Below are 72,089 nucleotides of genomic sequence, written 5' to 3'. Positions count from 1 at the left end.
TAAACAGTTTCTGGTGAGGCCATTCTAAGATGAGTCCTCTTATGAGTAATTAAAAGAGCAGGAGCAAAATACATGCAGTGCTTTCAGGTGAGTATTCCCAGGTTCGCCCAATGAGTATCTGGGGTGTTGCTTCATCTTTTGCACAATTTCTTTTCCTTAATTACTTCTGACAGGCCCCAAAACAGGTAGCAGCTCTGAGGAGGATCTATTTATCATGCAGAATAATTATTGCTTTCACTTCTTACAATGTCTTGAGATTTAAATTAAATCTTTTAATAACACATTCAAATTATAAGTGGAAAAAAATCTTAATACTCTGAATTTGCTAAAATTCTATCAAACTATGATTAGAGTGATAGGGCCTGATCCCAATACATGTGGCATTCTACTTTAGGTGTCTGATTATACTATATGTAATTGGAGATTTTTCCTCTTCTGTGGCTCTGTATGTTTGGAGCGCCACAATTTGGTATACTAAAAAGGGTGACCTGAAAGGGGAGGAGAAAGGAGGAGGGGTTTATGCCATTGTTTGATTCTTTTTGCTATAGAAAGTAAGTCTGATAAGCTGCTTTTACTCCGGGGTCAGACGGAGGCAAAATGGCATGGGTTTTCCCCTCCTTTTCCCTCCCCCCCCCCCCAAGTATATCAGGAATTTCAGATCTTATCTTCATGTTTGGGGGGTGGGGGGTGGGGAAGGAGTATAATTTACTATTAAATTCCATAAGATGGTTCCAAAAAAAAAAAAAATCTGTAGAAAGCTTGACATTTTCTTTTAAATTCTAGGCTACTCTAGCACAAGGGACCTCACTTTTCACTAAACTAAATGCTTTTCCATTTGCCAACCAGCACTCCAGCTGTGACTCATCTCCAGCCTAACCCTAGGAATCGTTGATTGTGAGGATCAGCAGCTTGAACTGAAGAGACAGAGGGGCTCTCTTTAACAAAAAGAGCTTTTCTCCCATGTGTGGGAATTAAATTGGTGTTAAATTAAAAACAATCAAAAACTGAACAAAAATCCCATTTCAATTGACCAGGTTTTACTATAATTCTGTCATAAACATATCTAGTTTTCTACTTTTCCATAAAGTCTTCTAATAAGCTGGGTAGACATGGCCTGAATGTCTTTAATAATAAAAAAAGCCTTCATACTGTGATTGGGCAGTCTGTCCCGGTAAGGGGGGTGAGGGTTAGAGTGCTGCCCGCGCTCATTGTGTCACATGGCCCTTTAAGTTTTAGGAGGTCTGATACAGATTATCAGTGCTGGCAGATGACGGAACAAGGAGCAATTTTCTCAAGTTGCAGTGGGGGAGGTCTAGGTTGGATATTAGGAAACACTATTTCACTAGGAGGGTGATGAAGCACTGCAATGGGTTACCTAGGGAGGTGGTGGAATCTCCATCCTTAGAGGTTTTTAAGGCCCAGCTTGATTTAGTTGGTGCTGGCCCTGCTTTGAGCAAGGGGTTGGACTAGATGACCTCCTGAGGTCTCTTCCAACCCTAATCTTTGGAGAATCTATGATATACAAGGATTTCAGAGATATTGGGAATTAAGAAAAAGTCCAGTGAAGAAGTCATGTTCTGAACATGGGTAGCGGGTATCATAAGCCAGAGAAGGCTTAGCCTCCCCAAACAGACAAGTGTGGGCCCGCCCATGCTCCACCCCCAAGCCCTCTCCTGCTTCCTGCTCTGTGGCTCTTTCCTTGTGCCATGACTTGTGCTGGGGTTGGGGCCGCGCCGCCCGCCAGGCTCTCCAGGGCTGGGGGCTACTCTCCCCAAATATATTAACACACCACCACCCATGAAGGAAATCTTATCACTGTTTCTTTAAAGCCCAGGAGCCTTGTAGAGTAGATGGGGCAAGGCTACCCTCTCTCCTAGCCAATTGGAATGAGTTGTAGGTACGGGAACAGCATGTATACTGCCTCCTCCCTCATCGGAATGAGATACTATCTGCAGAAGGCTGCCTGCTGAAACCTCTAAGGACTAATTGAGGGAGGGGAGACGAGGAAGGGCGCAGCTGAAGTAGAAGCTTCCTAAGGCCTGACAACTGGTCTAAGTTGCAATCCAGGTTTGAGAGGTGAGAGACAAAGGGACTGTCTGAAATACAACCCATGCTCCAGAAGAACTGGGGAGTCTCCTGCTTGAAAGAGGGAGTTATTGACTGCCTGAACCACAACCCAGGCTCCAGGAGGAGTGATGGGAAGTATGTACCCAGAACTCCTGTTTTAAGAAGGGAAACCAGAAGGACCGTTTGAAATATAGCTCAACTACTGTCAGAGTGGCTGGGAGGAAACTGAGCCATGAGATGCCACCAATGCATGATGGGAATAGGGGTATTCACAGACTTGTGGAAGATGCTATCAAGCTGGACAAGGATAAGAGCCAGGAAGTGGTAAGGGATTGAAGGAAGAATATTTAGCTGCCTGGAACAGGGTCCTTGGGCTGCAACCCAGAGGAGAAGGTGGACCAGAGTTCCCCAGCTTTCCCCCAGATCAAGAGGGGAAGTATAGGCTTTAAAAATTAAAGAGGCCAAAAAAAAAAGTCTCAGATGGGGCAAAAGGCTTGGCTGAGAGGCCACTAGACTTTGGATTGTCCTGTTTTGGGACTTTTCTGTTTACACCAGAAGGGGACTGGACTGAGAGAGGACCTGGAGAGAGACAGGAGCAGGACAGACAAGGGAGCACTTGAGAGGAAAAACTCCAGCAATGCCACATCTAGACACAGAGGGGTGCTCTGATTGTGAGTGCACACAATAACACACACCTCTATGTACAGCATAAAGAAGCAAAAGGAGTTTCAGCCCCCTTTTGCAGGTCCTTTGCAAAGAACCTTTAAATTATTAGTAGAAAATAGTTATAATTCCATTCCTTTTAACTAAAAATCAATGCATATGTGCCAAGGGTACACCTGATGACTAAGGACTATCAGTTGCAATTTGCTTTTAAAGTGTTTCTTTTAATGATTTGAGCATAAACAAAAACATTTTAAAGAAAGAAAATTCATTTGAGCAAAACAATTTGTTTAGGTTTAATATTTTCAAAAATTGTACATATCTAAATGGAATTTTATCACTTTCCATAGAATTGACTTTTCAGCTATCTTATCTATCTGTGGACTTTGTATTGCCATCCATCATGGTAGTGTTTTCTATGTAAAATGGCTAGCAATAGCTACATCCCTTGTAGACTTTGTGGATTCTAAGGTACTCTTCTTTTTAAGATAAAAACCTCAGCATAGGGTAGGTATTTTCCCCCTGTTATCCACCATTTTAGTTTTGTTTCAAGGGTTTGTTTTGCTTGCTTATTTGCTTGTTTGCTTTTTGATGGCTGGGAACTGAGAACAAGCATGAGAAATTTAACCCAAAAGGGCTTTGGAGACATTACATTCATAAGTGCTTAGAAAAAAGAGGAATATAAACGTGTTGAGTCAACCCTGGAGCCAGTGAGTCACTGTAAACTCCCTTCATCTGACAAGAACATTTCCCTTCTAGATTCAACTACTTCTATTTTAAATTTAAAATTGATGGAAAGATATACAAATATACTGAGTTAAGATATTAAAAAAAATTAGCCAGATGGTGCAACCACAAAGAAAATCTTAAATTCACTGCACCATCTGGCCAAATAATTCTTCTATTTAATTTATTTTTAAAAGTGGTATCTGACCCCCCCAACAAGTGATTCTCTATAAATACTATTAAATCATATGTGGTTTTAGTTTCTTTTTGACAAAAGGGATGGCATAGAGGCCAACCCACAGTGTCCAACCCACTTGGAAAAGTGAGGTTGTGTCATGAAAACATGAGCATAGGATGCCGAAGATCTGAGTTCAGTTATTTGGCTCTACCACTGACTTCCTGCATGTCCTTAGTCAAGTTACTTGATCTCTATGTAGCTCAGTGCCCCATCTGTAAAACGGAGGACAACAATCCTTATTTTGTCTGTCTTGTCTGGTTAGATTGTAAACTCTTCAAAGGAGGGACACTCTTACTATATTGTTCGTACAGTGTCTGTCACAATGAGGCCATGATCTCATTGTGGTCTCTCTAATTTCTGGTGGGTCTTCACTGTAGAAGATATTAACTGTTAAAACTTTTCCTATGTTCTGAACTGAAGATTGTGTTCTCAGCTTCTTTCTCTCACAGCAATGCCATCTCTCCAATGAGATTTATTTCCAATCCCATCTGCCTCCCTGTTTCTACTGTTTCTATGCCATTTCCTTACCAAACCACCAGCCTGTGGTACCGCTACAAGCTGCTTCCCTTGCAGAAGCCTAATGAGAGGGTTAGGTAAGAAACTCTAAGAAGTATGCTATATCTGGAGTACAAGCTAGGGAATAAAAAAGGACCATGGGAAATGAGGTCCCTTACCAGGAAGTCCTATAGATTAATAGTTTTCTGAGGTTTTTTTTTTAAACATTTTGTATTAGTAAGTTACATTCCCTGCCACAATTCTATGTTATCCCTATTTTTTCCATAAGTGATGGTTCTGAACTTATTCCAGTCAAGTTTTGAAAATACACCCTTAGCTAGAGAGCTAACCATAGCTCACACGTCCCTACCCCATTATGCCTTTAAAAATGACCTCTCTCCGTTTACACTCTGACATGTTCAATTCAAACATTTATTCTCCAACAACATAAGATTCCAATAATAAATATAGATTGGTCAACATATTTTGTTCAGGTATATGGTTATTAACTCCCCCTTTTTTACTTATATGGCTCTTATAACTGTAGTATTTGAAGGCAATATTTTCAGAAGTCCTGGATCTACAAATGGATTTTTGTGTTGCAATGCTCTGCAATGCAACATCTAATTTCTAGCTCCTGGCAAATCACTAGAATAACAATGGGATCTACAAAGCCTGAGCTAGGTTCCTAAATTCCCTATACAATGAGCGGGGACAGGAGCCTAAGAATGGGATCACAAAAGCCAGCATACTAGGTGAGGTGCCACTTAAACTGATCACTGGTTGGTGGTGTGTAACCTAAGCCTTGCCCTATCACAGGGATTTCAACATGGGTGTTCCACCTCTCAGGGGAGTTTCCTAACCACTAGACCAGTGGTTCTCAAACTTCTGTACTAGTGACCCCTTTCACAAAGCAAGCCTCTGAGTGTGACCCCCCCCTTATAAATTAAAAATGCCTTTTTTTTAAATATTTAACACTATTATAAATGCTGGAGGCAAAGTGGGGTTTGGGGTGGAGGCTGACAGCTCACAACCCCGCATGTAATAACCTCACGACCTCCTGAGGGGTCCTGACCTCGAGTTTGAGAACCCCTGCACTAGACTATGGGGACATTATGATACGAGTCTCGCTTGTTGAAGCTGTTCCACTTTTATTAAATAATATTTGTGTCTGAGAGAGTGAGAATCGCTCAATGGTCCGGTGGCTTGGGCACTCTCCTAAGAAGTGGGTATGACAATCAGGGTCCAAACCCCCAAGGGGCGAATAGGCTGCCTGAACCCCAAAGAGAAGCAGTTGAATCAACTGGGTGTTGTGATGGAATGTACCGATGTCCACACCCTACACATTATTGTAATAACCTTTGTACAAAGTATGCCTTATGAGGTATCATTGGAATACTCAATTTGCTAGTCATTGTCCTGATAAAATGTATGTGGCAACGCTGTTTGTAAAGTTTTAAGATTCCACTTGTGGTGGTGTTAACACATGTTCCAAACTAAGGTTGATGAACATGTCTGTGTCAAAGGAATGTGTGCTCTGCTTAATTTGCATTTAAGTAGTAAACTGTCATCAAGCAGGAAGGGGACACAAAGGAAGCTCAAAACAGGTTGGGGGGGAAAAAGCAGCAGGAAACATCTTTCCATGTAAACCTTTTGTCTCCTGGTACCCAGCTGGAAAGGTTTTTTCAAAACGGGGACAAACTATAAAAAGAGGGGCAAATACTTCAAGACACCCACTCTTTCTGCCCACCACATTCACAGCACCTGAAGAACAAGGAAGCAGTGTTTTGCATGGGGAGGGGTCCTGACCTAACAAGTTTGGTCAGTAAGACTGCTGAGAGCATATGGTGAGAACTTTGATTTGAATTTAACAGCTTAATTTAGGCACCAGTTGTGTATTATCTTTATTTTTCTTGTCACCATTTTTTTACTCTTATACCACCTTACTTGTACTAATTTAAAGTCTCTCTCTTTGTAATTAAACTTGTTTTATCTAATCCAGTGTGTTTATATTGAAGCGTCTTGGAAACTCCATTTGGGTGGCAAATTAAGATAAGATTTTGTATTGACCAGGAGAGATCTGGGCTGATCAGGACATACATTCCTGGGGGAGATCTAAGACTGGGAATGTGTTGGAGTCATCCTGAAGTATAACCGAGGCAAGTAAGAGCCAAGGTGTGGTTGGTTGCAGGCAAACACACCTGGGAGTGACTTACATACTGCAGGCCACAGCAACAAAATATTGTAAAGGAGCACCCATGTCAAGGGCAGGGGCGACACACCCACTAATTAGAATGGATTGTACTCTGGTAGGTTACATTTGTGTACAACAATGTTGTACATAAATATGTCAAATCTTATGAAATACTGTAGTGTTCTGAACTTGACATTCATTATGAAATATACACAGACTGGTTATGAATTTACATGTATAGAGAATTGGGTTAATAAATCTTTACCTCCACTTCACAGCAGGGCAGTAGTCAGCCAGGCAGGGAGGCGCTGTCTCCTCAACCAGATGAGACTATCTCCAAGCACACATCATTGTACAACCCAGGAAAAGAGAAACGATGGGTCATTAGGGTTAATGGGAAAACACTGAAACATCCTGGCTAGAATTTCCCCACTCTAAAGAACCATGAGTCACCGTGCCAGGAGAGCGAAAGAAGGTGACCGGGGTGGAAGAAAATGAAAGGGAAAAGGCCCTTTTAAAAAGAAGCACTGAAATTGAAGTCTTCATCCAGAACTTGGAAAACCGCCTCAATGGCAGGAGGCTGTATGAATGCTAGACCCCACCCCCCAGGCTAGGAAGCATGCTGGAAAACTGTTCCAAGGCAATAGGTAACTTGTATTAGAAGGGAATTTATCTAATATAAAATGCTAATCTTTAAGTTGCATTTTTCTTTATTTTCTTGAGTAACTTGCTTGCTTTTGCTTTTCCTTACTATTTCATCTTTGAATCTGATTTTTCTATTAAAATCAATCTTGTATTTACTTTTACCCCAGCCAGGTCTCTGGTGTGGAAACTGAGTGGAGTGTGCATGCCAAAGGTAGGGGGACAGATTTCTTACCTTCAGGGGTGACAAACCACAGGGGAAAAGTCCAAGTGTCTGGTAGTTAAAAATTCCATAGATTTGGGGAGATGCAGAACAGGAAAGGCTGAAAGGAAAAAACTAGGCTGGTAGTAGCCAGCCTAAAAGCCCAAAGGCTTCCGGTGCCAGTGCTCTGAGCCATAGCATCAAGACACCTCTAGTTACAAGGCATGCAGTGACAGGACCCTTTCCTGGTCTGGGTGATCCCCAAAATGTCACAGTGGGTAACCCCTATTCAAATCTCTTCTCAGCAGGCTGAGAGAAGACTTGATCCAAGGTTTCCACCATCCCTGGTGAGAATGCTAGCTGCTGGGCTAAAGGTTATAAGGAGCTCTTCCTCAGAGCATGCCTGGTGGATCAGGCCCTGTAGGAAAGAAAGGCAGAGGAACACCCATGTTCTCCTTGTTTATGGAGTGTGGTGGAGCATAGGTCTGAAAGTGTCTGGGCACCTGGCTAAAGCATCAGTGCACATGCCCAGAAACAGGAACTTAAGTGCTTAGGGAATGTTTTTTCCAGCAAAAGTCTAGGTGCTGAGTGAGTTTAGGCACCTAGACCATTAGATGACAGCTGAAAGTGGGGGTTTTGTGGATTACAGTTTGGGGTAGGGGAGTTGGTGCCTAAGTCCCTTTGAGGATCTGACCCTTAGTGACTTAGGCTCCTAAGTCCCATTTTTGAAAGTGATATAGGCACTTAGCAGTATAAATCTAATTGATAGTCACCTTGGAAACAGGGCTGGAGGCGGTTAAGCCAGTTATGTGCTTTTGAAAGTTTTTTACTTTGCATGCCTCAAAACCTTTAATGGATTTTATCCTCACAATGTCCAATAAGGAAATAATATTCCAGTTTTAAAGATGTGGCACAGAATAGATAATAGACTTTTCCAAAGTCACAGAGAAGGTCTGTGGGTGAGACAATAAGGGAACCCAAAGCTCTTGAGTCCCAGCCTAGTGCCTTGTCCACTAGACCACATCTCATACTTTCATCAGCATCCTTTGCCCTCATTGTCACTTTGCAAATGTTCAACAAATGTACTTAGAACTACAGGACTGTGATATTGTGTATATAAAACCCATATCAGGGTTAACAAACTTCTCTGGGCTTGAACAACTCCACTCCATTGCACCCTACAAGACATGTCAGGCCTGTAGGGAAGAAGTAAAAGGGAGATGTCCACACCAGCTGACCTGAGAGGAGAACAGATCTTAAGGTCCACTCCAGGAGTTGAGGATTGATCTGACTTCAGGGACTGCTTGTATGACCACTGCCTGTCAGGTCAAGCCTACTTTCCCCTCAGAGAAGGTGGGCCTGATACTGGATGATTACTTTGGAATTGTTACCAGGACTCACCAGTATGTTCTAATCGCGACTATGGCCTGCTGGAGGCTCTTTGAAAAAAGGGAGGCCTGCTGTAGGTATCTGGAGTTTTCTTTCCTTTTGGATCTTTGATAGCTGAGGGCTCAGTCCTCCAGAATCAGATCTATGCTGTCAATTGGCTGGAGACTGAAGACCAAAGGGTGGTTAGTGCAGAGCCCTAGGGGGTGCCCTGGCTACCAGTCTTGTAACAATAAAATAAGTAAAAATAATTGTCATTAATCTAGGTGAACCATACATTTATAAAACTCAAGACAAGCAAACATCAGTAAAATTTGGTGGTTATGAAAAGAGATCCAGGGTTCATTTTCTTGTTTGTCTTCTTGTGGAGTGTGCCCAGTTCAGTCTCAAGCGGCATCTATGTTATTTAATACAACAAATGGCTTTTTCAAAACAATTTAAAAAAACCTCACTCCTCCATTAACAGAGATGTGTATTGCATTTTAGTGCCAAGGGCCCTCTGCTGAGAACAAGCAACATCTTAATCTCTGAATGTTTTAAATATGAAAACACTTAGTACTATTCACCCATCTGTGCTGGGGAAGACCCTGAACGTTTCCTAAGAAATGAATTATTAACCTAGTAAATTATAATTGCAAAGGGATAAATTCTGATAATACCTGCATTAACAATAGTCCCACTGAAGTAAATGGGACCACTTCAACAATGAAACTCCTAGACCAGGTCCACACTAAGAAATTAGGTTGGTATAACTACATCACTCAGGGATGTGAAAAATCCATACCTCTGAGTGAGGCAATTAAACCAACCTAATCACCGGTATAGATAGTGCTAAGTCAACAGGAAAATTCTCCTGTCGACATAACTACTGCCTCTTGGGGAGGTGGAGTACCTAAGCTGATGGGAGAAGCCTCCCACGGGCATAGGTAGCATCTTCACTGAAGTGCTATATTATGCTTAAACAAAGCACATGAGATCTTTTATAGGGGAGAAGGCAGCATGCCGTATTTATTGAGAATACAGCAGTTAGCATATGCTTTTCAGTCACACACACATCATGGACATAGTCCTGCCAGTTGATGTTTATAGTTACCAGTCCAGAGTCTGGATCAATCTCGTGGCCAGCCAGATTGGTCGCGGAGGGGAGCCGGGCTCTGTCGGTTGCGATCCGATGCTCCTGGAGTTGTGGCAAGATGAACCCAAAGTCCCATGGCCAACCACCCTGTTCTTATAGTCTTTTTTTTTTTCTCTGTTGAAGTCTATGGATTTTGCTGTGTCAGTTTGTGACCGGTTACTCCTGAATTAGTGTTATCTTTTGATGTTAACATTCCAAAACACCTCCGAGAGGATCATCCTGTCCTAGTGCCGATTTAATCAATGGTCTTGTCTTTAGGGGTGCCACCTCCACCTCAGGGTCATCAATCTGCCCTTCCTCACTTATGGATGAGCGTTGATGGTTCTCTGGTGTCGTTAAGTTTCTTCACTCCTCCTTCCTTGACCAGCTGACTTTAACAATGGTCTTCACACCTTATCTTTTCCTGATGCATGCATTCCTCATTCACACAAACAGTCTTTTACGGAGACCTTCAAAGGTATACAGCAGTTTTTATGCTGAACGAGAAAGGCTTTGTAAATTAAACCTTACTAAATCTTGTAATCAAAACAGTTCACATTGTGGCCCAGGTCTTCAACATTCCTCTAATCTCCTTAACATAGACACAATATAAGATCCTGTTTCTTACTTACTAAACCTTAAAACAAACAAATTTATATTTAACTAGAGTACCTAATTTATAATACATATAGGAAACCATAGTAAACATCATAACTTATCCTAAAACAAAAGGGTGACCATATTCAGTCATAAGGATTGTTCTGGTCTGTCCCTGCCTCGACATCAGAACAGACATTGGCTGTCTGTCAGATGCATTTCTACCAATGTCCCAGAGGGTCATTCCTTTCTGCTATTCAAAAAGGGTGGCTGGCAGAATGATCAAATCATATATTAATTCTTATAGTACAAATATAAAATCTTGCTTCTACAGCTATAGCAGTGCTACTGCAGTATTTTAAGTGTAGACCTGCCCTTACTCATGCTGACTAGCTCAGCAGACAAAATCTAGGCCTAATGCTTTATGGTGCTTCCATTCAAAGGCCTCAAAACGCTTCACAAATGTTAATTAAGCCTTATAACATCCCCCTATACTTAACCATCCCTGAGAAGTAAAGGGAAATAGGTAAATAAAACAAAGAGGAGTAATTTTACTTCAGGGAATGCTGGAAATTACTACTGGTGTGCTGTGGCATGTGGGCTGTGATCAGGTATCCTCCAATAAGATTAGGTGGGCATATTCTGCAGAATTAGGTGCATGGTCCTATCTTTCATCTATATCCATACTTCTATGCTACTTCTAGCAGTTGACCACATAGTCACTGCCAATTTGCAAAAAAAAATGTCAACACAAAGAATCTCATTGTGTTCCAGGTCTTACTTCATGCTATGTTGTACTGTATGTCATCATAAGCAGCTGTCACACAAATGCCGTGTAGCTCAATTATAAACTCAAAATGGAATCAATTAGAAAAAAAGAGATTAAAATGAATTCTCACTTTTCCTGAATAATAAGGGTATGGAACGTAGTCCCAGTTTTCCCCAAAAGGGACAGAGAATGCAACTTTAAAAGAGGAAACTACTATGTAAGAAATGTGTCTATAGCTTGCTGGGGGACACGAGTTGTGGGATGCATTACATTTGGTTGCAGCAGATATATTCTATATAATGGGGTATAACATAAGTGATTACCTGTGTTGCCATAAGTACTGTATTATATTGCAAGTGTTTTTTGACAGACAGTTTGGTCTATTAGATTTTCCCTGGGGCTATGAAGTATGAACATCTGAACTCTGCTTTTGTGCAAAATCCTTAATCTCACTCCGCTGAGGTAAACAGAATTTGGACCACTGTTTTCCCATCTGCAAAAGGCAGGTAACAAATCCACATAACAGGTATAAAAGGAGGATTATTTATTTATTTGTATGGCACTCTTACTTATTACTGTTGTGTTCTCATGTAGTAATGAAGTGTGACATTTCCAGTTTCCCCTTTGCGTCTAGCTGCGGGGGGGGAGAGAAAACATCTAGCTAAGTGCCAGCAAAACTGCTACATACAAAATTGCTGTGGAAATAATAGATCATCACAGCAGTAACTAAGCAACTTAAAATGAAGTCTTTCACCTAGTCTACACTTAAAGTTAAGTTGGCATAGTACATCAGTCAGGGGAGTGGAAAAACATCATAGCTATGCCAACCTAACCTCCAGTGTAGATGTAATTATGTCAACAGAAGAATGCTTCTTTCAACACAGCCACTGTTCAGGAGGGGGTGTCCCTACACTAATAGGAAAAACCCTTTTAATTAATTTAGGCTGTGTCAATGCTATGGGGTTATGCTGGCATAGCTACAGCAACATGGTTATGCCAATATAGTCTCCGCAGAGTCTACATACAGTAAGACTTTCTGCACAGATCAATTAAAGCTAGCGGTGTGAAGGAAGCTCAGTAAAGGTGAGAGGGGAAGTTAAGGTCACACTCTATGGAATAGTGACAGCTGTTTTACAGCTGCTGTTCCAATAGACCCCACACCTGCTGCATCCCCTTTTTGGGAGGTGTTTGCAGGGGAGGCAGAAAGCAGAGGATTTGTTGGTGGGTCATGTCATCTGACTTTTCTTCATGGGATCTCTAAGGACTGGATATCAGATTGTCCTAAAGTAGGGAAAAAACCAGGGCTTAAAAATGTACCTTTTCCATCATTGACTTCTATAGTACAAATCCTAGATTAGTGCTAGATAGACATTATCCTGGAATGTATATATGTACTTCCGTGTACTACATTCCACCACTGATGCATGAGGTATTTATATAATATCCATTATGTTAATAGAAATCATAGACCATAGTCCAGTGAGAGACTCAAGTCCTCTGAATCTAAATCACTTATATGAAAGATATCAGAATATACCATTTTTTAAACAGATTAAGTAAAAAGTTACTCAGAATTTTATCTTGTCTTTTGCTAAAGGCCTAATACCTTATATGAAATGTTATTCCATTTCAGTCACAGTGTATTAGTACAGGATTCTTCTCAGCACTGGAAGATTTTCTCTTGTCTTTCATAGAGTTAATCTCTTTGTTACTGTCAAGAACATTGTGTGGCTTGTTGATGTTTGTTGCTGTTTGAATACTTCTTGCAAATCAGGCTCTTATGTTTCATGATGAATGTGGCCAAGAAAGTCCTTTGATATGATTTAATTAAGGTATATTCAATTTCTTTGGTTCATCTATATGCCAGATGAAATTTAAGAGTGAAGAGGTTTAATTATTTCCTCTTGTCCTACCAATCCCCTCTCCCCAAATTGTCATTATATGAAAGCTAACACAATTGGAAATTTAAGTCTGTTTAACCCTGGATACTAAAAGTTTCAAACCTTACTCTGATGCTGGAGGAGAAAACTGGGACAGTTGAAAATGAATCCTCTGTTCCAGAAATCCTGCTGGATAGGAAAGGAATCCACTACTAAGGGAAGCCTGAAGAATGAACAGTGTAGGTCACAGATGATACTGCTTTGAAAACAAGCAGTGGGTGCTGCTAAGGCAATTGGCTAGATAGCTGGGACTGTATACTCTTTATTCATAAGAAAATGGTGTGTAGGACCAAGTTGCATGAACCAGCACATTAGTCAGGTTTCCATTTCATTTCTTTTGAATACTTGGGAGAGGTCCTGTTCTGCTGCTTGTGTGGTGGTAAAAAGGCTCACCCTAGTCTCATTCTTTTGTGTTCCTGTGCAGTAGAAAGTAGCATTTATCCCTTGCAATACTGCATTATGTTGTTATAGACTTTCTTTATTGGATCTGGACTGTGGGACACTCAAATTTTCATTAGGCACCCCAGTAATCAAGGTTGCAGGATGTCCCCCACATGAGCCTTCCTGATAAGTCCAGAATGCTCCCTAGGACTTTGATCATTCCTTGCAGAGCAGCCTGTTCTAGGAATAAATCAGACTACTCTGATAGAGATCAACCTTACCTACATCCCTAGATGTACAACTAAGCAGGCACACTCATGTAACACAACAGTAACACAGCTCAATGAATTAGATGTTGGGTAGGTGATATAGGCACTATCAAACATATCCATCCACCATCAAGATGATAAAGAGAGTGCTCCCCTCCGGTATGCTGTTTATCTTGAGTGCCATAGGAGTAGGAGGGAGGGGGAAGCTCAAGAAGCCCCAGTGGTAAAGATGTAAGTTCAACTGCCTATGACTACAACATATCTTGTTGTAACAGCCAGGGATTTTTTGGTTCATGCAGCTGTTCTAAGGGGCAGGTGAGAACTGATCAGGAGGGAATGGGGGGATGCAGATGTGAGCTGTCAATCCCCCCCCCCCCCCAAAAAAAAGTGTCTTGGTACAAAATGAATACCCACATTAGCATGACACACAATTAAAACAGATGTTACCTATAAGTAATAAATCTTAATCATGCTGATGTAAGAGTTCAGGCTTTGTATCTGAGTGATAAAGTGAAAGTGAGTATTGGGTTTACCTATATGCTGTAAAGGTGGGGTGGGGGAGGTGGGGAAAGGAGTTTGTTGTGGAATGATGGAACTTGAGTGTCTGGATATATACTGTTTTACAGGGGTAAGACATGAGCTGAAGTTGATCTGGGTATTAATGTGGGCTTGTTGGGTAAGTGTCTTTATTTTTAGTGTCAAGGAATGCAGCAGAGCAATATAAATTCTAAGGCAGTTCAGTTTAGAGTGTGGGATATTAATGAACCGAATGCTAACACTTGTACATGGAAAATGAGTTAATGAGGCTGTCTCCAGGTCATGCCCTCAGTCCACACTCTTCCCTCTATGAAAGTCTAGAGGAGGGGAGTCAATACCTAGTAGAATTTAGTAGTACTATCAGCTGCCAAAGGTGCCTGCACATCAGAGATCAGAGCCTTCCCTTTCTCCCAGATCCTCTCATTCAGTACTTCCCCATGACCCACACAATTCTGCCTCTCCCAAGTCCTGGCATGCAGATTAGCATTTAAAAAGGCTAAAGCTTCTTTGGAAGCTGCTTAGGAAATTCAGGTTAAAAAAATCCCATTGACATTTGTGTGAACTGGGCATCTAACATACACAGCACACACACAGACACACACACACACACAGCCCCCAGGCAGCTTTGAAAACCTCAGGCATAGGACCAGCCTCTGGATCAAGTGTGTCTTTGATTGTTAGGAGCCCAACAAAACTTTACACTCATAAAAACTATAAATTGGGCAGAAAATTGTCGAGGACTTGAACCCCAGATGGTATGGTTTGTTGTCTGACCGCAGAGAGACAGGCAACACCAGCAAGGTCCAAACACAAGTTCTTTATTGAAGAGTGCACACAACAATAGAGAGCAGCCCATCTCCAAGGAGAACCAGCTACCTCCTAGGCAAAACTAATAGGTTTTTATAGACAGGTCTGTCACCTCACAGATTATTCATAAAGTAGCCCAACCCCCTCTTTGTTAGTTAAAAGTTCTCTATTATGCATGCATGCCTATCCCCTATTGTATATAACTTTTAGCAAGTCGTTATACAACTTTATCAATCCAGTTGTCAAACAGGAGATGAGTTACCATACATGAAACAGGAAGTGGAGACAGTGTGTCTCCTTCTCTAAACAACCCATTCTCAGAACATCTGGTACGAAAATGCAGGCCTCCCCTTTTTTCTTACTCTTTGCAACTTAAACAAGTATTCTTTTATTCTATTTATCTCACTCAGGGACTTTCCCAGCAACCTTGATTGGCCTGACTTTGGTTCGGTTGGTATAACTGCTTCATATTTAATTTTTCTCACCTAACAAAAATCAATCATCCTTATCAGCATTTTCCCCAAAAGTCCCCTTGTAGTTCATCCTTGTTTGCAAATCTATTTCTTAAGAGATAATTCACCTTCCTAGAACAGGCAAAACAAATAAAAGGATATTTCTTTGAAACCTGTGGTGTTTTGAATTTATCCTAGAATTTTTACACTTAGATATTTTAAACTGTCATCTCACTGACCTCTTGATCCCAAAGAGAAGAAATAAAATTTAAAAAAACAAAAAAACAGAGCCTCTAGAGTTTTCCTTATGCAGACTTTCATTTAGCTGGCACATCTTATTTAAGTCAATTTTATCCCTAGGTGAATTATTAGTTTTAGAAGATGACTATAGTACTGGTTCGTAGATATTTCACACATCAGAGGGTGGTCTTCCTTGTTACAGAACTTGTGTGTGTCCACATTCAACTCAGTCCTGTAGCAACTGAGCCTAAGCATCAATGCTGATATAGAAGTTTTCCAAAGGAGAACACTTTCTGTAAATAATGTCAGCCAAACATGTGTTTAGACACACCATTGATTAGAATTACCACCTTATCACTGTCTTCAGTCTTAATTTGTGAAATTGTTATATTTTCACATGCTGGTAGAAAGATAATCACCACCTGGAATTGCTTGCATTTGTTTTTTGATAAGTGATTTCTCTGATTTTTTTAAAAAAAAGATAAGTGTGAATTGATCTTGTACAGATTCAGATCCCTAATATCAGGAGGTATCTAATTTACCACAACCATCCTATTAAGACACTTCAACAGCAAATTTTTAGGTTGTAATTTGTTAAGGCAAATGTATAGCTGAAATTTTGCTTTTTCATCATGTTCACGCTGAATTACTCAATATGCAATAAGTTGTTACCAGGTCACAACTCTTTGTCCCATCAGAAGCCATATGTCCAAAAAAGTGAGATTAAATCATTAATGGTACGTGACAAACAATGAATTAGATGTTGGGTAAATGATATAGCCACTAATACACACATCCATCCACCATCAAGATAAAGAGTGCTCCCCTCTGGTATGCTGTTTGTCTTGAGCTCCATAGGAGTAGGAGGGGGAAGCTCAAAAAGCCCCAGTGGAAAGATGTAAGTTAAACTGTCTGTGACTACAACATATCTTGTTGTAACAGCCAGTGATTTTTTGGTTCATAGGGCTGTTCTGAGGGGCATGGGAGAACTGATCAGGAGGGACTAGGGGAATGCAGATGCGAGTTGTCTTTTGCCAAAAAAGACCCACAAAAACAAAATAAGCACCATCAATCCAAAATATAGTCCCCTTTTGACTGAACCATACACATAACATTTTTCATTCTTTAACTTCAAAATTTCTGGCTGTCTTTCAATATCAGCAAATTATGTATGAGACGCAACATTATAACTTTGGTCTCTATCTGCAGGAGCTACCAGCTCATCCAGACAAAGCAAAGTTGTTATCTGACCAGGAAATGACTTGAAATCTAAATCAGGCCTCATCCCAATTTTATGTTGGTGTTATTTAATTAACTTCTCTGAAATTATTGCTGGTTTACACTGGAGTAAATTAGATCAGAATATGGCCCAGAAATGACTAAAGCTTCAAAATCCATACGATCTAATATCATGAAACACATAACAATTTGTGTATATTGGGCTATACAGGTAGCATGATAGTGATAGAAAGTCACATAGCACTGTTAAGACCTCAGTGCTCTAAAAAGTGTCCAAATACCATGCTGTGTTTCTGTTTGGCCAGTGATCAAACAAACAGTTGTTCCCCAGCATGAACTAATGCCTCTAGAAGAGTTCACAAAAGGTTACATAGCCTCTTTCTACAAGAAAGTATAGTTTCTGAATTCTGTCTCTGAGCTTCACACATCTCATGTTCTCGTGAAGTGGCATGAGGTTGTCTGTCACCCTGAGACCTGTGCACCTTAATGTCATTTTTACACTCATTAAAGTTATGTGAAATCTCATACAACACAAAAACATGACATGACACTAGCACCAGCAAGTCTCTTCAAAAACAATTTACTGATTGTAGTATGTGCCTATTGCCCCCAGAAAATTCCCTAAAGCCAGTGAGTCATGACATAGCTGTTTTAAAAAAAAAAGTATTTTGTACATTTTAATGTATAGTTTAAGCAAATGGTATAATTTGTTCCATGCTTTCTGCACAAATTTCCTATCATTAAATCTCGTAAGTTTTTTTTAAAAATACTTTCAATAAAGTGGAACTGATATCCCTTACACACACACACTTTCTTCAACACCCACAGTAACTTGAGAAGTATAAGATGTCATGTTTTACATTTACTTCTTGATATGGAATAACAGCTATACAATCTGTGCTACTATTTTGCACTGCCTGCCTATATTCACTTTTTTTCCTGGGATATTGTTTCAACCGATTTCTGAATCAATTTTGGGGTGACACTATGTTTTGAACAATGATATCCACTAACTTTAGTTCAAACACATGTGTTACTGTTTTCCTTTGTCTTGTAATTTTTTTCCTCTGAAATTTTCTTTCATGCAGCACTCAGCATGGTACCAAGTGAATGTTGATATCCTCCAAAGAAGCTGTTAGAAGTGTAAAAAAAAAAAATAAAAATCTGCATTAGTGATTCACTGCAAGATATAAAATCAAATATTCAGCTCCACTAACTGCAGCATATACATTTATCATAACATCCAAAAGCAAGAAGAATCTAAGCTCCCTTAGAGGACAAACTGACAAGAACTTCTAAACACAGATACAACATGAAGACAGACAAATTCTTCACTAATAAATCTAAGACATCACTGCATACCTTTCAAAACATGTCAAACTTGTCATTTAGCTATAATTCATTTCTTAACTGAAGTGATCAGTCCACAGTCAAGATACATCAAGGGTACACGCAAGTTCAAGTCAGTACATAGGATGGATAGGTTATATTGCAGACACTGTCTTGGTTCACATCAACTGATTAAATGTAATATCGAAGTGTAAGTGCAGTCTTAAAATCAGCATATTGCATCAAATGGTATACCTATAAATCATTCTGAACCTCAGACAAAAAGTATCGATCCTTTCGTTGAGCCTGGTCTCTGAGTCCTACTGCTTCCCTTTCCCTCTATCATTATGCATGATTATGGTAGTGCCTAAAGGCCAGATGAGAAGAGACCCTTACATGCTAAGCACCTTATAAACAGTAAGTGTCCCTGCCTTAAAGAGCTTACAATCTAAGTAGACAAAGGTTAAGGAAAAAAAGAGGTATAGCCTACAAGAAGTGTGATGGCTGCAGAGGTCATGGTCCATGATTTTTTCTTCTTTTGTCTTGTCATTTTAAAAATTCTCTGTAGGATTATATTAGATGGAAAGACGAAGGGAGGAGAGGGTGGGTGGGAGCAAAACAGCACAGAGGAGGAAATGTTCAGAGTGAAAAATTGCAGAAGACAATCTGATGGTATCATCAACATGCGTCAGTCCCTGCTTGGACTGCTTTTAGCAGCTGCTGTGCCAGCTTCAGTCTCTGGCTGGCTCCTCCTTGAAGTTCTCTCTCCCAAAGGCCAAATTTCTGAGGGAAGGGAGATGTCTCATGGGTCATAGCAACTCCCCTTCAGAGGAGTCTTCCTTGCAGAATTCACAGTTCTGGGTCCAGGGAGTGCTGTGAAGGATGGATGGCCCTGTCTGGGCCCCATTTTGCCCACCTTCCCCACTCCAATGCAGCGTACCTGCTTGAAATTCTTCTGCATCTACTCTGCCTAGAAGCTGGGGCTAATTGGACAACCTACCTGTGCTGCTACAATCCTTCAGAGCCACCAGGGTAACAATGAGTTTAGCAAGGCTTGTCCTGTTGCATCTAAAAATCAATATAATAAAAGTATTTTTGTGAATATACAATAATTAGTGCTAAATAGTTCTTGCAGCATCTAAAAGTCAGTTAGAGAAAAAATACTCCAGAATAAATACAGTAGTTGTGCTTCAAAATTCCAATTTTTACATAGCATACATATCTCTAGATAGGGAATACAGCATATACTGAGATCACATTATGAGGCTGACTGCAGTGGAATTCTGCATGCACACAGGGATTTGACCACATGGAACAAGCTGTAGCATTGGGAGCCATAGATGCCCAAGGCAATGGGTAAGCTTTTAAATATGACCACTGTTTATATTTGCAATTTGATCCCTACCACATGATGAAATCCAGGTAACCAAGATATAGATTAGTTAAGTAAATATAATTGTTACATTTAAAAACAGCTTCCATTTTAGTGCCGGACACAGCCTCTATGCCCTCCAGATAGCTGCCTGTTCAAGACTGTCAAGGTCCCTTCCCCACTCTGAACTCTAGGGTACAGATGTGGGGAGCCGCATGAAAGATCCCCTAAGCTTATTCTTACTAGCTTAGGTTAAAAACTTCCCCAAGGTACAAACTTTGCCTTGTCCTTGAACTGTATGCTGCCACCACCAAGCGTTTTAAAAACAAAGAACAGGGAAAGAGACCACTTGGAGAGGTCTACCCCCCCCCCCCAAATTACCCACCCCCCCAGCCCTACACACCCCCTTTCCTGGGGAGGCTTGAGAATAATATCCTAACCAATTGGTTACAAAATCGTCAAAGACCCAAACCCCTGGATCTTGGAACAATGGGAAAAAAAAGTCAGTCGGGTTCTTAGAAGGATTTTATTTAAAAAAGTTTACCTTTCATCTCTGTAAAATCAGGATGGAAAATACTTTACAGGGCATTCAGATTCAAAACACAGGGGACCCCTCTCTGGGCAAAACCTTAAAGTAACAGAATACAGGAATAAACCTCCCTCTTAACCCAGGGAAAATTTCACATAAAACAAAAGAAACTAATCTGCCTTGCCTGGCTTACCTATACTGGTTGCAATATTGGAGACTTGGATTAGGATGGGTTGGAGAAGATGGATTTTTGTCTGGCCTCTCAGTCTTGAGAGAACCACCACGTAACAAAGAGCACAAAAAACAAAAGCTTCTCCGCCCCCAAGATTTGAAATTATCTTGACCCCTTATTGGTCCTTTGGGTCTGGTGCCAGCCAGGTTAGCTGAGCTTCTTAAACTTTTACAGGTAACAGGATGTTGCCTCTGGCCAGGAAGGATTTTATAGCACTGCATACAGAAAGGTGGATACCCTTCCCTTTATATTTATGACAAAGACTTAGCCTGGAAAATCATTTATATCCTTTATTATAACTAATTGGTTTATGTTGAATAAGTTAAAGTGCTGACACTGTCATAGCCAGAAGCCAACTAAGAAAGCTAAAATGAACTATGTGATGACTGTATATTTTAGATGAAGTGAGTTATGATGAAAAACAATCCTTTATGTTGAAGTGACTTTGTCCTTTGTGTATATTTCTAGTTTGGTTAAGTAGTTCCAGAGGACCTAAACACCAAACAGGCTGAATACCACCCTCTGTGCAGAATCTCCTGAATTTTGCTAGAGCTATACAGACAAATCAGACTAGCAGCTTCTTTCAGGTGACAGTAGTGGCAAACAGCCTTAGACTCTTGTTAAAGAGCCAAACACTGCTTGCAAATTATTAATTTGCATTGTCTCAAAATATCTGATATCCCTTGCAACTCCTTTATCACCTGAGCTTTCACAACAAATTTTCTGTGTTCTACTGGTATGAATCCCAGAACTCTGAATATTCTTCTCTTTTCCCTAAGCTGTCAGCTAATATCATCTACAGAAATGCAGCAAGAGGCTATACCCTAGAGATTTTAACTCAGAGGAGCAAATCTCTGTAGACTCACTTGGAAAAGCTCATATACTCAATGACATTTGCTTAGTAGGCTTGGGATAAAAAGCAAGCCTGAAAACTGCCAATATTTATGAAATTATATTTGATTGTTTCTTTTAAGCAGACAATGGAACTACTCAAGGAGAAAGGGTGTGAGCTAAAAACAGCGAAGTATAGCATCTGTGCGCTATTGTTGCAGTACTGTGTATTGCTTTGCCTTGCAGGGGAATCTGTTTTATTCTATCCGGGTTCTCATACTGTGCCCATCTTTCAGAAGAACATTAAGCAATATGACTAGGAACTGCTAAATGTAGTTCTACCATTCTCTATTTTTGTGCCCCAGAAGAAAATCATGCACAGGTTTGTTTTTTAAAAAAGTCTACTGTTTTTACTACTGAAGGCAAGGTCAAAGACCTGAGGTGGCTTTTTAAAACCTAATCTAGGTCTTTTATTTCCAAGGCTGACTGGAGGAAGGAACATAGGAGTATAGATTATTAATAGAAGTTTTAGAGTGGGGTGCAGGAAGGGGAAACAGTTTTGCTACCATGCTAATCAATCATGCCAACAAGCCTGTCTCATCTATGATTTATCACCACTCCAGGTCATATGCAAGTCCACATTGGATAAGAAAGATCTTTGAAAGCAGACTGGTTCCTGTACTTAGCTGCAAATTGAGGGGTCTGAAGAGTGATGGATGAGTGCTCTGGTGGTATACCTTGTCAGGCATAATCATTCTTTGTTGCAAGGAATCAGAAAAAATGCTATGAGATCAAAGAGCTGAAAGCTTCCTTTCATGAAAAGAAAGATAAAATCTCCACTGGCTGGATCATAGATCTCAATATTATTCTTATTAATCCAGCATTGTAAAACAACATTACAATTTACAAAAAAAATAAGGCAGGTTCCCGGTCTTAAATATCTTCTAATCTAAAAACAGACCAGAGTAAAAATTTCAAAGTGTTTATATGTCTCAGGAGCCTAAGTCCCATTTTCAAAATGACAAGTCCTTAGACTCCAAAAAGCCTGTCCACACAATACATTAGCCTGCACCAGAGGGATGCAACATGGATCTCCGGGTACCCAGGACTTAGAATCACCTTATTACTCACTGCCTAGGGTAGCTAGATGTTAACTCCCTGACACCACCAGACTTTCAGGTACTCAAGCACTTTCCTCTGGGCTATGCTAGCCCTGTCTTTGCCTGGCAGGTTAACAATAGGTGTACCCCATTCCTTTGCATTGTTCCTCTGTGATATCTAGCTTCTGACACTTTCTACTCACAAAAATTTCTAGATCCTCTACCCCAAGGTAGCAGCATTCCCCAGTTTCCTGGTTTTACTTAAAAGCACTGCTTAAACAAAAAACAAACAAACAAAAAAAACACAGCACTTGTGAGGACCTATAATAAAACAAAACTAGGTTTCAGAAAGAGTGGTGGGAAAAAAATGGTTTTAAAAAAAATCATAAAATGCAAAGCTGGGTCTACACTTAAGTTACCTTTCCTATCTAATAAATTAGGTTTTTCCACCCGAAGTTCAGTCTCTTGCAGAGCTGGTTGACTACAGGGGAACCAGGATCAAATGTTTCATGAGAACATCCCCCCCCCCACCCCCAAAAGATGTCTCCTCAATGAAAGGATACAGAGTGCATCTCCCCACTATGTTCTACTAAAACACTCTTTGTTCCTATTCACAGGCTGTATGTTCCTTTTTTACCTCCAAGTGCTTTAGATTGTTTGCAGTTGTCTGATGGTTTTCCATTGAGAGTCTTGGGATGGATCAGCTAGGTCATTGAGACTTGCAGTACATCACTGACTAACCAAAAAGGGATAACAATGCCTTCTGCTTGAATGGGGTATCACAGAGACATATTATCCCCAATGACTAACTTTTTACTCCAAGTCCATAAAGCACACTTTCAAGATAAATACATTATTCCATACATATTATCCATACACACCATGATTATAAATCCTGACAAGTTACGAGCTTTCTGTAGCTACATATTACTCTGTGTGGATAAGTATCATGAAAGGCATGTGTTTGGTGTAGTGAGTTTCTCAGGTCTGAAGTGAGAGTTGTTTGCAAAGAACAGGGGATCCTTTGCAAATTCTTTTATACAGCGTATAAATCCTAGCGCACGCTAGCATATCAGACACTAACTGGCCCATATTGACCCTACTGGCATGCACTAAAAGTTCCCTAGAGCGCATTAATAGTGTTATTTCAAGCAGTACTAAATAAGATTTAGGCCATTCCTTTAGGTTCTTTTTCCCTTTATTTCCCCCAAGGATAATTCCTTTCACTAACTCATCTTATAAACAGGACTTTTTCTGTCCTACTATGATGGCTGGAAGGATCTGCCCCTTCTTCCTTTAATTTCCTCGCTAACAATTTTGAACAATGCATATCAGCAAACAAGGGTAGGGCTATCCATGAAATAATAATAAAAAAAATCCTGCATAGCCTAGCTGGCAGCATAGCCTAGCTCACAAAGCAAAAACCTGAAGAGGACCCAGTTCATCTTTGTGCTACAAACTCTTAATATTGGTACATTAAGCTACAGAAGATCTGGCCACTAGCAAAGTCACCCAGTGTGGAGTTTCCATGTAGCATTGAGCTGAAGTAAGAGCTCTAGGCCAATCCTTGCAGCCCCAGATTAGGGGACACATCAGGGAAAAGGGCACTAATCCCACTGCTGTCAATGGCTCTATGGAGCTAAAGTCAGCCAGGTAGAAGGTAGGGTATTCCTAAGGTCGCTTTTACATGCACTGCAATTGAAGTGGTCTCCAACTTGTCCTGAAATAAGTGAGACACACAGGTGGCATAAAGTCACCTTTCCCCAGGTTTCAGGTCCACTTGAAAATTGGGCCTTGAGTATCTAATCACTTGTGGACTGGAAGAGTGGATGTGAGACTCCTGTTTTTCAGATTGGAAAAGCAGTAGTTCTGTGTAGTTATATCAAGCTTATTTTTGCTATTTAAAAAGGAACATTAATGCTTCATTCAAATAACTGTGATCCAAGCACTATTTGGGAGTGATTCCCCCCCCCCCCCCCCCTTCAGTAAAAAATAAACCCATTTATCAAGAAAATCTTCAAATTTTTTGCAAGTGGGACACAGGTTACAAGACTTGCTATATCAGAATAGACCATATCATACAATATCCTGCCTTGAACAATTGCTTAAATTAGATACTTTAGTAGAAGACATACTGGACTTGGACAGTTGTGCAATAGGATACCATGGGAGGCGATTGCAAATGACTTAGTTTAGTGTTCTTACTGATGGTCCCTGTAATTTTTATCCAAGCTGGTGTAAACAGACACTATTCTTAAAAATGTGTCTGCTAATCCTTTACAAATTTTCTAAGCTATAACATTTGCATTAGTCCTTTTCATGCAGTCTCTCCCTCTACAATTCCTTCCCGCTGATCTCTGGTTATTAGTATTTTTCTACTTCTTGGAATATTTTAATTCCTTTTTTCTGTTTTTGGTTTAGCTATACATGATCTTATAAAAATGAAATGAAAGTAATGAAGAACACTTCTTCTTGTTAAGATTTTATTGCTCAAGTTTGGTAACTACTGTTGATCTTTTCACATCTTAATATTTTCCATTATCAAGGAAAAAAGGGAAAAGGGAATTAATTTGTATTTCTTTAAAAGGTTCACTTTACTGTAAAACATGCAGGCCCCTTACTAGAATGTTTATATCTGCTGATCTGATCTAGGGCCCTCATTGTTAATAATATTTTCTAAGGCTTAAGTTTTTTCAGTAGTGAACATGTAACCATTATTGTACTTTTATAAAGGAGTCTATAGTCTGTATTATTCTTGATCTGTACTCTCCCTCTGAAGCATCTTGCACTGGCTACTGTCGGAAGATAGGATACTGAGCTAGATGAACCATTGGTCTAACCCAGTATGGCAATTCTACATTCTTATTATGTTATATGTGACAACGAACAACATTATATTTCTCTTACTAGATGGTTGTCAGGGGAAGTGACTCAACACACACCATGTTATATATCATATACATCTCCACAGCGACTCACTGTCAGTCCCACCTTCCCTATATCATCTTCATTCTCACTCTTGAGATTCTTGTCTCCATGGCCTCTGAAGATCTCCTCTTCCTTTCCCCTCATGCCATAATGAGGGGGGAATGGCATCTAGGAACCATTCCTCCTCAGGTTCTCTTCCTCCTTACAGGTCAAGCTACCTATCTTCCTGGGGAGCACAAAAGTTCAGTCTGGTGGCTCAAGAAATCTAGAATATAATGTAGAAATATAAAACTCAGCAGGCAGACCTGGGAAGGAAGTACTAGCTCTCCTTCCACTTATGGAATGCATGTGAAGGGTAAGGCCCAAGGAAAAGACACACGGAGGAGAAAGTACCAAAGATGGCTTTGGACTCAAATGAGCAGTATAAAAACTCATTAACATTCATAGCGCATTCTGGCCCTGAACTAAATCTAGGTCACTGTTTCCATCTATTCCCACACTGCCAATGGCTCTGGAAAAACTATGTAGGAATTGGAATGTGTGGGGGGGGGGGGCGTGTGTGTAAATTTAATACAGATAGAGTAGTCTGAAAAAAAAAAAAAAAGTTAACAATTCAGTATAACCCTCCATACAGATTTATGGCCTGGTAACAAAAATCAATGTCAAATGACACCCAAAGTAAGAGAAAAATCCATGCAAGTTTCATCTCAGAAAATTGCAAGAGAGATAGAAAATTGATGAGATGACATTTAGACATATGTTAAAAAACAAAGTTGCCCAGATCAGAAAATGTCCATTATTCCCTGTGGATTATGTACACAAGATTTGATCTTCTTAGCATTCATAGTATTGGTGTCCCACTTTATTTAGCTTCCTGGTCCCTTTTTTTTTTTTTTTTTGGGGGGGGGGAGGGGGAGGAATAGTGGTTTCTGTCTAGTTACTGTCAACACATAAAACTGGTACAAAGAATCTAAATGTTATCTCATTTAGTCAAGGACAACAAATGTAAAACTTGACCATGCCTAAAACAAAGCTCTGCAAGAAAATCTTGACAAAAAAAAAAAAAAATACACAAAAACTGTCATTGCTACTAGGTAACCCAAAAGGGAAATAAAATGAGCCTGAAGATTTAAAATAGATATACCTCTGGGTCCTGCTTAGTCTTTGCCACAGTATCTATTGCCATTCTGAATGTACCTACTGTCACTACTGAAATACTAAGTTAGACATCTGCTAAACAGCATTACTGAATCTCACATCAGCTTTGTCAACAATGAATAATCTTTTGGAGGCAGGAGACTAACATGAATCTAGAGGATATAACAAAATGTAAATATTACTATGGGTAACGTTACATATTACCCTATATAAACCATACTGCAACATATTTGAATATATTTTTGCACTTACTGGGTCACACAATGGTTTATCAGCTCCTTACCTTTCCTGATCTGTAAAATTCTCTTTTCTATGGCAGGAATTGTCCAACAAGTAATACAAATGCTACTTTATTAGGCTATTACTGATTCCTTGTCTGCTCCTGCAGTATAACAGTAAAACAATGCTGTTATCCAAAGAAACAAGACAAAACATGAAAATTATGAAATTTCTCCCTTCTCTTTCTGTGATGGGGAGCAAGTGCAGCATAAATATTACAGGGTCTTATTGGTCTGACCAAGAGATTACTGACCATAGATGGGTTTCGATAATGAGATCGAGTCTGCCAGTGTCCCTGGATAAGCTGCCCCTTCAAAGGCCTTTTTAGAGTACACTGAATGCACCCCTTTCAAGCAAAGGTGAACCATGCCTGCAGATGGGGTGGGGGGGCACAAGTAAGGACAGTGGCTTCAGCAGATGTTACTGAGCATGCTCAATCCATGTGTGCATGCTCACTACAAGCCAAGCAGTTAAATATGGGGGGCAGGTGACCACATGTTCCTCCCAGTGTTACCTCTGCTTTCAAGTGACAGGCTTGTGCACCCACTTCTATTTGGGGTGGGATCACAGATTACAACCATTTTCCAAAAATCATGGAGAAGGTCCTCAAGGAATCAATTCTGAAACACTTAGAGGAGAGGAAAGTGATCAGGAACAGTCAGCATGGATTCACCAAGGGCAAGTCATGCCTGACTAATCTAATTGCCTTTTATGTTGAGATAACTGGCTCTGTGGATGAGGGGAAAGCAGTGGACATGTTGTTCCTTGACTTTAGCAAAGCTTTTGACATGGTGTCCCACAGTATACTTGCCAGCAAGTTAAAGAAGTATGGGCTGGATGAATGGACTACAAGGTGGATAGAAAGTTGGCTAGATTGTCAGGCTCAACGGGTAGTGATCAATGGCTCCATCTCTAGTTGGCAGCCAGTATCAAGTGGAGTGCCCCAAGGGTCGGTCCTCGGGCTGGTTTTGTTCAATATCTTCATAAATGATCTGGAGGATGGTGTGGATTGCACCCTCAGGAAGTTTGCAGATGACACTAAACTGGGAGGAGAGGTAGATACGCTGGAGGGTAGGGATAGGTTACAGAGGGCCCTAGACAAATTAGAGGATTGGGCCAAAAGAAATCTGATGAGGTTCAACAAGGACAAATGCAGAGTCCTGCACTTAGGACAGAAGAATCCCATGCACTGCTACAGACTAAGGACGAAATGGCTCAGCAGCAGTTCTGCAGAAAAGGACCTAGGGGTTACAGTGGACAAGAAGCCGGATATGAGTCAACAGTGTGCCCTTGTTGCCAAGAAGGCCAATGGCATTTTGGGATGTATAATTAGGGGCATTGCCAGCAGATCGAGGGACAGGATTGTTCCCCTCTATTCGACATTGATGAGGCCTCATCTGGAGTACTATGTCCAGTTTTGGGCCCCACACTACAAGAAGGATGTGGAAAAATTGGAAAGAGTCCAGCAGAGGGCAACAAAAATGATTAGGGGACTGGAACACATGACTTATGAGGAGAGGCTGAGGGAATTGGGATTGTTTAGTCTGCAGAAGAGAAGAATGAGGGGGGATTTGATAGCTTCTTTCAACTACCTGAAAGGGGGTCCCAAAGAGGATGGATCTAGACTGTTCTCAGTGGTAGCAGATGACAGAACAAGGAGTAATGGTCTCAAGTTGCAGTGGGGAAGGTTTAGGTTGGATATAAGGAAAAACTTTCACTAGGAGGGTGGTGGAACACTGGAATGCGTTACCTAGGGAGGTGGTGGAATATCCTTCCTTTGAGGTTTTTAAGGTCAGGCTTGATAAAGCCCTGGCTGGGATGATTTAGTTGGGGATTGGTCCTGCTTTGAGCAGGGGGTTGGCCTAGATGACCTCCTGAGGTCCCTTCCAACCCTGATATTCTATGATTTTCCAATTGGGTGTCTAGGTTACATTTGCATGACACTTATGTCTATTTCTTTGTAACTTTTATATGTTTGCTTTTCCTTACCACTTCCTCTTTCAAGCTGTGATTTTTTTAATCTTTATTATTAAAACATACTTTTATTTTTATACTAAGCAGTTCTCTATTTTGGAACCTGTATGGTGCATGTATCCCACAGTGAAGTGATAATGGGATGGGTGACAGTTTTCATTTCTTGAGGGGTGATGAAAAGTTGAATTAAGAACTCAGGGTAGCAGATTTGTGGAGACTTGGAAGTGGAAGGATTGTTGGTGTCACCCTGCCAAGATTAATTAGGGTGAAGGAAGCCAGCATGAGACATTTATGTTTTTAGGCTGGCTACTGGTATCAAAGCTCTGAGCCATAGCATTAAGTTACCCGCAGGCAGTGAGAAAACCCCTCATTGGTCTGGGTGATCCCCAAAAATGTCACACCATCTCTTTGCATCCTTTTTGACATAGAACTAAGGGCTTCATCTGAAGCCCACTGAAGTCAATAGAAAGGCTGCTCAGGATTTCAGTGGTTGTTGGATCACGCCCTAGACTGGTAAATTGCAGAGGTGAAAGCTCACTGGTTTTAGTTGACATTTAAAAAAAATAAAACAAAGTCCTGTGTAATGCCACATGGTCTATGTCCACACATTCCTTGCTAGTGGGCTCATTTTAAAAAGTAGTTAATGTTCATGATAAGCTAAAAAAAAATCTTAGTTGCTCAGATGAACAGCCAGAAGTTTAGAGGCATGTCCAATCACCATGGTCTTGAGAGCAAGCTGAAAATCTTGCAATATCATTGTCCTTCAAATTTCCACTATTCCCTAAGTTCAGGAGGGCCAGAAATACCACATTTCTCCCCTCCTCCTCCCTTTCAAAGTCAGTGTTCTAGTTCCAATTGAAACTAGAGAGTTCACTAGGCCCGTAATAGACTGACACATACAAACAGTCATGCCTGTGGTCATATTCATTGCCGAAGTAGCATGGCTAACAATTGCATATAAATGAGAGATCTTGCTGAATTTTGAGTTCTCCTATTTTAAGTCTCTCTGTCATAGCTAGAATATTTCAAAGCTTCTGAAAAATACCACCACTGTATGCACATTGTGTACAAATGTACACACTCAAAACTGTGCCAGGAAAATGCAAATGAGCAAACAGTATAATTACTGGATGTTAAATTGATCGTTACAGATAATTTCAAGGAAAACTGCATTTTTTGTGAAGTCAGCTGCAAGCCAAAAAAAAGTCCTTCTTGCCATCAATAATCCATGAAATTTATTTTAAAAAGTGAAATTACTTATAAATTGAATGTTTGAGTCTACTGCTGGTGACTGTCATATTGCTAAAATTGTAGCACTTGTGACACTGATGGCAGAATGGATCTCGGTATGTAAACCAGTTTAAGAAAAATAGTTTAATATTTAAAGAATTATCCAAACTAGTCCAGAATTAAGTCTGCCTGATGTTACTGGGAAAGGATAAAGACAGACTTTAAAAAAAAAAAAAAAAAAAAGTGCTCAAATAATTTCAACAATTCGTAAATTATTATTCACATTATCTTCACATATTCTAGTCCACAGCATATCATAGTTTTTACATGCCAGAATGCTTATTTGGGACAGGTTTCAGAGTAGCAGCCATGTTAGTCTGTATCCACAAAAAGAACAGACCAGGAATACTTGTGGCCCCTTAGTCTCTAAGGGGCCACAAGTACTCCTGTTCTATTTGGGACAGTTTTCTGCTCTCATAGCACATCATAGATGGCAACTTTACAAGAATTAAATGTAACCTGTCATTAGAACACTCAGTAAAACAATATGAGCAGACAACCAGACAGTAGAATACAAGTCACTCTAATGGTCTTCATTCTGAGCTAAGGAAAGTTCAAGTCTTACACATAAGAGGGGGAAGCAGAGTGAGTTTGTGACAAGGATTTCCTGGTCATGTAAAAGTTGCAAGTCCCATCGGGAATTTAAATAGGTGCCAGTACAATATCTGGGAGGAGTTATTTGTTATGAATTGCATGGGCATGTGGGGAAGGGAGGGGGGCTACTCAGTGAATTTTGAGACAGAATAGGAACAGTATGGTGTCAATTCATGAAAAAAATCAAAACCACAAGAATAAAAATGTAAGAAATTCAAATGTATGGAATCCCACCATAAGATCAGTACACATATAAGTAAACAGGATGAAATTCAGTAAGGACAAATACAAAAGTACTACACTTAAGAAGGAATAATCAATTGCACAAATACAAAATGGGAAACGACTGCCTCGGAAGGAGTACTGCAGAAAAGGATCTGGGGATTATGGTGAATCAGAAACCAAATGAGTCAACAACATAACACTGTTACAAAACAAGCAAGCATCATTCTGGGCTGTATTAGTAGGACTGTTGTAGTAAGACAAGAAATATTTTTCACTCTACTCAGCACTGAAGAGACATCAGGATTATTGTGTCCAGTCTGGGGAACCACACTTTAGGAAAGATGTGGACAAATTGGAGAAAGTCCAGAGGAGAGTTTACAGGGTGCTTGGCTCACCACTGGGGTGCCTTCTACTGGCAGCAGCGGGGAAGCAGCTCTACCTAGTTCAGCACCCTTTTTCTCCTCTTTCCCCCTTGCAGCTCTCCTCCCACTCAGAGTTGCGGTACAGCTGCTTTGTGACACCACATTCCAGAATGGTCATATTAAAAGATTCCCCCAGAAGGGGAAAATCACAAAGGCCTTCTGCACTGGCAGCATCAGGCAGCTTTCTTGCCTGCTGCCCTGACTGTGTCTCTCCCAGTCAGTCAGGCAGTCTACCTATTCACTGCCCCATGCAATACCACTTCGCAGCAGCTAGTAGGGGAACCCATGCCCTATCTCTCCCCTAGGTTCTGGTCCAGGGACTCTTTAATAAGCAGTCAAGGCCTGACTACACAGACCCCTTGCTGTGTCCCTGGAATACTTCCTACCATGCCCTGTCTTAGGGCTTTTAGTCCCATAGCCTCTTCACAAGCTCCCAGTGTATCAGCTCCTTTCTCCAAGTCTCCTCCCCAAGCTCACTACAGAGCTTTTTGGCACTTTCTCCCTCCCATGCAGTTCTGCTGCAGGAAAGTTTTCTCCTTCCCTGGTAGGGCGGTGCCTGACTCAACAGGAATCATCCTGCTCCCTCACGAGAGTCCTGTGCAGATTTCCTCCATATCTGCTTTGGGCTTCCTGTTGCAGACTTGCTTCCCTGCCTTCTTTCAGGGAGGCTCTGTCTACCAACAGACCACCTCAACACCCTGTCTATAGCCAGGATTCTCTCACTGAATGATAGCCAGCAATCAGTTCTCCTTCCTGGTCAGCGCCCACCTGAATTAGCTTCAGCCCTTCTAATGCCTCTCTGGGCTTGATGCCTACTGGAGGTGTAGTAGGGCAAGGCTGAGTGAGCCCCCATGCTCTCATTTACCCCTTCCCTCTTAGGAACCCCTGAGAAAGGGCTTACCTATTTCCATCATCCCTTACCTCCAGGAGAGAAAGTGCATCCTTACTCCCTGCCACTTGTCACCTGGCTTTATAGAAGCCTTACTTGTTCCTACACAGGTAAGCTTCCTTCTAATTAGCACCCTCCACTCAGATTACATCTCCCCTATTTGAATCTTAATTGACTGACTGGATTCCCTGGGCCTAATTCAAATTTTTCAGGGACAGTGTGGGGAATGGACCCCATCACAGAGAGCAACACAAATTATTACAGTTCCAGAAAATATGACCTACAAGGAAAGATGGAAATTGGGTTTGTTTAGTCTGGAAAGAGAAAGACTGAAGGGAGACATGATAACCATTTTCAACTACTTAAGATTGTTTGAAAGAGGAGTTATAAATTGTTCTCCTTAACCGCTGAGGACAGGACAAGAAGTAATGGACTTCATTGCAGCATGGGACGTTTAGGATAGAGAATAGGAAAAACTTGCTATATGTAAGGGTAGTTAGCACTGGAACAAGTTACCTATCAAGGATATGGATTTTTTTTTTTTTAAACTAACAACAGGTTAGACAAAAACCTGTCGGGATGGTCTAGATAATACTTAGTCCTGTCTCAGCACAGGGGCTAGATTAAATGACCTATGGAGGTCCCTTCCAGTCCTACAATTGTGATTCTGTGATATCTAAACATGTGAATAGATATTGGGAGTGCATTTCATTTTTTTGTTATTGCTTAGTATTGTGTATATGGGGTCGAACTTTTACACCTGGATTGCATCATCCATAAAGGCCAATGTCTGAGGTTTTTCAATTCTACTCTTGTTTACATTGGAATGTAGTCATGTCATCTCTTATTTTTAAACTTTTGTCCTTAAATAATAATGCCATTCCAGCTAAATTATTTATGTATGACAATGTACTCTGTGCTGGATAAGCACATATCAAGCCAGTCCCCATCCTGGAGAATTTACAGAGTAGGAAACAGGCATAGGAGAAAAGAAAAGAAAAGAAAAAACAAAACAAAACAAAAACCAAAGATGTGCTGAAATATCCAGAGGAAGGATTTACTTTACTTCCCCCACCCCTTCCCTTCTTTTAAACTGATTCCTCCCCCCCACACACCCCACAAGAGCTAATAAGAAACAAAATTATATGTAACACACCATCCAGTATGAAGTCCCCATTAAGGAGTCTAGTGTAAATCCAATACAGTCAATGAAGGTACACCTGGGAAGAATTAGAGAGGAATCTGGTCCACTGAGAATAATTAATGGAGAGATAATTGAGCTGGATATATGAAAAACAAATGAAACAGCAAGAAAATAAACTGTTGGGTGATTATGGTACATGCTAATATATAACAATCCTAACTCTCCAAAAATCCTCCAAGGATTAGCCTAAAAATAAACGCAGCATAGGTGTTAGTTGTAATTGGAAACACTAGAGCTCCATAACATCTTCATTGGAGACCAACAAGTTCCCCTTTTCCTAATCTTTGCCTTCTTTTAATGGTGCAATACATGAACCAAGCCTGATTTAATCATTAACAGAAGCTATTTTCTCCCCAAATCATCAGAAATTAAGCAGGGAACAAAAATGTAGTATCAAATTAATCATGATTAATCGCAGTTTTAAATCACACTGTTAAATAGAATACCAATTGAAAATTATAATATTTTTGATGTTTTTCTACATTCATATAGTATTCTGTGTTGTAATTACAAATATTTGTACTTTAAAAAAAGAAATAGATTTTTCCAATTCACTTCATGCAAATACTGAAGTGCAATCTCGGTCATGAAAGTGCAACTTACAAATGTAGATTTTTTTGGTTATATAAACTGCACTCAAAAACAAAGTAAAACTTCAGAGCCTACAAGTCCATTCAGTCCTACTTCTTGTTCAGTCAATTGCTAAAACAAACAAGTTTACATTTATGGGAGATAATGCTGCCTACTTTTAAATTTACAGTGTCACCAGAAAGTGAGAACAGGCATTTGCATGATACTTTTATAGCTGACATTGCAAGGTATTTACATGCCAGATATGCTAAACATTTGTAGGCCCCTTAATGCTTTGGCCACCATTCCAGACGACATGCTTCCATGCTGATGACGCTCGTTAAAAACATATAATGCATTAATTAAATTTATGACTGAACTCCTTGGGGGAAAAATTGTATGTCCCCTGTTTTATTTTACCTGTATTCTGTCACATATTTCATGTGATAGTCTCGAATGATGACCCAGCACGTGTTCATTTTAAGAACACTTTCACTGCAGATTTGACAAAACCCAAAGAAGGTATAGGAGATTTCTAAAGATAGCTTCAGTACTTGACCCAAGGTTTAAGGATCTGAAGTGCCTTCCAAAATCTGATAGGGACAAGGTGTGGAGCATGCTTTCAAATGTCTTAAAAGAGCAACACTCTGATGCAGAAACTACAGAACGCAAGCCACCAAAAAAGAAAATCAACCTCTGGCTGGTGGCATCTGACTCAGATAATGAAAATGGACATGTTGGTCCACTCTGCTTGGGATTGTTATCGAACAGAACCCATCATCAGCATTGGCACATGTCCCCTGGAATGGTGGTTGAAGCATGAAAGGACATATGAATCTTTAGCACATCTGGCATATAAATCTTGTGATGCCCGCTACAACAGTGCCATGAGATCACCTGTTCTTACTTTCAAGTGACATTGTAAACAAGAAGCGGGCAGCATTATCTTCTGCAAATGTAAACAAACTTATTTGTCTGAGTGATTGGGTGAATAAGAAGTAGGACTGAGAGGATTTGCAGGCTCTAAAATTTTAAGATTGTTTTATTTTTGAATGCAGTTGTTTTGTACTTAATTCTGCATTTGTAAGTTCAGCTTTCATTATAAAGAGATTGCACTACAGTACTTGTATTAGTATTTCAATTCACTTATTTCTTTTGTTTTTAATGCAGTGAAAATACTTGCAATCCAAAATAAAGTGAGCACTGTACACTTTGTATTCTGTGTTGTAATTGAAATCAATATATTTGAAAATGTGGAAAACATCCAAAAATTTAAATTACTTTAAAAAAAGTAATGGTGATTAATCACACTGTTAAACAACAATAGAATTTATTAATCGCTTGATAGCCCTAATATCTACCTATAATTAGAAGTAGTGCTGATCAGAAAATGGAATTTCAGTTCTGCAGGAAATTCAGACATTTTGAAATTTGATTTCATTCCTAATTGGAACAAAAAACTGAAATTTCAAAGTGTCTCTCAGAACAGAAATAAAAAAATTGAGGAACACTGAACCATTGTTTCAATAATGTCAAAATGTTTCAATAAGGAAAAAATATTGCTTTACTACTACTGATACAGTCCAATATATAATATTTTAATCAAAGTCAACATAAAATTGAAATGAGAAAGTCTAATTGTAATGTTTTTCCATTTTGTTTCAATAAGGTAAAGTCAAAATGATTTGTTTAAACTTGCTTGTTGAAAATCGTCAAAATCTTGTTCCTATGAAACATTAAGATTCACAAAACTGCATTTTCTGACAGGAAATTGCTCTGTTCAATTTTTTTTTTTCCAGACAGCTTTAATCAATCACAAAATATATTTTTCAAACAGCTACAAATATACCCCAGAGTGACTTTCTGTCACAGGTCTGAGCAAGAATTCCTCCTTAATATCCATTACATTTTTTTCTTGCTCAGGTTTTGCCTTTTGATTCCTGACTATTTTCTCCCAATGTTAATTTAGGATGAATCTTATCTAAGAATTATTTATTTTAGATTAAGGGGGAGGGCTAAAGTTGTTGACGTACTCAGAATTTCCAAAAAAATGATGCAGCTCATTTCCCTTTGATTGACAAAAGTGCCAAAATGAAGAGTGTCCTATTTTTATAGGTTTCAGAGTAACAGCCATGTTAGTCTGTATTTGCAAAAAGAAAAGGAGTACTTGTGGCACCTTAGAGACTAACCAATTTATTTGAGCATAAGCTTTCGTGAGCTACAGCTCACTTCATCAGATGCATACTGTGGAAAGTGTAGAAGATTTTTATATACACAAAAAGCATGAAAAAATACCTCCTCCCACCCCACTCTCCTCCTGGTAATAGCTTATCTAAAGTGATCACTCTCCTTACAACGCATATGATAATCAAGGTGGGCCATTTCCAGCACAAATCCAGGGTTTAACACGAACGTCGGGGGAGGGGGGGGGGGGGAGGAAAAAACAAGGGGAAATAGGTTACCTTGCATAATGACTTAGCCACTCCCAGTCTCTATTCAAGCCTAAGTTAATTGTATCCAATTTGCAAATGAATTCCAATTCAACAGTCTCTCGCTGGAGTCTGGTTTTGAAGTTTTTTTGTTTTAATATTGTGACCTTTAGGTCTGAGATCGAGTGACCAAAGAGATTGAAGTGTTCTCCGACTGGTTTATGAATGTTATAATTCTTGACATCTGATTTGTGTCCATTTATTCTTTTATGTAGAGACTGTCCAGTTTGACCAATGTACATGGCAGAGGGGTATTGCTGGCACATGATGGCATATATCACATTGGTGGATGTGCAGGTGAACGAGCCTCTGATAGTGTGGCTGATGTTATTAGGCCCTGTGATGGTGTCCCCTGAATAGATATGTGGGCACAGTTGGCAACGGGCTTTGTTGCAAGGATAGGTTCCTGGGTTAGTGGTTCTGTTGTGTGGTATGTGGTTGCTGGTGAGTATTTGCTTCAGGTTGGGGGGCTGTCTGTAGGCAAGGGGGGCTGTCTCCCAAGATTTGTGAGAGTGTTGGGTCATCCTTCAGGATAGGCTGTAGATCCCTAATAATGCTTTGGAGTGGTTTTAGTTGGGGGCTGAAGGTGACGGCTAGTGGCGTTCTGTTATTTTCTTTGTTAGGCCTGTCCTGTAGTAGGTGACTTCTGGGAACTCTTCTGGCTCTATCAATCTGTTTCTTCACTTCCGCAGGTGGGTATTGTAGTTGTAAGAATGCTTAATAGAGATCTTGTAGGTGTTTGTCTGTCTGAGGGGTTGGAGAAAATGCGGTTGTATCGCAGAGCTTGGCTGTAGACGATGGATCGTGTGGTGTGGTCAGGGTGAAAGCTGGAGGCATGTAGGTAGGAATAGCGGTCAGTAGGTTTCCGGTATAGGGTGGTGTTTATGTGACCATCGTTTATTAGCACTGTAGTGTCCAGGAAGTGGATCTCTTGTGTGGACTGGACCAGGCTGAGGTTGATGGTGGGATGGAAATTGTTGAAATCATGGTGGAATTCCTCAAGGGCTTCTTTTCCATGGGTCCGGATGATGAAGATGTCATCAATATAGCGCAAGTAGAGTAGGAGCGTTAGGGCACGAGAGCTGAGGAAGCGCTGTTCTAAGTCAGCCATAAAAATGTTGGCATACTGTGGGGCCATGCGGGTACCCATAGCAGTGCCGCTGATCTGAAGGTATACATTGTCCCCAAATGTAAAATAGTTATGGGTAAGGACAAAGTCACAAAGTTCAGCCACCAGGTTAGCCGTGACATTATCAGGGATAGTGTTCTTGACGGCTTGTAGTCCATCTTTGTGTGGAATGTTGGTGTAGAGGGCTTCTACATCCATAGTGGCCAGGATGGTGTTATCAGGAAGATCACCGATAGATTGTAGTTTCCTCAGGAAGTCAGTGGTGTCTCAAAGGTAGCTGGGAGTGCTGGTAGCGTAGGGCCTGAGAGGGGTTTGTGGGGGGGGGGGGGGGTGAGAAAACCTGGATTTGTGCTGGAAATGGCCCAACTTGATTATCATACACATTGTAAGGAGAGTGATCACTTTAGATAAGCTATTACCAGCAGGAGAGTGGGGTGGGAGGAGGTATTGTTTCATGGTCTCTGTGTATATAATGTCTTCTGCAGTTTCCACAGTATGCATCCGATGAAGTGAGCTTTAGCTCACAAAAGCTTATGCTCAAATAAATTGGTTAGTCTCTAAGGTGCCACAAGTACTCCTTTTCTTTTTGCTATTTTTTATACTGCCTGTGGGTTGCCCTTATAGCCAGGGAAGTATGTACACACACACACACACACACACACACTCACTCTCCATTCTTTGTCACTCAGCCCATCACCTATTGAGTGATTAGTAAAGAGTTTTCTATAAAAAGAATCTGTACATATGACAGTCATGATGTGACATTACTAAGAAAAAGTGAATCACTTAACATTTTCTGCAAAGGATCCTGCTGTTCTAGAAACACTTAAAATTATTGAAGCATTTCTGACCTGGATTTCTAAGAAATCCAATAGTGATTATGACTGATATTTAACATTTTAGCCAAATGTCCTGAAGTGCTCAGCAGTCTTTACACACTGATTTAAACAATTATTAGGGAATTATTGGAGTTCTACTCTGAAAAACTACATCATGGGATCTCTCATTAACTCCCATATCAAATGTTATTGATCTACAAGTAAAAAGATTGGGTTTTTTGTAACCAACAGCTCTGCATATTCATCTAGGGGCCTGAAAGTTAAGCTTTTTTCTGTCTGCCTTATCTATCAGTATTGTAATATATAAATAAATATTATTTGCATTGCAGTAACATTCAAAGATTCCATTTAGGATTGGGGGGGTGGGGGCGGCACATGATACAAACTTTGCTATACGCGGTTCAAATAAGATTCTCAGTTAAATCTGTGCAACCTAATTCTCCTCAGACTATGCCATTAGTTTACTCAGGGCAGGGTTACACTAAAGTAACTTAAGATGGTAGATTTTATAAATGACTCTGCAACATTTATAGTTAATAATTCTACTGATTATGTCCAGGACAGATGAGAATGCAGTTCACTCATCTCATAGCTGTGTTGGGTCTGTAGGAAGAAAAACAAGTTCTCTTTGTTTTTTTTTGTTTGTTTTTTTACTAAAGAAAGCACATAACTAAATAAATAGAGAGTGTGAAATTCATCCCTCTGTAGAGGCCAGAACACACACACTAGGCATCTCTTCATTGCAGCTCAGACTCTTATCTACTCTGAGCATAATTGTGCCCATAAGCCTTGTGCTGGAAGCCTTTGCTCAGTAGCAAATTGCACCCAAGGAACAGATCGTAATCAGAATATCATTTTACATAGTCCCTTTTTAGAGTAGAAAACACAATTTAAGTCTGTTGATGAATTCCATTCTAAATCACATATTTGGTACCATTCTGACTTTCTCAAAAACTTACTCCTTTGGAACTGAACTTTGAAATAGTTTCAACTCAATGATGAAATGTATTAGTGTGGAGACAAGGTGGGTGAAGTAATATCCTTTACTGGACCAGCTTCTGTTGGTGAGAGAGACGAGCTTATACAGTGCTCACCTGAAGAGGGGGGACAAGGGACAACACTCAGATATCCACCCCAAACACATTGCCAATCTCATTCATTTCTTCCTCACACATAACAATTTTACATTCAACACACACACGGGAACAGACATGAGCACTAAGATGGCTCCCCAATATACCAGCCTTTTCATGGGCTGCCTAGAAGAAAAACTTCTGGACAAATGCCCCATGAATCCAGTGATATATCTGAGATGACAATAACATCAATGTATCATCTGGAGTCCTGACCTAAACTCCCTCACAGATGTCCACCACAACTTCAGCAACCACCACCCATCTATCAAACTGTCTAAAAAACTCACAAGAGCATCAATGTCACGAACACCAACATCAGCTTTAACAGTGGAACCTTACAGACAACTATTTACAAGAAACACAACGTTCACCACACTTACATTCACACATGCCATAACCACCCCAAACACATCAAGAAATCTGTTATCTATAGCCAGGCACTCAGATAACTTAGAATATGCTCAAAGGAGCAAGTCCAGGATACACACTTAAAACTGCTTTCACCAAACAAGAACACTGTACCAGAGAGGGGCCACCCAAATACCCTGGCAGAACCTGCTTCAATACTGGACAAACACCTAACCCTCTGATTGCACACACCTAGTTGTCACCTACCATCCCACACTAGAACCCATGAGGGATCATTAAACAATTGCACCTATACTCCATGGGAATCATACCCTGAAAGAAATCTTTCCTGAACCCTCTCTTCCAGCCTTAAAACAACCCCCCAAACTCATTATCAGAGGCAAGCTCCCCACAGACCAGGGCACATCAACTCAAAGCAGCACTAGATCCTGCCATAACAAATGCAAAGCCTGAGATATATGTCCATTGCTATGATGATCAATACATATTGCAAGATCCATGGTTCTCCACATGCCTATTACAATGTGTGATATACCTCATCCGGTGCACAAAATGTCCAATAATAACTATGTGTAAGAAACAAGACAATTACTACTCTCTCCAATGAGCTCATAGAGGCAAATGATGGAAGACAAAAAACACCATACCACCAATTTGTGAAAAGTGTTCGCCCAATGATTACTCCATATCTGATCTCTCAGTCCTCATCCTCAAGGGAAAACTGCATATCACCTTGTAAAGGTTCAGACTCACCCCTGCAGCAATTCTGCTGGTAGTCTTTGGGAATTAGCTCATCCAGCCACTGGAGCGCCCTCTGCAGGCCAGTCCCTCCCAGGACCCGGTGCCCCTTTTTCTGGGGTGCTGTTCCCCTGGCAGTACCCCCAACACTCTCACATTCTGGGTCTCCCCCACCCAGGGGAACCCCCACCTCACCTCAGTCTGGGATACTGCCAGTCCCCACTTAGCCCCTTATATTAGGGGCAGACTGCAGTGTAGACACCATTCATCACCGACAAGGGGGTTTTGGACCTGCTACCTCTGCCTACCTATGGGCTCCCCCTCTACAACCCTGCACCTATTCAGCCTGAGGCTTTCCAGGCCAGAGGTCCCAGCTCCTCTAGCCCTTCCCTAGCCCTGCTCCAAGCTGGGTGTCCTGCTCAGCACCTTGCAGCTAGGCCCTTCTCCCTCTACTGGCTCACAGCCTCTTATAGGGGCCAGCTGGGCCTGACTGAGCTGGCCACAGCTGCGGCTGCTCCCTCAATCAGCCTGGGCTTCTCCCCACAGCCCCAGCCCTCTCCCAGGGCCGGCCTCAGCCCTGTCAGGGCCGGAGCGGGTAACAACCCCACTACACACCTTCAAAAGACGAGACTGGGAGCTTAAATTCATAACTCTGCTAGACCAAAAATTATGGACTTAATAAAGATACTGGATTTATAGCTCATTACAACAATCTGTAACCCACTAATCCTCCTTTGTTCTACAACTGTAGAGGTGTTATCTGCCCAATTCACCTTTAATTGTTGCTTTCAACATGTATCTGTTCCACCTTGTATTTAGCTGTGACACTGCAAGTACTTTTCCCAGACCTGAGGAAGAGCTCCGTGTAAGCTCAAAAGCTTGTCTGTTTCACAAACAGAAGCTGGTCCAATAGAAGATACTACCTCTTTCTAAAATCCTAGGACCAACATGGCTACAACAACACTGCAAACAATAAAAAAGTGGGTGTAATTTGATTAGATTCTGAGTAGGTACCTACAGGTGTAAATGTCTACAGACGGTGCAGGGCAATGGATATCAAGACCATCATCTTTATGAGGAGGACAGGAAGGGTCAACTAGCTTGTAATAGGATTTTCACCATGTCTTGTAATTTAAACATTTTCTCTAATAGTTGCGATTTCAAATGGTTTCAGGCATCTGATTGCCATTAAAGTCAATAGGAATCAAGTGGATTAAATACCACACAACACTTTGTAAATGTAGGGATAATAATTACAGACAGTAATTCAAATTGCCTCTATTAGATATCCCAATTGCTTTGCTTATATATGCAATCATGTATTTAAAATCTGGTTGGAATCAAATTTCAGTAGTATAAAATAAATTTTAAAAAGTGCAAGTTTTATACACCCTGAACAAGTACAGATACAATTTTTGATGCTGCAGGAGTAGTGGCTACAGGAGTAGTCTAATAAAACTGCAATAAAAAGGAGCAGTAAAATGTCCTGTTTTCTAATTAAGTGATAATCATACTATTGCACAATTTTATGAGGCAATAATGCAGTTCCCAAGTGGATAAACTATGAGGCTGAAGGCCGAGTACTTTAGCCCAAGAATGGAACTAGATTATTACCTTATAAAACAGCACACAGTCCCATTATGGCTATTATGTGGATAGAATTAGTGTTGCTGGATCTTTTTGTACATTTTAGAAGTTTACATAGTCCAGTGAAAATCTGATTAGCATTATTTGTCCCTGATTAATATATAGAGAGAGAGAGTATATAGAGTGAGAAAATGGTGGGGACGGGGATACTGAGGGAGAAAAAAAAAAACAAAAAATAGGCACTAGTTGAAGTTGCTCTTTCAGATAGTGACCACTTCCCAAATATATTCACTTTATTTTTAAATTAATGGGTAAAATCATGGGAATAATTAAACTAGTTTTAGTTTGTAAAATCTGAGGGAACTGCTGACTCATGTTGAGCAATATGTCTTTCAAATAGAAACAAAAACTCCAAGAATGCAATCTTAGGGCTCTGCAAACACTCACACACTTGCTCAGTAGGCTTATTGAAATCAATTGAGCTACTTATATCTGTACAGTTACTCATGTGCATTAGTGTTTTCATGATCAGGATCTCTTGATGCCTCTTTTCTGGGAGTCCAGCTGGAGTCATCTGAGTACTGTAAACAAGAACAGGTTGAATTATCTGAGGATTTTTCCACTGATTCATATTCCAACACATGTATGAGAAACATTGCAAAACTTAATACATTTAATCAATTGTATTTACCCTTTTAGGTGTTATGAATACTAATAGTAATTAGGGCTGGTCATGAAAAGTTTTGAAGTTCTTGAAACATCTCATTTTGACACTTTCAAAATGAAACATTTTCGTTATTGAGCCTTGTGGATAGAACACCAGACAGGGACTCAGGAAACCCAGGTTCTATTCCTGGCTTGGCCAGTCACCTGCTAAGGGAAAAAACACTTCCCCTTGATATGCCTCTGTTTCCCGATCTGGGGATAATGATAATGACCTCCTTTGTAAAAAGAAAAGGAGTACTTGTGGCACCTTAGAGACTAACCAATTTATTTGAGCAGAAGCTTTCGTGAGCTAAAGCTCACTTCATCGGATGCATTCAGTGGAAAATACAGTCAGGAGATTTATATACACACAGAACATGAAAAAATGGGTGTTATCATACACACTGTAAGGAGAGTGATCACTTAAGATGAGCTAATACCAGCAGGAGAGCGGGGGGGAACGGGGGGAGAAAACCTTTTGTAATGATAATCAAGGTGGGCCATTTCCAGCAGTTAACAAGAACGTCTGAGGAACAGTGGGGGTGGGGGTGCGGAAATAAACATGGGGAAATAGAAAAGGAGTACTTGTGGCACCTTGGAGACTAACCAATTTATTTGAGCATAAGCTTTCGTGAGCTACAGCTCACTTCATCGGATGCATACTGTGGAAACTGCAGAAGACATTATATACACAGAGACCATGAAACAATACCTCCTCCCACCCCACTCTCCTGCTGGTAATAGCTTATCTAAAGTGATCACTCTCCTTACAATGCGTATGATAAGGAAGTTGGGCCATTTCCAGCACAAATCCAGGTTTTCTCACCTCCCCACCCCCATACTGGAGAGTGAGTTTGTGTGTGTACGGGGGTGGGGGGGGTGAGAAAACCTGGATTTGTGCTGGAAATGGCCCACCTTGATTATCATGCACATTGTAAGGAGAGTGATCACTTTAGATAAGCTATTACCAGCAGGAGAGTGGGGTGGGAGGAGGTATTGTTTCATGATCTCTGTGTATATAATGTCTTCTGCAGTTTCCACAGTATGCATCCGATGAAGTGAGCTGTAGCTCACGAAAGCTTATGCTCAAATAAATTGGTTAGTCTCCAAGGTGCCACAAGTACTCCTTTTCTTTTTGCGAATACAGACTAACACGGCTGTTACTCTGAAACCTGTCAAGGGGAAATAGTTTTACTTTGTGTAATGACCCATCCTCTGAAACTCCTTTGTAAAGTGATTTGTGTTCTACTGATCCAAAGGGCTATGTAAGAGCTAGAGGGGTTGTTTCAAATTTTTAGTTATAAGCATTAAAAAAGGACAAAAAAAAAAAGAAAAAGATTGAAATTGAGATGAAACATTTTGATAAACTAGATTTAGAAGAAAAGATAAGAAAAGGTTATTAGTTTGCAAAAAAATTCAAGATTTAAATTATTTTCCTGAGTTGGGGCAAGAAAAAAAATCTTCATATCTCAAAATTTTTCATGGGATAAGAAACCCATTTCCTGCCTAGGCCTAGTAATAATCCCCATAGGGTTTAACACAGGGCCCCATTAGCTTTTCATAGGAATATAAGGTTCTTTTTGTTCAGTGACTCTTTACTTTCCAACAAAAAGCTTAGATCAAGAGAATTTAACTTTTTACTTTTATTTACTGCTGAACAGAAAAATCTAAGAAAAAATATTTCAAATATTCAAAGAAAGGAAAATAGTGATAAAAAAAATACCTTAAAATAACAAACAATAGTTATGCTCATTATTATTATCTCTATTTTTAATTTGTCAGGATTCTTTTACACACGCTTTTCTAACCTTTTAACAGAAGAAAACTTTTAAGACAAAAGTACTTCTGTGGCAAATCTACAACAGTAGCCCTCAGACAGCGGAACAACTATAGGAAGCGACTCTGAATATACTAGATCAGCATATAAGTACAGTAATTAGCTTAAAATAAAATGTGGAAAGATCTCATTTAGGGGTCCACTCAGTTGAGTTGTTCCAATAAGGACACGTACCTTGTCTGGAAAAAATATTCTGTCAGATCAAACAGAATGGTCTGAGGTGATTATTAGGCCTGCTCATTAAGACAAGTATTTATCTGGTCCTCTAATCGTGAAAGGCTAACCCTGAATAAAAAAGGTTAAATTTGTGAAATAGTTATGAAACTATTTATTGGCGACTAATAACTTGACCTAAGAGAAGTGGCTCACAACCATGTATGTACAGTTAAGAGGGAATTAGGTAGCTACTTAAAAAAAAAAAAACCAATCAATTTTTAAATCAGTTTACACTAGAATTTTCTTTAGGTCATAATTTCAGGTCCAGAATATACCATCTAATCCTTGCTACAAATGGGATAAAACAGCACTAGGTAGCTTAAATAGTTTTTAGCTGAGGTCACAAATTAAGGGTCCCGCTACTTCTTAACTGGACTCACTTCTCAGTGATAGAGGGAGGGAGGTCCATTCTCCAACACTCTGTGGAATATCCTTTTGACTCTCTGTGTGCTGGGCATAGAGCATCTGTCAAGGTTCCTTCCCCACTCTGAACTCTAGGGTACAGATGTGGGGACCTGCATGAAAACCTCCTAAGCTTACTTTTACCAGCTTAGGTTAAAACTTCCCCAAGGTACAAATTAATTTTACCCTTTGCCTTTGGATTTCCACTGCCACCACCAAACTTTATCTGGGTTTACTGGGAAATGTAGTTTGGACACATCTTTCCCCCCCAAATTCTCCCAACCCTTGCACCCCACTTCCTGGGGAAGGTTTGGTGAAAATCCTCACCAATTTGCATAGGTGACCACAGACCCAAACCCTTGGATCTGAGAACAATGAAAAAGCATTCAGTTTTCTTACAAGAAGACTTTTAATAGAAGTAAAGGAATCACCTCTGTAAAATCAGGATGGTAGATACCTTACAGGGTAATTAGATTCAAAACATAGAGAATCCCTCTAGGCAAAACCTTAAGTTACAAAAAAGACACACAGACAGGAATAGTCATTCTATTCAGCACAATTCTTTTCTCAGCCATTTAAAGGAATCATAATCTAACACATACCTAGCTAGATGACTTACTAAAAGTTCTAAGACTCCATTCCTGTTCTGTCCCCGGCAAAAGCAGCATACAGACAGACACAGACCCTTTGTTTCTCTCCCTCCTCCCAACTTTTGAAAGTATCTTGTCTCCTCATTGGTCATTTTGGTCAGGTGCCAGCGAGGTTACCTTTAGCTTCTTAACCCTTTACAGGTGAGAGGATTTTTCCTCTGGCCAGGAGGGATTTTAAAGGGATTTACCCTTCCCTTTATATTTATGACAGCATCACTAACAGTTAGTGTCTCCACCAGCAGTCTCCAATGTCCTTCCAAATCAAGGGTTATTCCATTGTTGCTGGCCCTCCCATTCAGTGCCAGACACCTTGGTACCAAAACCCCTCCCCCGAACACAGGAGGGATAACACGATCTAACATGACAGCATACAGTGAAGGACATCATTAAGGAGATAATCATATATAGAGCTTATAAAATCAAACTGGAAGTTAACAGAGAGAGATTCCAAAAACTGTCAGGTTTGGTTTTTTTTCCCCTTAACTCCTTCCCCTCCCAACTTGGTCCACACAATCCCTATGTAGGCTCACCACTCTGTTCTTCACATTCAGATTCAGAATGTGCTGATGACTCCCATACTAGAGGAGAGGCAAAGGAAACTACTCTGGTTAATTCACAGCTCTACTTACCCTCACTCATACTGCAGCTGGGCTCAGCCAAGAGCATCCATTATAGAGGTTTCTTCATTTTCTAAAATTCCTTAGTGTAGTGCTTAGTCACAGACCTTTATCTGTGAGAAGTATTGAGGGTAAACCTTGCTTTTGTATTCCTATTGTTTTCTTGTCTGGTAAGTTGTTGTATAGAAAAGCAAATATAAATTCAATTCGTCCTTTTTTATTCTGACATAGTGGTTCCTGGGATCACTTAATCTGGTTTCATTTGAAAACTAAAAGGTTATCTTTGGAGCACAGTGAAGGAAGCACTTCAGGATAAATCTTTACCCATGATTCAATGAGCTGATCAGCACATTTTTTTTTTTAGATAAGAAACAACTCAGGTAAGTAGCCCAAGACATAATTCTGGAGCATGGAAGGGTCACAAGGAAAAAAAAATCTTTATCCTTCAGAAATGAAGTATGGATTATCTCTTTTCAATTATACTGTTAACGGCATGTTTCACTTGAAGGATAAAGAATGTGCTCTGCAGGAGATATGAAATATTTCTCAACACAAAGTCGAGGTTCTAGGCTTTAGAAAGCTGGAATAAGATTCTGTCACAGAGTGTGACAGAAGTTGTTTAGCTTTCAAGAACAAATTTATAAGGGAAATCTGCTGCTGGTAAGTATATTTTTATGTACATAGATTTAAGTTATTTGAACCATACAAGGCATTGTGGAGGAGAAACCCAGACAGTGGAGACTTGTTACATCCCAGTCAGATACATACTATCCAAAAAGATCAGATTATTAAGGAAACATCTGCATGTATGAAATTGCTGCAATGGTACAATTACAAGGTTGACAAAAAGATATTTTAACATTTAAATATTGATGGATATCTCCTTTAAAATAGTAAATATGTTTGTGAATAATCTGAAATCACAGATCTAATCTGCAGAAATAATAAAGTTGTACTTTTTCTCCATACGTCTCAATTTTTTTGTCGGAGGCGATGATTCATTGCTGGGGGAGCAGGATTATCCAGCCTTTAAAGTCAGCTTTAATAAGTGTGGTCTTGCAATGGTTTATTTCAACATATAAATTGCATTGAAAATCTATATAAATTAGGAAGTGAAAAAACAGAAACAAACCCTTATATTTATTTGGAAAATTTAAAAGGTCTATAAAAAAGGGTATGGGCGAGTGATTTTGACCCCAAACTAATTTTCCAACTGGTGTTACTGGATTTACTGGAGTTGCACCAGTGCAAATAAGGATAAGTGAGATCTGAATTGGGCCCAGTGTATATTGTAAGATATAATGGATATAGAATCTGTTGTTGTCACTTATCTGTGAGTCTGAAATAATAAGATACATTCCATCCACTGGCATAACTAAATAGAGATAATAGTGTGGTAAGAATAGTAGAATGATAATGCCTTCTGAAAAATATTTAAATGTCTTAGAGAAATCATCAAGGTGCTTTGTCACAATGCCAAGGTTCCAATTACCTATTTGTTTTGTTTAATTCACTTCTCTTGAGCACTGCATGAAAGAAAACACATTGAAACCTTTCAGTACTTATTTAACTTTATTAGTAAGTGTACTGGAGGAGAATGTATGCAAAACAATTTTACAAATTCGTACCAAGGATCTCTGCATGGTAATGACTTACCTATCTAGGGTAAAATCAGAAGAGCAGAAAGACTGGGAGATGGCTTGTGAACACCAGCAATAGGATCATACATATTATGACTCTAAGGGGGGGGGAGGGGTTCCCCCTCTTTGTGGTCACACAGCAGTAGAAGAGTAACAATGTATCATAAATGTACATAAATATTTGAATTTTTAGAAGATCTGAAATAAATCAATCCACCCAAAGTGGGAGCTATTTCATTTGCTGCTTTGAACAAAACTGAATTAGGCATTTCTGCTTCTCTAAGGATCACTTGACCCTTCTATATAGCTGAGCTCATTATAAACTTCACCTTGGATCTCATTTTCTCTTCCATTTGCCTCTTATCCCCTCCTGTGTGCTTTCTTATTCCCTTTTCTTTTCAGAGCTCTTTCCCTTCTCTCATTTTCTTCTTTCCCCATTGCTCCTGGTCTCCCTTCTCATCATCCCTCTTCTTTTTTCTTTTTAACTGTGTCCTTGTCTCCTGCACCTGGTGTGACATCACATTTTTAAATGTGTTGGGCAAAGTACAAACACAACAAAAAAGCCATTCCTTGCCCTAAAATGTGGTGTTTATTTTCACTTCCCTATGAGATAGCTCTGTATCAAGAGCAACGTTCATCCAAGTATGTAGTTATAGTCAGTACCTCTAATCTTGATAGTGTACAATCTTATTTACCACTTACTTTGTGGTAACCTCAAGAAGTCTCTGTCAAGTTAGGGATTCATTTAGCTAAATAGTGTAAAGTAAATGCCCCAAAGATCTTACAGTGCCTGGAGTGTCTTTCCTCCAGCCAGCAAAGTTTTCATCATGAAAATATTTTTCTTTAGTATAGTGGCAGATATATTTGATCTAATTGCTTATTCATCCTTAAGTGTTGATGAGAAAAAGATCATGGTGGATGATCAGTTGCACCCAGGAATGGTATGGCTGAATTAAAGCTACTGTTGTTGCCCTCATATTGGAACCCGCTGTCCCAACAACAAAACTTTCCGGTGCTGGAGGTGCAGGCCTGCTACTAAACAGCATGTCTCAGTGGATAAATGATTGTGCGCAAACATAGCTATTGTCAGAAAGCTGCAAAACTCATTCCCCAGGCTTTCACCGGACTGAACTAGTGCATGAAATTATGATGAATGTTACTTTTTCTGTAGTCTTGTTTGGCGCTCCTTTGATAATCTGAATACACATTTGGTTTCATGATATATTTTTTGTTTTAAATTTTGAAAACAATAAGTTAGGAGACAAACTTGCCTCTGACATCTTGAGCTGATCCTTCTTCCACTGAGGTAAGGGGGAAATTTGTCACTGATATCAGTGGGGGTATGATTTGGACCTTCTTGCATATGAAATCATTTCCCTGTTAATAACATATGGAATATAGTCTATTTAATCTGAGATTTAGGTAATCAAATGTACCCAATATGTATTCATTCCCTTTGGCACATGCAAAGTTTTGGAACAGCCTAAGCTTACAGTGAGTTTGTCATAAATATAAAGGGAAGGGTAAACCCCTTTGAAATCCCTCCTGGCCAGGGGAAAGCTCCTCTCACCTGTAAAGGGTTAAGAAGCTAAAGGTAACCTCGCTGGCAGCTGACCAAAATGACCAATGAGGAGACAAGATACTTTCAAAAGCTGGGAGGAGGGAGAGAAACAAAGGGTCTGTGTGTCTGTCTACATTCTGTCTTTGCTGGGGATAGACCAGGAATGGAGTCTTAGAACTTTTAGTAAGTAATCTAGCTAGGTACGTGTTAGATTATGATTTCTTTAAATGGCTGAGAAAAGAATTGTGCTGAATAGAATAACTATTTCTGTCTGTGTATCTTTTTTGTAACTTAAGGTTTTGCCTAGAGGGATTCTCTATGTTTTGAATCTAATTACCCTGTAAGGTATCTACCATCCTGATTTTACAGGGGGGATTTCTTTATTTCTATTTACTTCTATTTTTATTAAAAGTCTTCTTGTAAGAAAACTGAATGCTTTTTCATTGTTCTCAGATCCAAGGGTTTGGTCTGTGGTCACCTATGCAAATTGGTGAGGCTTTTTATCCAACATTTCCCAGGAAAAGGGGGGTGCAAGTGTTGGGAGGATTGTTCATTGTTCTTAGTATCCAAGGGTCTGGGTCTGTAGTCACCTAGGCAAATTGGTGAGGCTTTTTACCAAACCTTGTCCAGGAAGTGGGGTGCAAGGTTTTGGGAAGTATTTTGGGGGGAAAGACTTGTCCAAACAGCTCTTCCCCAGTAACCAGTATTAGTTTGGTGGTGGTAGCGGCCAATCCAAGGACAAAGGGTGGAATATTTTGTACCTTGGGGAAATTTTGACCTAAGCTGGTAAAGATAAGCTTAGGAGGTTTTTCATGCAGGTCCCCACATCTGTACCCTAGAGTTCAGAGTGGGGGAGGAACCTTGACAGAGTTATTTATTCTATTTGAAGCCTTTTCATTAACAATGTAATCACTGTTGCAATACCAAAAGCTGTATATTGGGATGTCTGAAAAAAATCTACAATATGTGTGTTGGGCTATCTGCACCTCTACTTACAAAAGAGTCAGAGAAAGGGAGAGGGTGGGTACCTGAGAATGTCTGAATGCCACAGGGTTAATGTCCCCTTTAAGGGGAGTCCAGGTCCAGGCTTCCCACAAGACACTGTTTTAAGGGAATGAGCCCATCTAGACAATTATTTGAACAAAAAAGGCCTTGATAAAAGGCCATCAGTGTTCAGTTACAGAGAGGTATTCACAGAGACAGAAGCTCTCATAAGGGAGAGGAGCTCCCAGAGACCACAAGCCCCAAAAAGGAATATTGTGCAATCCCCTAAGCTCAAAGGGGGTGACTTTCTTTCAAGTTTATTTGTATTTATTAAAGTAGAACCCATCAGGGGAATTTTGTCCTACATCCATTTGGACTTAGTGGAGTTCTCAAGTAGCCCCGAGAGAAGGGAAACTGAGGCAGGGAGTGCTTGCAGGACCACACTAGGTAACCACGGGTGCTATAGGGCAGGCCCATCCCACTGACACTGAGTTAAAATGACAGTTAAAGGAGAGACTTCCTTAAGGAAGTGCCATGACTGGGTGAGATCACAACAGAAAAAACAGTATGGCAAAAGAGACCATGAAAGATATTATCCTCTCAAAATGTTGCTTGGAGTAAGAGCTGTGAAACTTGTTATGAAATGGAGCCATCTGTAATATGCATTTCTTCATACATGAACTTAATATATTCAGTTTTTTAAAATCATTCTTATATTTCAATAAAATATACTTTCATATGTCAAACTGTGAAGAGGAAAATATTAGAATTGAAAATGCATGGGTAAGCAGAAGCAAATGGGGGAGTTCTGAAGAACGGTTTACAGCTATGAGAATAAACAAATCAAAGTATATGAATTTAGGTCCTGATCCTGCAAGTTGATCTACCGGGGTAAGCCCTTGCACGTATGTGAAGACTGTTGACTTCAAATAGGCCCCAATTCTGCAAGGTGCTTAGCATCCTCCAAAAGGTTCTGAGCACTGTCAACTCCCATTAATGCCAGCTGGACTTGAGGTAGCTCACCACCTTGCAGAAGAATCTAGCCCACAGATCACAAAGTTCATAAGAGTCTAAGTCCACAAGGCTGCCCATCCCTAATTAATAACAATTGTGCTCTTAGGTGGAAGTTGATGCCATATTCACCTCTGGAGTAATGGCATTGGCTACAATGAGATTTACACCAGGGATTAATTTGGCTCTCATTTTATTTGTGATGCTATCTGGACTTTGCAATTATCTTTGAGACTAGAAATGTTCATTCTGGCTTGATCAAAATGTTAGCACTGAACGGTGATATTTCATTTGAGATTGGAAGTCATTCATCTGGATTCTGCTTTGTGAAGTCTATGTTTGGAGCTTGTTTGGTTGATGACTGGTTTTTATTAATAAAAATAAATATGGACTGTTCTGGAAGTGTTGAAGTACAGTTTATATGTAAAATTTCAGCTTGCCTCTTAATTTAAATATTACACTAAACATCAAAGGCCAGACTCAATTTATGAAAATCATCTTAGCTCCATTGACGTCACTGGAACTAAATCAATTTACATCATCTGAAGATCTTGCCCCAAATGTTTAATATACAATGTATTTTTTCACCATTCAATTCCATTCTTCCCACACATTAGAGATCTTTTAAAAGGCTGCATAAATGTTTATTCTCTCCCTCATTTCTAAATGCACAGCTGTAGTTTCTGTCTCCCCTCCACACAGATTGCACAAGCTTTATGACTAGTTTATTCTTCATTTATCTTAAAGAGAGTTCCTTCCTATTAAAATGAATAATCCCAAAATAGTATTCTATTTTCCTTTTATTTTCTATCAATTATGGATTAACAGAATTTACAAAACAACAGAATTCACATCTTTAGATTACATTACAACACTTTTTTCCAATATGAATCATGAACAGAACTGCAGTTATAATTCACCCTTGTCAGTCGAATCTCTTTTGCTTTTGTTTAAAGTACCTTTGGATTGAATCTGAGTCCTGGATTATGAGGAACTGCAAGCCATATAATTGTGTTAATAGTCTGCTCCAGTTGTAGAAAGGAATCTTCCAAGATTCCTACATTTCTGGCTTCCCTGAAAGCTTCCAATTACTGTACTGTTGCTGACAAATCCTTGGGTGAGGTTCAGTCACACTGAAAGCTCAATTTAGTTTTTAATGGACATCTCTCAATTGCCAATGAAACAGTGCTTATGATTTGTACAAAGAATCTTTGAGTTAAAAGCTCTTTCTTTTTCTTTCTTTTTCTTTCTTTTTCTTTCTTTTTCTTTCTTTTTCTTTCTTTTTCTTTCAGAAATAAAAACAATCCAAGCTAAGCCCTTTCCCAAATTGATTTTAGGAGAATTTAACTTCCCAGTTCACTAGGTTTTAATCAGAAAAATTAAAAGGATGTTCTCTGTTACAGCTGACTTGATATAAAGTAAATTCCTAGGCCCAAACCTTTGACAGGGAAAATCACTTTTAGTTTTGATACTTTCCTTTTGGAGGAAGACTAGCTGAAAAATTCTTTGCATGCAATCTTTAAAACTAGATTTGTGCCCTCTCTTACTGGGCTGGATGTATCATTAGTCTGACCCAGTGTGGCCATTCTTATGTTAAATCTCCATATAGACAAAGCTCTAAGTGCCAGACCTTTCTCTCTCAAAAAAAATGAGGAGGATGTGCTGCCACTCTTTACCCAATAGGCCATTGGATAGAACTCTCACCCAGGATTTGGGAGACCTGGGTTCAAATCCTCATGGTGCCTAATGTAGAGCAGGGACTTGAAGCCAGTCCTCCCCTCTTCCAGGTGAGTGTCCTAACTACCAGGTGCCTCTCTCTCCCTCTGACTATTTTAAGTATTTTATACAACGTGGAAGAAACTGAGCTCTGAGCATGCATACCAGACCAGGCTTTGCATGTGAAATAGGCAGGGGAACACCTAATTTGAGGATCCTACCAGGGTTTAAGTGTGAGTTAGACATTAGGCCTCAGGACTGAGGCGGCTGTGCACATGCCCATCAGCAGAAATTTAGGGGACTCTTTTGGTGGAAACTCAGCTGCCTACGGACTTCAGGCATCTACAGCCTTAGGAGGCAGCTGAACAGGAGTTCTGAGAATTGAAGTTTTAGATTTAGGTGGCTAAATCCCTTTGTGGCTCTAGCCCTAAGGGCCTAAGTCACTTCTGAAAATGCAACTTAGGCACTTTTGAAAATTTAGCCCCAGATCTGAATTTCTAATGCAAGCAAACAAACAAAAAATGACAAAAACACAAGCCATCCACTTGCACGTGATACAAATAATTAAACATAATAGTTTTCTATTTCAGACTTTTATGACGACATTGTATCAAACTCCCAAAAAGGGGATTTATTTCCAGACTTCTGTTGTGGCCATAATTCTTTATTCTCTGTGACTCATTTTAATCTTACTTAGTTACAACATTGTAAATCTAAATGGAGTTATGTTTGATTTATGTTAGTGTAAGCAAAGTCAGGGCTCACTGATTCTGACTCTGCACAGAGAAAGCATTCCCTTCCCCCAGTGATAGGAACACAGCATCTCTTGCAAGGATGGATTGCACTGGGAGAAAAGATAGCATGCTATGTCGGCCAGGTGGGCACATTTTGGGGAGACCATACACAATTCTATGCACCAAAGAGGTTCTGTGGGATTTCCCTATGCCTATGTTGGAGGGTAGTTTGGGGGCAGAATGGATGACTAGAGGGGTAGGGCAGTACCAGTGGATTCTTCACTGGTGACTATATGATGGTTGCCCTAAAAATGCCTATATAAGATAATAGGAAGATAGGCAAATAGGGGACATATAATTGCAGATTCTATCTATTTTATATGTCGTATAAGGTATCTATCTTACTTCCAAATGATTTATTTCTGTAGTCAAATCTACCAGAATATTCTGTATAGCTAATAAATCAAGCAAGAAGAAACTGCCAGAATAGCATATAAGCTCTAGTTGAACATGTATCCACCACAGGAAAAGGTATCTCAATGGAAGTCAGTATTCTGCTGCTGATCTTACTGACTTAGGTTCTCTGTAAAATTAGCTACTGAGTTGAACTTGGTAAATAGTAAAATAGCTTTCTAAGTGCATCTATCAAAGTTTGGATCATTAACTGAATTAATATACCCTTTGACAATTAATGGATAATGCTCTTATCTCATTAAAATAGAAGTTTGATGCATACATGTCAACAAATCATAGTATATGTGTTCCAATTCAGAGCTTTATTATGGGTTTGAGTACAATGGAGTTTCATCTGTTTGTACTATATGTTAATTAGATCCAGAAGTAAAAATAAATCAAACGGTTATTAACCTCTGTTACGAATACATGTTAGATTATTAGTTCAAAGATTTTAAACTAATTACTTTTCCCTATATATTTTAATTGTTACACATTTATATTATTTTTCCAATTGCTCTTATTATAGTAGTAAATCTTGGTAAAATTCAAATTAATATTGATTCATAGTCCATTTCCACTTAATTTCATTTTCAGGTTCAATATAACAATCTTTTTTAAAAAAAAAAAACATTTCTAATGGAATTTTTCAAAGAGAAATCTTGGAAACATGTATATTAGCTGTACCAGTAGATTGGTAGGTTTTGTAAAAGCTTTTTTTTTTTTTATATACAAAATCTATGTTGTGGACCAAATCTGAATAGACTTCTTTAAAGTTATAAATTGTCCTAATTTGTAATCTTTTAATCTGTTACTTAAAATTCTTGACATCTGTTTTCTTAATGAATAACTCTGAATGAATATATATAATGGTCTGGATGTAAAGATTACCCAACATATCTGTCATTATTATCTACTGTCTAAACCATGTTGCCTTTCAAGTCATCTTTATAGCCAGAGGGACCTGATGCTCTTTTCAAAAGAGTAGATAAAAATGGAGTGCTCAGACCCCAGTTACAGGTGACAGTACAGTAAAATAGCACTTCACAATGGTAGAAAAAGCCTACTTTGCCTACTTAAGGGGCTTCAGTTCGCTTGATCCTGAGAGGATGTTCAGCATCACTTTGGAAGATGTTCTTAAATTATTCAGTTTGGGGCTTTGGGCAAGGTTGACATTTGTTCTTATGTTTGTAGGATTTCTGAGAACAAGTGCTGGTATCTTTTGGGTGCTTTGTTTGTGCTTTACATTTCCTTTTGAATATATATATCAAGGAGATTTAGTTTATATTCTCTATGGCCTCAAAAGTTATAAACTTATTTAATTTTTGGAAGGAAGTTTGAAAGTAAAACCTTTTTCTTGGAAACAATTTTTTTTTTTTAGAATCAAAACGTGTTCCACCTCTGTGAAATGTATACTTTTGTATATGGTTCTAAAAATACATGAAAGGATATAATATTTATGTTCTTGCGCTGTTTTCTACAGTCTGAAGAATGGACCAATAAGGAGAAGCACCAGAGAGATTATAATCAAGTGGCCCTTTCTGAACACAAAAATCAAGATGTTTCAAGGAGAAAGCTTCTGCAGAAACAACTTTCAAGTGGGTGTTACGATGTAAAAAGAGTTAACGAGGGAACTGGATTTCTAAGAGGGCAGCAAAGGAGTTCAAATTTCAAGGTGATGTTACAACATAGATAACCCTTACTGAAAATCACACCTGCAGGATTCTGGAAAATCTCCTAAGTATTATAGGCTATCAAATGTGGGAGGGAGTAGATGTTGAATTTGGAATACTTTGTCTATGGTTTACACCTCCTGGGCAGAGTCCAGTGCAACCATTCTTCTATCTATCAGACTTCACATGTCTGCAGTGAGATTTGCACCTCTGAGTGCAAAACTGAGAACTGGTGCCAAGCTGTTTCAGTGCCCAGTAAACTGGTGGGCAGAGAACAGAGGATCCAGCCCCCTCCCACCCGCTCCCACCCTTTGTTTTCTTCCTCTTTAAGTGCCTGGAAAAGGGATGTTTGTTCATTTTTCCCTCTCAGTAACAGGTTTCCAGATTTTTTTAAAGGGACCTTTATTAAGCACCATCTGTTGTCAAAGGCATAAGGTATGTTAGCTCCTTTCATTATATCACTAATCTGATAAGTAACTGAAAAAAATTCGTTTCTGTTCTCTCATATTATTCAACTAATTACTTGAATAAAGAGCAGGCCTGCCCAGTTTCCTGTTCACTTTAATTCATGGGGTAGCTAACTATGTCATTCTTTCTGGTGCCTGACAAAAGACATATAACCAGGACTAGGTTGAACTTGTTCAAATCAGGGCTTTGGATATGCAGTTTACAAATTACTCACAAATATTTTAGGAAAAATAAATGCTATAAAAGTGTCGTGTGATGCAACAAAATTGGAGTGTCCAAATGAACAGTGGCTATTTTAGCTGATCGATTTTTATAACACGTTAGGTTCTATCACATTGCTTTGGGTTACTTTGTAAGATATGACAAGTAAATTCATGTTTTACAATGTGATGTGACATGATGTTGTTTGATCAGATTTCACAATGCTTAAAATAACATTTGTTTAGATTCATAACTTTCAAGTTCAGTGACACTGCTCATTTATGCAGGTAATTTTAGTCATGGAAATAAATACATGTGTATAGAGATGGATTGATAGTGAATTACTTTTATTCACAAGGCAATCGACAGGTAACATTACCTTTAACTACAGGTACAACAGTTAGGTAGTGGTTAATCTTACTCACTCCAATGCTCTGTGTGAACTTGTGTTTTGGAAACTGATGAAATCATAGAAATTAGAGATGGAAAAGGCCTATAAAGCTATCTACTCCCACTGGAACCAGTGCAGGGGCAATCTCTATGATATATTTTTTTGTGTTTGTTTTTTCTCCTGTGTAGGTTTACATATCTCAGATGATGGGATCACTTTCCTTAAGAGATTTCTCCATCTCTTTCTTTAAGAGACTATTTCACAATCAAATAGGCTATACTATCAAGATTTTCCCCTCTAATATTTAGCGCATCTGTTTCCTTTCCTGATTTCAGCCTGTTTCTCTTAGTTTTATCCCCTTGCAGTATGATACTCATGGTGAGTCTGAAGTGTGGTCAGTTCTATTATATGATTTACCTCTTACCCACAAACTCAGTGGTCCTTGAGGTGTATATGTAGTTAGTTCCTAAGTCTTCCTTCATAAATCAAAATCCTCTGGCTCCTCCATATAATTTGGGGGTACCCTTACCCCAAAGTCAATCTGCTGGGACCTTCCTGCCCCCCCCCTGTATGACATCTAAGGGGGAAGCAGGATGGGGTATTTGTCTCCTACTTGGCCCATACCAAGTTGTGACAACGTGAATAATACAATCTAACCTATGTATTGGGTCTCTGGGCTCCAGTGAGAAAGGTCAGATAACTGCACACAGTCCAATCCAATCTGGCAGTGAAAGGAAAAATTCTTTTCCAGCCCCCAAAAAGACAAATAGCCTAGTGGCCACAGCAGAACCCCCAAACCCAGTTCTGTTCTAATCTCAAGCAAAAGGCAAAGGTAAGCTGTTACTTGGGGTGCAGAATGGTGCTCCAGGCAGAGGTAAGGATTTGTAAATAGAGCTGCTGGGAAATTTTCTGATGAACAGTTTCCATCAGAACATGCAGATTCACTGAAGGTAAAAAATGAAGTGTTTTGATAAGGCTGAAATGTTCTCTTGTGACTTTTCTGGAATAGACTATTTCAAGTTTCTGTTTCAAAACCTCTCTTCCTTTGATTTTAAATTTTGTAATATAAAAAGGCAATATTGGAAAAAATATTTCAATCCACCTGCAACTTTCTTTTTCATAATTTTGCTCTGCAGACAATTTTATTTTGTTGTTCTTGTTGGGTTCAATCCATTACAAAATGGGGAGGGTGTGGAAATGGGGGAATAATCAAAATTGTGGAACTGAACTAAAAAGAATCTGATCTGAACTATGAGCTGAAAAATCTGATTTCTGCCAAACTCTACTTGTTAGGGTGTGCAGGAGCCAATAAGCTTTGTTGCACCATTCTGTCCAGCCAATCAGCCAAGGAGCCCCCTTCACAAGTCTATGAGGAGTCTGAGTACCTAAAAGTGGAGGGGGGGGAAGAGAAAAGAGGTGGTGATCCTATGGATCCCCCCACCCCAATACATTTCTCCATAACTCAATAGGGCCAGGTATCATTACTGTTTAATGGTCCACCGGCCATTTTTCAGTTCATTCATACATGTTCATATATGAACAGATTCATATACAATTCAGGCACTCCACCTGGCTGATTAGCTGATTTCCAACAGATGGGTGAATATCAGATGTAAGGCTGAGCTTACTGGATCTTTCATGCCTTATAGAAGGTCCTTTGAAAGGCAGCACTTTGAGGAGTGATAACCATACACGGTGAAAACCTATGCCCATTGAAATCAATGGCAGAACTCCCATTAGGTTCAATGGGGGAGCCACAGGATTTTACCCATAATGCCTGGATAAATCACTTCCAGGTATAACACATTTCTAACCTGTTGAATGCTACTTGTACTTTCTTCTACCATAGTTCAAGGCCTACTATGCTTAGTGGAAAAAAAAATCCAATAAATACATCCCATTATAACTATCTTAAGCTGTGGGAAATGCCACATTACTATTTATATTAAATTAAAATTGAATTATAGTCCATTTTAACAAACAGGCAGACTGCTTCTTGGAATCTTATTGTCAATTTAATTTAACTTGACATAGTTATTAAAATTCAAGTTGATAAATACACTTCTCATTAAAAGCCTAAATACCATGTCATTGTCTCTTATGCCTTACAACAACTTTAAGGCATAATAACTTATATTGTGTAAATAAGATGTGCATAGACAAAGAAATATTAGATACCTGTAGTGAGTTAGGGGAGGGTCCAAGGCCCATTGAAGTCAATGGGAGTCTGTGACTTCATTGGCTTTAGGCTAGGCCTTTAGAGTGTTTATATTTGCTCTTAAGAGGGGGCATTGAACTTAAAAGGCCTTGGCTGAAGGACAATATGTTTGAATAAAGCAATATGAGAATTTAATCCATTACATTTTGTAACAGTTTGGTAGAATTACATTAACTCATAGAACAAGTTTAATGTTTTAGATGAAGAAAAATTCAGCATTATGGGTGCTTCTTTATTTGTAAAATAGCTAGATTTAAATATAATAAAAGGCAGTTCAAATATGCACAGTATTAAATAATTGAAACAAAGTATGTTATATTAATCGCAAATAGAAAATAAAGCTGACATTGTATAGAAAGCAATAGCAAGTTTTAAAGAAATGCATAAATGCCTAGGATTATACATTGTTGTTTGCAGTGTTTGTTGTAGCTGTGTTGGTCCTAGGATATTAGAGAGACAAGGTGTGTGAGGTAATATCTTTTATTGGACAAACTTCTTCAGACCTGAAGAAGACCTGAAGTAGCTTGAAAGCTTGTCTCTTTCAACAACAGAAAATATTACCTCACCCATCTTGTCTCTATAGGGTTATACATTTCAAGAGTACTAAAAAGAATGGGTGCCTATAATTCAGCCATTAAATAAGTCTGGCTTGAGTTACAAGTTGCTTATACCTCACTACCCAATGAGAGCTGATGGTGCGCTATACTTTCGACTGTCAGGCCAGACCTATTTAGGAACCATTTAAAAATACAAAAACAAAAACACCTCAAAAAACCCTGTACATTGTGTTTTAAACCAGCGATCCAAATTCTATTAGTTGCACAGGTGAAATGTTTAAAGAGCAGACTCTGAGCCATCTGAAAAATATCTGAAAGCAACTCAGTAGCAAAGTAAAATAATAGCAAAATAAGATATTCCAAAGGGGACAGTGGGGAAAAATAATCATATTTATATGAAGATTACATTCAAAAATAAGGAGAACAGAGGTGGGTAACTGGTCCAGTTAGGAAAGAAAAGAATAAGAAAAAGGTGGTGAGTGGTTACAAAGTGACAACTGGATTACAGGAAGACCATATTCATTTTATCCAACCATAAGAAAGGTTCATGCTCATCCTGAGTGCAGGAAAAAATGGCTAATATACAGTTTTTGAATAGGGTCATACATTTCATGGTCTCTTCTTGAACATCCAAACCAAGACTAAACAGCTACAGGAATAGTGTCTACTAAGAAGTTGTTTGTGTCTAGAGGTTTGCACATAACGTTTTCTATGCACAGGATTAAAGCTCAGTGAATAGTAAGAAACATTTACAAATATGTGTATGAATTCCACTCAAATTTCGATTTGCCATACTACGTTTCTTCAGTTATTATTTTGGCACATTTGTGTGAATGAAGCTTTAACTTTACTAAGTTTTTACAAAAACAAGTTTGATCCACAGTCAAAATTCATTTTGTGATTAAAAAAACCTGATTATGGGTGGAAACAGTTTTTGTTGAGCTGGGGAAGGGATGTCTAGGGCTAAAGCGCTGAACTGGGAATCAAGAAAATTGGGTTCAATTTTTGATTGGAACAAAGTCTTCCTTTGAGACTTTGGGCAAGGAATTTAATGTCTGTTTCATATCATCTGTAAAATGGGGATAATAGTATTTCCTTTCTCTTGCCTTTTGTCTCATTTATGTAGATTGTTAGCTGTCTGATACAAGGACTGTGATTTCCATCTTATTTAACATGCCTGGCTCTGATCTCAATTATGGCCTTTATGCACTACTGTAATACGCATAGTGATCTGAATTAAGGTCAATAAATTAAAAGAAAGACCAGTGTAAGAAAAGGACTAGGATGCTCCTCATCACCATATAGCATCACAGTCCTGTAAGTCTCCCAGGAGGATTCCTTTTTAGGCTGGGCAAATGAGCTGCCTTTTCCACAGGCAGAGCACAGTGGAAAGATACATTAAAGCAGTGGTTCTCAAACTTTTTTTTTGCAGACCACTTGAAAATTGCTGGGGGTCTTGGTGGACCACTTAATGATCTTTCCAAATGTTGTTTGTACTGCTAGCTAACTATTGTAAAGCACTTTGGATAAAAGTGCTATATAAAAAAAAACTTAATTTTTTTTGTTCTACAAATAAAAGCACACAACTCATATTTTAATATCAGTAGTCATACCTTTCTAGTGCGATGGATGTGCCCTCTCTCCCCGATCTTGGCAGCCCCCCAGCTGGAGCTGGGAAGGAGCGGGATCTTCCCCGCTGCAGCAGCCCCTGAGATGGGGCTGGGTAGGAGGGGGAATCTCTCCTTCTCTTCCCCACCACGGCAGCCCCCAAGCTTGTGTTGGCATGGAAGGGGGTCTCTCCTCCACCACAGCAGCCACAGAGCTGAGGCTGGGAAGGAGGGCCAGCTCTCCCGAGCAGCCGCAGCCCTGGAGCTGGGGAAAGTTGCCTCTTTCTCTGGCCACCACAGCCCTGCATGTCCCAAATTCCCCCCAACCCCTCTTTATCACCCCACTGCCCCCTCCCACCTACCCTGTATTCCCCTCAAAACCATCACCTCACCTTACATGTGCATCTTCTCCAGCGTCCAGGCACATAATTAGTGGAGTCATGCTTGCGCAGCTCCACTATTTAGGGGGGTGGCCCTTCATTCGAATCATAGAATATCAGGGTTGGAAGGGACCCCAGAAGGTCATCTAGTCCAACCCCCTGCTCAAAGCAGGACCAAGTCCCAGTTAAATCATCCCAGCCAGGGCTTTGTCAAGCCTGACCTTAAAAACCTCTAAGGAAGGAGATTCTACCACCTCCCTAGGTAACGCATTCCAGTGTTTCACCACCCTCTTAGTGAAAAAGTTTTTCCTAATATCCAATCTAAACCTCCCCCATTGCAACTTGAGACCATTACTCCTCGTTCTGTCATCTGCTACCATTGAGAACAGTCTAGAGCCATCCTCTTTGGAACCCCCTTTCAGGTAGTTGAAAGCAGCTATCAAATCCCCCCTCATTCTTCTCTTCTGCAGACTAAACAATCCCAGCTCCCTCAGCCTCTCCTCATAAGTCATGTGCTCTAGACCCCTAATCATTTTTGTTGCCCTTCGCTGGACTCTCTCCAATTTATCCACATCCTTCTTGTAGTGTGGGGCCCAAAACTGGACACAGTACTCCAGATGAGGCCTCACCAGTGTCGAATAGAGGGGAACGATCACGTCCCTCGATCTGCTCGCTATGCCCCTACTTATACATCCCAAAATGCCATTGGCCTTCTTGGCAACAAGGGCACACTGCTGACTCATATCCAGCTTCTCGTCCACTGTCACCCCTAGGTCCTTTTCCGCAGAACTGCTGCCTAGCCATTCGGTCCCTAGTCTGTAGCGGTGCATTGGATTCTTCCATCCTAAGTGCAGGACCCTGCACTTATCCTTATTGAACCTCATCAGATTTCTTTTGGCCCAAACCTCCAATTTGTCTAGGTCCTTCTGTATCCTATCCCTCCCCTCCAGCGTATCTACCACTCCTCCCAGTTTAGTATCATCCGCAAATTTGCTGAGAGTGCAATCCACACCATCCTCCAGATCATTTATGAAGATATTGAACAAAACGGGCCCCAGGACCGACCCCTGGGGCACTCCACTTGACACCGGCTGCCAACTAGACATGGAGCCATTGATCACTACCCGTTGAGCCCGACAATCTAGCCAGCTTTCTACCCACCTTATAGTGCATTCATCCAGCCCATACTTCCTTAACTTGCTGACAAGAATACTGTGGGAGACCGTGTCAAAAGCTTTGCTAAAGTCAAGAAACAATACATCCACTGCTTTCCCTTCATCCACAGAACCAGTAATCTCATCATAAAAGGTGATTAGATTAGTCAGGCATGACCTTCCCTTGGTGAATCCATGCTGACTGTTCCTGATCACTTTCCTCTCATGTAAGTGCTTCAGGATTGATTCTTTGAGGACCTGCTCCATGATTTTTCCAGGGACTGAGGTGAGGCTGACTGGCCTGTAGTTCCCAGGATCCTCCTTCTTCCCTTTTTTAAAGATTGGCACTACATTAGCCTTTTTCCAGTCATCTGGGACTTCCCCCGTTCGCCACGAGTTTTCAAAGATAATGGCCAAGGGCTCTGCAATCACAGCAGCCAATTCCTTCTGCACTCTCGGATGCAACTCATCCGGCCCCATGGACTTGTGCACGTCCAGCTTTTCTAAATAGTCCCTAACCACCTCTATCTCCACAGAGGGCTGGCCATCTCTTCCCCATTTTGTGATGCCCAGCGCAGCAGTCTGGGAGCTGACCTTGTTAGTGAAAACAGAGGCAAAAAAAGCATTGAGTACATTAGCTTTTTCCACATCCTCTGTCACTAGGTTGCCTCCCTCATTCAGTAAGGGGCCCACACTTTCCTTGGCTTTCTTCTTGTTGCCAACATACCTGAAGAAACCCTTCTTGTTACTCTTGACATCTCTTGCTAGCTGCAGCTCCAGGTGCGATTTGGCCCTCCTGATATCTTTCCTACATGCCCGAGCAATATTTTTATACTCTTCCCTGGTCATATGTCCAACCTTCCACTTCTTGTAAGCTTCGTTTTTATGTTTAAGATCCGCTAGGATTTCACCATTAAGCCAAGCTGGTCGCCTGCCATATTTACTATTCTTTCGACTCATCGGGATGGTTTGTCCCTGTAACCTCAACAGGGATTCCTTGAAATACATTCTCTCATGTGCGGCCACCCAGGTATGCACCTTAGAGGGAACTATCTACAGACCACCTGACTGGAGCTCACGGACCCCTGGTGGTCCATGGACCACAGTTTGAGAACCTCTGCGCTAAAGATTGTAATGCCTCACTTATGCCATGAAGGAGCCCATTCAGTTAAGAGGGTTTTTTTCTTTTTATTCCAAATGTAGAAAAACCTTAAAGGTCAGGCGCCTGCTTAACTTGGACACTTGGAAGCTACCATGCAGGATCTGTTGCATGCAATTTGAGTTTTATGCTAGATAATCAGAACGAGAGCAGATAAGGAAATCCAATTATCATAAAAAATATGGGAAGGAAAACAAAAAGAAGCAGCAGAATGAGCTAAGACACAGAGGAAAGCATCTGTAATAGGAAGACATGTTAATTAATATTTTCTCAGTAAGTGAGTGTTTTGTGATAAGTAATTCGGTGTTGTGAGTGATAATAGACTCAATGAATCTAGGGGAGAATCAAAATCTAAGTAGGATCTAGGAAATGTTAGTCTCTAAAACTGAATAAATATGCAAAAAGAAAAGGAGGACTTGTGGCACCTTAGAGACTAACCAATTTATTTGAGCATGAGCTTTCATGAGCTACAGCTCACTTCATCCAATGTAGTGAGCTGTAGCTCACGAAAGCTCATGCTCAAATAAATTGGTTAGTCTCTAAGGTGCCACAAGTCCTCCTTTTCTTTTTGCGAATACAGACTAACACGGCTGTTACTCTGAAACCTGAATAAATATGAACAGTGGAAATAGTGCATCTCTTCCATCAGTTTATCAGTTAAATGAATGTAAGTACAGCTTATTTTTTCATATCTATGTAGAGATTTTAAAGTATTGTTTAAATTGTATATGTAAAGATACAGTTGCTAAATCATGTTTTTATTATGTTTGAGGTTTGTAAAGGTAAAACCAAAATGAAAAGGATCAGTAATGTAGGCTACTACTAACTGCCAAGGTAGAAATCTTATATTTAAGGTATTGTTTTTTACTTGTGTGGCTCACTGACAGTGTGAATAGAAGAAGGGGGAAACTGTACCTTTGTCAGTGTACTCTGACCATCATCCCACATCTTACTTCCCATCAGGACAGTGGGTCTATTTCACTCATATACTCACAGAGATTACGGGACCCAAATCATTTTCAGAAAAATAGCATCATTCAACCAGTGGTAGTTTGCCCTGTTGGGTCTTTTGGCCTTCTAGGCATGGTCAAAAGCCCATCGTTCACTCAAGTGTTTGCCTTTTTATGAATTAACTTTGAATGAAATGGATTACTAGTGTACATAAGATCTATTTGCCTGAGTAACAGCTGCAGGATTGAGCTCTAAATTTGGAGCCTCAGCAGTTTGATACTGCCCCTTCAATCGTGCAAATACATAATAGTGGTCCATACAGATTTATACTATGACAGAAAAATCTTAGATGAGTATAAAAGTGTTTTACTTGTATCTTTATGACTCCTATTAAAAATCTTACTTAGAATGAAAAATAAAATGGAGAAAAGCTTTCTTAGTGTTACTGATGGTTATAATACTAAATCCCACAGGTATCACCCAATTAAATATTATAAACAGATTCCTCATTCTCACAACAGGTACAAAACTGTGGCATAGAAAAGCAGTGTTCGTTTTTTTTAATTTAAATTTACTAGGCAGAAATAGATGGACTTCAATCATCCTCTGCAAAATAAAATATGGGATAAGGAACAAAATTGCCCTTAAAACTCTATTGGTAAAATCATAGCCAAAAATATCAATTATCTACTCAGGTCTCTTTACAAATGTTGCTTTCCTAGTATTAACAGGAAGAGGCGATCAAGATCGGATTCTGCTATTTTATACCACTGAGACAATATCTTTTTTGGACCAACTTCTGTTGGTGAGAGAGACAAGCTTTCGAGTTTACACAGAGCTCTTCTACTGGTCTGGGAAATATGGCCTTTTTTCTGTCGCCACGTTCGGACAGCAGCAGCAATGAGCTAAAATGCAGAAAGTCATATCCTCACATTCTATCTAATTTATATTAAAACAATGAAATATTGGGCTGTTAAGAAGGCACTCCTGTCTTACTAGTACCCACCATCACCAGATAAAGAAAGAGATCTAAAGCTATTTAAAGAAAACTTTGTTTGATAGCATTCTGTCTGGCAAGGGATCACTTATCAACAGTGTGATTGTTAAATCTATACTTCTTTATTGTTTTTCCTTTATGCTCCCTACTTCTCTATTGTTTCTGAATGGTTTCTCTCTGGTTCTTTGATTGTTTCTGCCTGTTTGTTAACTAATTTTGCAAGATTTAAATCAACTAAGGTGGTGGGGTATTATTGGTTAAAGAATTGGTTTGCAATATGTTAGGATTGGTCAAAGAATTATTTTGTAGTACTTTAGTGTAAAATGATTGGTTAAGGTATAGCAAAGTAAGACTCAAGTTTAACTATATAGGTCTTTGGAACCTAACTCCAGGTCACAGCCAAAAGATCAGAGCTGCCAGACCTCAACACCCTGCTAACCATATCGTGCAGAAGTTGGAGGAGCCCTAGATGACCCAATCCTGACTGGCCACCAGGAAAAGTTTGTCTGCTTATTGGGAGTGGTGAGCATTTTATGCTTAGCATGTGTTTTCTGTTTTGATAATTGTTAATAACTAGAAGTTAGGGACAATACTGCTCTTTCACTGGTAAAAGGCCCTCAAACATGCAGAAGAGTATGCTCTGAACCCTAGGAACTGGGAAAAGGTGGGGGTGCCTAAGTTAACCAGGTTATGCCTTGAGCCCATGGAAGGGTAAAGGTGGGGTGCCCTAGAGTGTGCAGGGTAACAGTCACAGCTAAATACAAGGTGGAACAGATTGAATAGCATAAGTAGTTAACACATATTTCAAGGGAACATTCAAGGAGAAGTGGCCTGTTAACACACCTCCAGTCATAGGGCAGGGAGAAGGCAGTTGAGGCAAATGTTAGTGGGTTATAGATCGTTGTAATAAGCCATAAATCCAGTGTCTGTTTTCAGTCCATGATTTTTAGTATCCTGGAGAGTTATGGATTTAAGCTCCCAGGCTTGACTTTTGAAAAAGAGTTGTCCAGGTTTCCTTTGAGGATAAGGACTGATAGGTCAGATACAGAGTAATCATTCTGTGAAATGTGTTCACCCACAGGTGATTTGGTATTTTTGTCTCTTATCATTTTCCTGTGTGTGAGTTCATTCAAAGCGTAGTGATTGTCTGGTTTCACCCACATAGTTGTTAGTGGGGCACTCACTGCTCTGGTTGAGGTTCACCACATATTATGATAGCCATGTGTCGGTCCCATGGATCTTGAAAGGTGTGTTGTAGGGGGTGTTGAGCATTGTAGCAGTGAAGATATGTCTGCAGGTTTTCCATCTGTTGTTCTGCCAGGGTCTGGTGCCACTTTGAGTTGGTGTGTCAGGGTCTGTGGGGAGCTTCTAATGATGAGCTTGCAGAGGTCGGTGCGTTGTTTGAAGGCCAGAAAAGGGGGTTCAGGAAAGATTTATCTCAGGATGAGATCCCCATCTAGAATGGGTTGTAGTTGTTTGATATCTCATATAGGTTCCAGTTTGGTGTGGTAGGTGTCAACTGGGGATGTGTGGTCAGAGGGTGTTTTATTTCTGTATTGAAGCAGGTTCTCTTGGGCTATTTGGGTGGCCTGGTCCATTATGTGATCTACTTCTCTGTGGATTGTCCTTCTTTGAAGATGGTTTTAAGTGTGTTAAGATGCATAGCTAGGACTTTCTTCTTGGAGTATATTCTGTATCAGACTGCTTGGCTGTAGATAACAGATTTCTTGGTGTGTTTGAGGTGGTTATTGGATGTATGAAGGTAGATGTGCTGATCTATGGGTTTATTGTATAAAGTTGTCTGTAAGGTTCTCTTATTGAAGCTGATTGTGGTGTCCAGGACATTGATGATGGTTTGGGAGTGTTCCAAAGACAATCTAATGGACAGGTGATAGATATAGAAGTTGTGGTGGAAATCTATGAGGGTGTTTAAGTAGTCTGTCCAGAGGATGAAAATATCATTGATGAATTTCAGGTATATCATTTGTTTCATGGCACATTTGTCCAGAAATTCTTCTTCAAGATGTCACATGAAGAGGTTGGAATATTGGGGTGCCATTCTAGTACCATGGCAGTTCCCATGGTTTGGACAATTTTTTTGTTGTTGAATGTAAAATTGTTATGGGTGAGGATGAAATGGATGTTTGGGGTAGATATCTGAGGGTTGTCCATTGTCTTGTAAATATTTGAGGCAGGCAGCTATGCAGTCATTTTGAGGGATGTTGGTGTACAGGGAAGTGACATCCATGGTGGCAAGGATGGTATTCTGAGGGAGGTTGCTAATGTTCCAGAGTTTGTGGAGGAAGTCAGTTGTGTCCCGGAGGAAGCTAGTGGAGTGGTTTGAAGATGTTTTCTATGAATCCTGATATTCCTTCAGTGAGAGTGCCATAGCCAGATATGATGTTTGTGTATCTTGGGGAAAATGTAGACATTCTCTGGGGTGGGTTCTTGGGGGATGAGTTTGTAGAGTTTCTCTTGGAGTTGTTTTGGAAAGGCTTTGATGATATCCTTAAATTACTGGGTAAATTGTGGTGTGGGGTCTTTTTTGAGTTCATTATATCTCTGGCAATTTCAACAGCTCTCACAACCCCACGTGTATTACCACTTCTCTCTCTCTCTCTCTCTCTGCAGCTTCTTCCTCATTGCCACTTACTGGTGCTCTTAAGTGGAACCACCTGATATAAACCAGGGTTAGCTCCTTCATAATCAGAGTTGGTGAGCCCTAGGCTCTCCAGCTCTTAAGGGAAAGCCACCCTGTTACAGAGAGGTGGGTTTGGATATCCACTATTCTCCTTCCAACCTCTCTTCAAAACTCCTCTCTGCCCTTATGCTTACAAAACACTAAACAATGGCTAGCAGTTGATCTAATGATCTAAATGATCTAATGATCTAAAATGACTGCTGCTTATTTCATTTATTATAATCATTTCACTGTTACCTGGGGCTCCCCCTGTCTGTTTACTGTGTCCATCTGTTATTGTTCATCATGCCTTATATTGTAAGCTCTTGGAGACCTGGACCCATCTTTTGTTATGCTTAGGAACGGTACCTATTATAATGGGGTACCTATTATAATGGGGCTCTGATCCTGATTGGATGTTACCATGATATACATAAAAATATATTTGCCCTTTCTTTTTATCTTTATGTACTTTTCAGTGGTAACCACTGTGAAACCAGCCATATGGATTTAAGTTCCTCTCACCAGTATGACAGAAGGAACAACTGTCTTCTTTCACTTTTCTGTAAAATTGTGTACAAATTCAAATTTCACAAGAATTCAGTTGTAGCAATGGAATCCTTATAATACAACATAAGTAGACTTCTGAATTTTGTCTTTAAGTTCGTATTACTTTGCATTCTAATTAGCATACAAATTACAGCATATTTTAATTCCTTGGGTTGCTGTTTTGCTTATATCAATTTAACATTTTTGTACTGGTTTTGACAAAGGACCTCAATTTATTCTAATATTTAAATCAAATAAAGTTGCCCCAGTATGATAATCACTTTGAATTTAATTCCTTTCCCATACTCACTATATTCAAAAATATATGATTTTTGTCTGCCAACTACATTAAAATCCAATTGAGATGCTGAAAATAAAATGAATATATTTGCATATCTGAATTGGCTTTTTACAAAACATTATCACTGAAACATAATGTTTGTAAATCATATTGATAGTTTAAAAATGAACAGTCTTAGAATGGTTTTCATCAGACAATGACATCAGTTATTTAAAGTCCATTAGTAATGTATGAAATAAAAAGATCATAGAATCATAGAATATCAGGGTTGGCAGGGACCTCAGGAGGTCATCTAGTGCAGTGGTTCTCAAAGCCAGTCCGCCGCTTGTTCAGGGAAAGCCCCTGGTGTGCCAGACCGGTTTGTTTACCTGCTGCGTCCACAGGTTTGGCTGATTGCGGCTCCCACTGGCCACGGTTCGCCGCTCCAGGCCAATGCGGGCTGCAGGAAGCGGCACGGGCCAAAGGACGTGCTGGCCGCCTTTCGTGCAGCCCTCATTGACCTGGAGTGGCGAACTGCAGCCAATGGGAGTTGCGATCGGCCAAACCTGCAGATGCGGCAGGTAAACAAGCCGGTCCAGCGCGCCAGGGGCTTTCCCTGAACAAGCGGTGGACCGGCGTTGAGAACCACTGATCTAGTCCAACCTCCTGCTCAAAGCAGGACCGATCCCCAACTAAATCATCCCAGCCAGGGCTTTGTCAAGCCTGACCTTAAAAACCTCAAAGGAAGGATATTCCACCACCTCCCTGGGTAATGCATTCCAGTGCTTCACCACCCTCCTACTGAAAGTTTTTCCTAATATTCAACCTAAACCTCCCCCACTGCAACTTGAGACCATTTGTCCTCGTTCTGTCATCTGCTACCACTGAGAGCAGTCTAGATCCATCCTCTTTGGAACCCCCTTTCAGGTAGTCAAAAGCAGCTATCAAATCCCCCCTCATTCTTCTCTTCTGCAGACTAAACAATCCCAGTTCCCTCAGCCTCTCCTCATAAGTCATGCGTTCCAGTCCCCTAATCATTTTTGTTGCCCTCCGCTGGACGCTTTCCAATTTCTTCACTTCCTTCTTGTAGTGTGGGGCCCAAAACTGGACATAGTACTCCAGATGTGGCCTCAATGTCAAATAGAGGGGAACAGTCACGGCCCTCGCTGTGCTGGCAATGCCCCTACTTATACAGCCCAAAATGCCATTGGCCTTCCTGCTAACAAGGGCACACTGTTGACTCATATCCAGCTTCTCGTCCACTGTAACCCCTAGGTCCTTTTCTGCAGAACTGCTGCTGAGCCATTTGGTCCCTAGTCTGCAGCGGTGCATGGGATTCTTCTGTCCTAAGTGCAGGATGCTGCACTTGTCCTTGTTGAACCTCAGATTTCTTTTGGCCCAATCCTCTAATTTGTCTAGGTCCCTCTGTGTCCTATCCCTACCCTCCAGCGTATCTACCTCTCCTCCCAGTTTAGTGTCATCTGCAAACTTGCTGAGGGTGCAAGCCACACCATCCTCCAGATCATTAATGAAGATATTGAACAAAACCGGCCCCAGGACCGACCCTGGGGGCACTCTGCTTGATACTGGCTGCCAACTAGATATGGAGCCATTGATCACTACCCATTGAGCCTGATGATCTAGACAGCTTTCTGTCCACCTTATAGTCCATTCATTCAATCCATACTTCTTTAATTTGCTGGCAAGAATACTGTGGGAGACCGTGTCAAAAGCTTTGCTAAAGTCAAGGAATAACATGTCCACTGCTTTCCCCTCATCCACAGAGCCAGTTATCTCATCATAGAAGGCAATTAGATGAGTCAGGCATGACTTGCCCTTGATGAATCCATGCTGACTGTTCCTGATCACTTTTCTCTCCTCTAAGTGCTTCACAATTGATTCCTTGAGGACCTGCTCCATGATTTTTCCAGTGACTGAGGTGAGGCTGACTGGCCTGTAGTTCCCAGGATCCTCCTTCTTCCCTTTTTTAAAGATGGGCACTACATTAGCCTTTTTCCAGTCGTCCGGGACCTCCCCCGATCGCCATTAGTTTTCAAAGATAATGGCCAATGGCTCTGCAATCACATCCGCCAACTCCTTTAGCACTCTCGGATGCAACGCATCTGG

The 72,089-nt window shown here is 40.1% G+C and overlaps 1 long non-coding RNA gene across 1 annotated transcript; it reads right to left on the bottom strand.

Annotated features, from left to right (window-relative positions):
• Nucleotides 1-17,522: 17,522 nt before the first annotated feature.
• On the bottom strand, nucleotides 17,523-41,030 carry LOC122464947. The gene is made up of 3 exons (XR_006289410.1): nucleotides 40,600-41,030; nucleotides 19,288-19,355; nucleotides 17,523-18,090 (listed from the first exon to the last, which is right to left on the bottom strand). It is a non-coding gene; the product is annotated as an uncharacterized LOC122464947 (long non-coding RNA).
• Nucleotides 41,031-72,089: the final 31,059 nt, after the last annotated feature.

Source organism: Chelonia mydas, chromosome 3 (assembly GCF_015237465.2).
Source record: "Chelonia mydas isolate rCheMyd1 chromosome 3, rCheMyd1.pri.v2, whole genome shotgun sequence".
Lineage (NCBI taxonomy): Eukaryota > Metazoa > Chordata > Testudines > Cheloniidae > Chelonia > Chelonia mydas.
This window is presented reverse-complemented; position numbering and strand designations above follow the sequence as displayed.